The 72,089-nt window shown below is 37.7% G+C and overlaps 3 protein-coding genes across 3 annotated transcripts in view; 1 reads left to right on the top strand and 2 right to left on the bottom strand.

The window, feature by feature from the left end:
* Positions 1-2,285: 2,285 nt before the first annotated feature.
* Positions 2,286-11,852, top strand: LOC145770347 (uncharacterized). The gene is made up of 3 exons (XM_082581963.1): positions 2,286-3,442; positions 3,741-3,873; positions 10,058-11,852. Exons 1-3 carry the CDS (start codon positions 2,958-2,960, stop codon positions 10,310-10,312), a joined length of 873 nt encoding a protein of 290 aa, XP_082438089.1. The 5' UTR covers positions 2,286-2,957; the 3' UTR covers positions 10,313-11,852.
* Positions 11,853-23,656: 11,804 nt separating this feature from the next.
* On the bottom strand, positions 23,657-57,144 carry LOC145770658 (synergin gamma-like). The gene is made up of 13 exons (XM_082582351.1): positions 56,988-57,144; positions 44,624-44,819; positions 44,314-44,411; positions 43,396-43,603; positions 41,345-41,524; positions 40,638-40,762; positions 40,259-40,444; positions 38,459-39,853; positions 37,563-37,761; positions 37,165-37,380; positions 30,245-30,448; positions 27,366-27,514; positions 23,657-26,611 (listed from the first exon to the last, which is right to left on the bottom strand). Exons 1-13 carry the CDS (start codon positions 57,087-57,089, stop codon positions 26,432-26,434), a joined length of 3,438 nt encoding a protein of 1,145 aa, XP_082438477.1. The 5' UTR covers positions 57,090-57,144; the 3' UTR covers positions 23,657-26,431.
* Positions 57,145-71,987: 14,843 nt separating this feature from the next.
* The window catches only part of LOC145770945 (uncharacterized), a 564-nt gene continuing 462 nt past the window's right edge, over positions 71,988-72,089 (bottom strand). The window contains exon 1 of the mRNA XM_082582686.1: positions 71,988-72,089. This exon is cut by the window's right edge and continues 462 nt beyond it. Within this exon, the coding sequence (XP_082438812.1) occupies positions 71,988-72,089 (102 nt within the window).

Consider the following 72,089-nt stretch of genomic DNA (forward strand, 5'->3'; position numbering starts at 1 on the left):
TTTCAAATTGAATTTACGGATGTTAACACATTGTTACAAGAAAAGCTTTAGCCTATGATGTAATTTCTCGTCAAACCGTGCAAGGATGCAAGCCATCTGCAACTGCTGAGATCACTTGTTCGATCTAGATTAACATCTAAATAGCTATTCGTTATACAAAACTTGAATATATCAGAAATAGCCTAAAGTAACTTCATTGTCTCAAAGCTTTTTGTTTGACACTCATCAAGATGTATGACCTCTATGACATGTTTCTCGGCAGCCGATTTGTAGCAAGAATTGACAGCGATAGACACCGTGTTTCGCCCATGAGGCTGGGCTCGTCAGTATCGCACCACTAATTCTGCCACAAAGGTATTCGACCACCGCTTTACCAGTCAGTTTAACTCTTATAACCTCTATGATGTTACATTTTCTAAACTTTGGGTTGACTTCAGAGCATAAAAGTTAGTGACTTACCGGAATAAGATCGTTTTTTGAATCAACCAAGGAGAAAATTGATAAATAATAAAACTGTAATAATCTCGCAAAAAAAAGCAATCAACCTATGTCTCTAAAACAAAGTTTGCCTAGTTTTAAACGAAACTGCATTAAAAGAGCGAGTTTTGCCAATACCAAACATTCAAATATCTCAGTCTGGAATTAGCAACAAGAAAACATAGAGACTTAGCTTTATTTCCGAAAAATGCCGAAGAAAACGTGATCTTATCCTTTTGCTATGCCACCGGACAGCACCATTTTACAGAAATCTTTATACCCACAATTTTGTTGAAAATGCTCTCAGAATGCACCAAACTGAAAGTAATTTTTCAAAATTTTCTGGGGGAGGCCCCCCAGACCCCCCGCCGCTATGTGTCGCCTTCGGCGAGCACGCCATCGGGCTTCGCCCGCCGGCTGTCAACACCCCCCTTTTCAAAATTTTTGACTACGCTACTGTCTTGCACTGTCCATTTTTTGCCCCCCCATTGTTGAAGGTCTGGCGGCGCCACTGCTTGTTATCTAGTCTAATCTAATCTAGTCTTGTACCAAGTTTCTTGTGATGATTGTAATTTAATTTATGTTGGCCAAACAAAACGAGATCTTAAATCTCGCATTAATGAACACAAAAGAGCTTTCAAATATCAACGCCCAGAACATTCTGCTCCTTGCATGCATGCCATAACTTCAGACCATAGAATAACTTGGAGCAATTCTAAAATTCTAAAAGTTGAAAGTGATTATAGAAAGCGAATGTTTTCTGAAAGTTGGTTCATCAATCAAAAGCCTCATGTAATGAATCGCAATGATGGCATCTCTTTTCCTGCTATCTACAAAAAACTATTGTAAGTGGTTATTTTACGTTTTTTAAATTGGTTTCACGCTGATTGTAAAACTGTGCAGTAGTGCGTTTTTTAAACTCGTTTCATCATGACTCATGCCGTTCATCCTCCTCTCTTGTCAGTATTTCAGTTTCTTCCCTGACAGCAGAATCCATCATTTTTACATTGATTCAACGTCTGCGGACGTTGGGTAGATGTAAAAATGACCGATTTTTGTCTGGGTTGTTAATTGTTAAAATTTAAATCTTTCCTTTTTTCTAACTTAATTCAAACTTTGCGCGCGATAATTTTGTCTAGAGTTGAATTTTCATTTTGCGTGTTTAGTTGGTTTCAACAACATGGTCCTGTGTTTTGCCATGCTAGACAGGTAGTCACTACCTGGTCTAGCCCCTGAAGAAGTCAGTCGTGTCTGATTGACGAAACGTCGGAATAAAAGCAAATTGTCACTGTATACATCTTGTGATAGTTTAGCTCAATTTGCACCAGTAGAACATCTCCTATTATTTAACTAGTCTTGTTACTTGCATGGCATCAGGATCTTGCCATAGTACGGTAGTGCTCAAACTTTTTGCTAAGCTGCTGAAGGTATCCAAGTATCCTATATATAGTATTTTGGATAGATACAACTCTGTCGACAATATATTGTAGCTCAGTTCTGAAAACGTATTAAACTTAGTTCTCTTTACATAAGTTTGTCGCAGGATAAGTGCTATAAAAGTGGTTATTTTGGCAGTGTGAGCAATAATTGTAAAGCCAGAGCTATGCATGGGTTGATTCAAACAGTTCAGCGAAGTAAATATACTAAGTAAATCAGTCCTGTTAGGCTGTTACTCAACGTGACAAACAGTTTACCAGCCTCATTTTTGTAATCACAAATGAGGCTGGTAAACTGTTTGTTGCGTTGAGTAACAGGACTGATTTAATGATAAGAGACAGTCAACCGCCTCAAGTGGACAGTTTGCTGGGTTGGTTCACAAAAGCAGAAAGGTTGTATTAGTCAGTTTTATATACTAAGTAAGTCATCTAATTGCAATAAAGTGCTGTGACGTCATGAGATGCATAAATCATCTTGCAAATAATTTAAAAAAGAAAATTCATATTGTTGACCACAAGAAAAAACTATTAATTTAAGTCTCAAAAACAATCCAAAAATTAAAAAAAGCTAGACTGGAAAAAAATATGCCTAAACAGTAAACACAAGCAACCCACAAATTTAAAAAAAGTAGCCTACTCAAACTCAAAAAGTGAAAACCAGTTTCAGCACACATAAGTTGTACCAAAACAACAAGTACCTAATAGAAGTTATGGGGACCCCACGTGAGGTTGCAACCCACAGATTGGAGACCACTGACTAAAATAACCGCATGGTTTTTTCAGTGCCTTCATGGTGGAGTTTTCGTATGGATAAAAATAATATGTTATATAATATTATTGTATCTACTATTGTAAATTGAAGTGAATGTGGAGCTATGTCTAAATACAGTAAACTTAGTTCATTGATTTTAGGTAATGAAAATTTGGTAGGCCCAAACTAAATTTTGTAATTATTTACAAGGTAGTGAGGTTATTATATGCCCATGTGTAGCTGATGCAGTGAAAGCATTTTAATCTTGTATTTTTTTCTAAATTCTTTTGAGCATGCTTCAAGTTCAACTACAAAGAATTTTGCTGAAAAACAGAAGTTTTTTACTACCTTGCTGCAGTTCAAACTTGAAAAGATGTGCAAGCAATTTTGGATACTTACATAACTTTAACCAAAAAGAGTTTAGAAGAAATAGCATCACTCAAGGCTCAAGCAAATTGTTCTGCCAAAGTGACATTTCAAATCCTTTACCAAGATTATTATATCAAGTTGGATCAACAAATCATTATCCAACATGCATTACACACAGTTTGCATCATAAATCTCTTTTTACGAAACCAGAAACGAATTTCTCTTCAAACTCTATACCTTCAAGCAATAATGAAGAAGAAGATGATTTAAAGGCTATTTTAAAAGACAAATCTCTTGGAATAACAGCTAAGTTTAAATTGGTGTTTCAGCAGTATGGTGTAGTTATGGTTGGAGTTCATATTGCAACCTCGATTGTTTGGGTTGCATTGTTTTATTTTGCTGTCAGCAGGTACGTTCAATGATCTTTTTTTAAACATATGCTGTGCATGTATATTAAATATTAACGCTTATACTATGTTATTGATGATTTATCAACCTACTTAATGCTTGCTGTATAGACTACTGCTTACTTGAAATAAAAACAGATGACCAAGTCGCTTTATTAACTTTTTCAATTCTTGGTAGTGCTGCTATTAAATTCTAAGTCAATATTTTGTGATGAAATTACTATTTTGATTTTTGTGAATTTATGATGTGTAACTACTTGACCATTGCTAAATTCAAAAGAATGCATAACTTTTACCCAGGGGCTTAGATATCCTGCCTTATTTGGAAAGATGGGGAGTATTTGAACATCTTGAAAAGTGGGGATTTTCTTATACGGAAAAACTTAAGTCTTCGGGAGCAAGTGATTACTTAATGACGTATTTAGTATATGAGGTATGGAAGAAATTACAATTCAGTAGTAGGCTATGCTTTGTTCACACACAGCGTCCTCTCAATTACACGGTGTGTACACCAAAATGTCACTGGGGAGAGAAGCACCGTTTCTAGCTAATTTGGGGTTGCTGATCACGAATATGGCCATTAAAAGATGTTCCTGTGTACAGTTTTTTCTAAAAATTGAATTTTTGTTTGCACTGCACTGCAAACTGTAAATGCGGAAAAGTTTAGGGGGTACCTAAAACTTTAAAGCATCATATTTCCGAAACTATAATAGATATTGAGCTAAAATTTGTAATGCATGCCTATATCATGCTAAATAACATATTGACCTAGTTTGAGCAAAATCGAAGTGGGTGAAACAGAGAACTTTATGATTTTCAGGACGTTTGGCATGGAATGACCCAAATAACCCAAAAAATGCATTTTTTGAATTATTTCAAAAATTAATGCATTTAGAGAAAAGGTTCCTTTTATGGCATATAGAAACATAGATATTCTGAATTTTTTGACATCAAAACTGACTTTCTACTATGAGTAGTTAGATAGTTAGAGGATTTTTTCATAAATTTGACCTTTCGTGACCTTTATTGGGGGGTAGGTGGCTGGGTTTTGGGGCCTACCAAAAAAAGTTGTGTGAATGTTATTTTTTAAAGGTTTGCAGAACTCCCTATGTTGAAATTGCAAAAAAATATTTTTCAAACCACCATAATGTATTGGACATGCACCGGTACCTAAATACATATGTGTATTGTGTATGTCTACTAGGCCTACATCATATTACAAATTTACCATGAAACCCTCTACATCTGACTCTCGAAAGTGATCCTACGTTAACCATCCAGATAAATTCTCTTACATGTGTGCCTATGCGGCTTATACACTGTAGTGGGCAATAGACGACCAATGACGCCACATATTTCCGAATTGTATACGAAATATTTTGAGATCAAGAACAGAAGCTGGGCTCCTCACATCGTTTGTGCAGATTGTTCATCAAAGCTAGCTGCATGGAAAGCAGGACAGAAGAGAAGTTTGTTTGCCGTCCCTATGCCATGGTGTGGCTTGAACGCCTTAATCATGCATCTGACTGATACATTTTTTGCCTCACGAAACTGCCCCAAGTATTGAATAACGCAAATCGGGCTGCCATTGAGTAATGAGTATCCTCATTCTTCATGTTCCCACTGCAATACGACTTGTGCAGCATTATGCTAATGAGTGATGACCCTGACTTATCCATTCCTGTATATCCAATGACTGAACAAAGTGATAGTGACTCAAGCACTGTATCAGATTCTCATGCTTCCTCATCTGACTGCCATGAACCAAGACCACGATGCAACCACCACGAAATCTTATTACCAGAGTTCAACGATTTGGTCAGAACATTGGAGTTGTCAATGAGACATACAGAGTTACTTGCTTCACGGTTGCAACAGTGGAAACTTACAGATAAAGCTGTCACTGTTTGGGGCGTTCGTGAACAAGGAAAGGAGTTCATTGACTTTTTTCGAACAAGGTGATTGATGATGGGTCCAGCTACCATTTTGCAATGATGTTGTGGGACTGATGGTCAACATGAAGGAAGGTCAACATGATCCAGAGGACTGGGGACTCTTCATCACTCTTCTAAGGAAAGTCTCAAAGCGGTACCACTGCATAATGGGAATAGAAAGCCATCAGTCCCTGTTGTATATTCTAGAACAATGAATGAGTCAAGAGAAAATATGAAAGCTATCTTGGAAGCGATCAAATAGGATACATTCCAATGGTACCAGTGTGGAGACTTCAAAGTGTTGAACATGCTGATGGAAATGCAATTGGGGTATCGTACACAAAATACTGTTGTTTCTCATGTCTATGGTCTGGACAATACACTACATTCAACAGGAATGGCCGGCTAGGACATCATACAACCCTGGAGAGCACAATCTGGCCAACAATATAGTAGGAGATACAAGGGCCAAGATAGCCGGGCGATGTTGGCCGGATTCTGCTGGTCGAGGAAGAGAGACTTTACTGGTGAATACAAGCGCAAACCTTCAGAACAAAACTTCTGAGTCTTGCCTCAACTGTATTTAGTCACAGGCGCTATTAGCTCTGACTTTACCACGTTTATTTAACACAGCTAGGGGTGTTCAATTTCGATTATTTGAATATTCGAAATTCAATTTATTTTCGATTTCCGAATTTCGATTTCGAATATCACAACTATTCACCACACTGCAAAATGTGATTTTATTGAAAAAAACGACATGAAAATTCGCTAGAAAACGCGAAAAAAAGTCATTAAAATTTGCGAAAAAAGAACACAAAATAACGTCTACAGCTCCAGGCCCATGTTGGTGTTTATGAAAAGCTGATCGACATGGTCACCCGTCAGTCGGGATCTCAACTTCGTGACGGTTAGGCCAGCTTTTGAAAACGATCGCTCTGCTGGAGCCGAGGTCGCTGGGATCCCAAACACTTCAAGTTCATTTTCACTGCCGCGACATTTCAGTGCAGAGGTTTCGACTCGAAAGCGACATCGAGTATGTTTGCAAGCGCATAAAGCTAAATGCACGCTCCGTCTACGTAGCAAATTATGTTGTTTTTGGGTGCATTCAACATCTGATGACATTGAATCGACGCAAAATGTTAGATTTTTGCTATGTCCCAGGCAGCAAAATCAGTCATTTTTACATTGATTCAACGTCTGCAGACATTAAATCAATGTAAAAATGACAGATTTTGTTGTCTGGTGTTGGATTGTAGCATCGCAACTCGTTCTAGTGATTATTTATCGCGAAGCTGTTGCGGTTTGCATTCAAAAAGTGTTTTCCTGCTGCCGATTGCTAGTTCATCTCTTGTTTTATGTATCAATACAGCATAAAAAGTTGTCCCCACACAGAAATATGCGTGGGCGCCTGGCCCCCACACAGGCCCCGTAGCCAGGGGGGCTTCGCCCCCCTGAAAAAAAATTTGCCCCCCCCTTGACAAAATCTTAACATTCTCGAGCAACAGCTACAATTATAATGATTTTGCCCATTTAAATTTTTTCGGCCCCCCCCTAAAAAAATTTGCCCCCCCCCTGCTCTGCGGTCTGGCTACGGCCCTGCCCCCACGGCTTAGGCACCTATGGATTCGGTAAAAAATGGATAAAACTGCGACAAAGCTCAGCCTACACTTTCTGCTATTGCACAACCTAGCTATCTTCATTCTTGAGAGAAATTTGGCTTTAAAAATGCCAACCTGGCATCCCTGGTGCGGGACTGGCCGTTGGACCCGCGAGAGCGTGTGATAGTCACGTGATCGACGATGCGCATGCGTCGAAGTCTTTTTTCGCTTGCAAAATGCGACAAGACAGATTTCGCGCCACTCGCGTAAATTTCAACCGCGTTCAGCCGAAAGGGCGGCTATAATTTCGAACATGTCCGATACGAAAAACGAATTTCGAATATCACCTTAATCGAAATCGAATCGAAATTGAACACCCCTAAACACAGCTCACCCTAACTCTGGTTATATATTATATAGAATAATACAACTTATCTAATATTTTAAAATCTCTTTTTCTCAAAAATGGTACACAGGAGCTCATTTTAATGGTGAAATTTGCGTTTAGCATTGTCGATTTGACCATAAAACATGTATCAATTGCCAGTGACAAATTTTTTAGTCAAAATGTACACACTGTGTTATCATTAGATTACAAGATATCAATTAAAATACAGTTTTTCAATTAATTATGACATTGCATTGATTGCTTATATTTTGATAAAATAAGGTTCATTTCTTATTCATTGAATGCATTTTTTTTTAATTTGTAGAATATCTGATCATAAAACATCATACTCAGTCTTCGAAATTAGCATATTTTTACTTCGGCAAAAACGTTGCCAAGGCCAAACGGCGAATGGTGAAATTGCCTCGGCAATTGCTGTAAACGTTTAATACGAAAAAATTGTACCAAAACATGTAAAACAAGAAGCGAAAAATATACTAGAGTAGTCTATCACGACCGCACTGTTTGATTTGTTGTGATGAAGTAATACTAAAAGTAGCGATAAAGCGAGCTACGCGATACGCACGATACGGTAATTCACGTTAAATAACTCATGGGGGGAAAAGTTAATTTTGGGTTGATTCAACGTTCGAGTCAGTGCAAATCGATTTAATTTTCCGGCGGGTTATATTGCGTAACAACAATGCCCAATAAGAAATTTACGTTTGTTTTACATTAATTTGACATCCAGCGACGTTGAATTATCATAAAATAACGTTAATTGCTCAACCAGGTACCAGTAACAAATTAATAGCTCCCTGCGAGAAGATTGTCTCGATTTACGTATACACTAACATAATTTTGGCACAATTGGGACACTGCGAGCAACACAAAGTTTGTTTGATAAAGACTAGTTGTCAGAATCATTAGATGCTGTATCGGAGGATGAGGTTGTCGCGTCATCACTGGAATCAGACACATCAAGAGGCTCGTCGCTTGGCTGTAAATCTACACTGTCTTCGCAATGAAGCGTCCACGTTTTGCGGCTTTCGTGCTTTAATACCCATTCACACGCCTCTTTCGCAGAGCTCCATCAGGGTGTTGAGTAAGGAACAAATCTATGGCTGTGGCATAACGACTGGGAGGAATGTCTAACCGTAACCTTACAAGCGCTCGTGTGGCCTCGGCATTTTTATTGCCGACGCTAATGCGCCATTCATGCATCTGCGTCGGCAATTGCCGAGGCTAATTTCGGAAGACTGCATACTGCAAACAAACTAGACTTTGACACAAAATATGTTCATTGTTGCAAAATATGTTATGGCAGAGAAATTGATGTAATGCGAGGGTAGTTATGTACCAATAAAACGTTTACTGTATGTCCGGTGTAATCAGAGATGGGCAAGATCACCAGTATTGGTGATCTTGAAGATCAAGATCACCAAAAATAGGTGATCTTGAAAATCAAGATCACCAAACTATGTGATCTTGAAGATCAAGATCGTGATCTTGAAGATCAAGATCACTTTCAAGATCACTTTTTGTGTACTTGAAAAAAAATGAAGTTTTTGATCAATGATGTAGTAAAAAATAATCACTATAAGCAACCTGGGTAAAGGTATATAGTTGTTATTGCTAACTTTTACTTTTAACTACTCGATCGCTGGCTTAAGAATTGTAATAAGTTAGTGACTGTTGCTATCAGGCCTATCAATTTTTGACGTAGTTTGCGTAGAATCGCAACGTCACACCAAAGGCCGAGGTTAATTACAGTAGTAAGTTACTGAAAAAGTCGCGAAATTTGAAATAGTTTGTATACTTGTAACTGCATAATTTTTTACCAAATTTTTGTCTGGTTCATGTGAGAGTTTTTATACGTGTTAGGCTTACTATGTAGTTTTAGCTTTCACTGTAATATGTCAATGTTTATTGCACCATTTATCCATCTTGCAACCTTGATAGTCTTGATACTGTTGTCTGCTATCAAAAAAGTTCAGAGGTTTGCGGTCAGACAAACCGCTCCATACTCAGACCGTAAACAAGTCTTGGTCTGGTTGATTTGCTGCAATAAACCACTTTGCATGACCAAAGTCGGCTGGAGTCCAGATTTTTTAACACCGCCATTCTAGACTTTTGAAGCATCTAAAATTGGGTCAAAGAAAGCAAACATTTCTTTTAATTCACACATGGAAATTCTGAACAAAGTTAAATCATTTTTTATTGTACGTCAACATAAAGTACACGGAAGTTGACTTCTTTATTATTATGACCAACACAGAAAACTTTTTCAATTTTGAAATGGCAACACTGACCAGATTAGATTGAGACTTTAAATCGTTTTTTGTTAGACACATATCATATTAACAGTGGCTTAATGTTAGTAGTTACCACTAATTACTTTGTGCAGTACGAGTTCTAAAAAAATGCCTCTATCTACTAAGTAAACTTCAATTTTAAAGTGATCTTGATCTTATTGTTCTTCAAGATCAAGATCACACAAAAAAAAGTGATCTTAGATCAAGATCACCAAAAAAAAGGTGATCTTGAAGATCAAGATCATGCCCATCTCTGGGTGTAATGAATAAACGATTGTGTTGTAGACGTTAAATTTAGTCTTGATCCAAGCATGGTAGACTACATAGTAAGAATAACTGTGTAGTTGTGTACGTACATTATATATTATTTGTTTTCCAGATCGCAAAACCTATCCGCTATATTGTAACTTTGTTTGGAACAATGTATTGCGTAAGATATCTGAGAAGAAAAGGATTTTTTAAACGGCCTCCAAAGACGCCGACTGTTGGCTCCCTTGTTCAAACACAAAGTAAAATTATGGGTCAAAGACTTCGAAAGACAACGAAAAAGTATGGAGAGGAATACAAAAACCGTATAAAAGTAAAATCAAAGCGATCAAGGCATTCAAAGCATGGAAATTCATCAACTTTATAGTATTTTGCATCGTTAGTCGACAAAAGTAAGATGTGTTTTGTTTATTTTGTGCTCTCTTCTTTGGTGAGCGCAAACACCGTTATGCTAACACAAAAGTAATTGCCATACAGGCTGAAAGCGCACTAGCACAACCTTGTAATTTGTGCGTTGCACCCTGGTTTGGTACAGTGTTTGTGTTTTAATCATTTTTTAATATTGTTGTTGCAGTAAACCGTACTTCATTAATGTTTCGAAGTCATTCCTACACGCTGTAGTATCTAAGAAATGTGTTATTAAGAGGAGTATACAATTATTAAGCCATACCTCGAGTGTCTCTAAATGTCGCAGTCTTGTGAACTCGAAAACACGTCCTTATAAATCTGGAGAAAATTTAAAGCAGTTGTTCCCAACCTTTTTAGGCTTACGGCACTTTACTGAAGAGAAAAATATTTTGTGGCACCCTAAGGCAGAACACCGATTTTTCATCTCGAATGCGGCAGGTTGTTGAAACAAACCTTAACTGCTTCATATCTAAGACATTAAAAATGGTAGGCTTATTCATAGTCTCTTTCCTAGAGTTGCATCTCTAATGCACTGTGGATAAAATACGCAAGTTTGCTGGCTGTGTCTTGAGGAAAGGCAATTAAAATAACACTTTTATAAAATAACATAATAATAGTAACAGCGATTTTACTTGGACATTGAAGTCACTTTAAAACGGTATTTTGAAAAAAAAGTGAAGTTTCCTTATTTTAAAGTCGTACTGAAACTTAATGCATGCTACTGCTCTTCCATTACCACACAAAAGGATACACTACATACCTTTCCTTGCACAATGCACACTATTCACCTAATAAATGAACTACATTATGTACAAACATTGCATGTGACATCACAAAACTGTAACAAGAAAAGGGTGCCACACTAGAAATTTGTGACCACGATTCGTATATTGTAGTAGGCTACATCGTAGGCTATACGATAGAGCCTATGATAGAAAATTGCCCTTGATGATGTAACAAAAACAATCCTGCATGAAAATTTCATCATTAACATTGATCTTAGCTACTCGTTTGAAAACAGATAAAAACTGAATATGAGAAATGGCTCTCGGCACCCCAAAGTATTGTGGTTGGTTGGTTTTGAATTTTTATCCTCGGACTGACAATGCCTTGATAGGTTATTCCTGGTAGTTTCGCATACTTGTAGAGGCTCTTGACGTGGTTACCGAGATTGACAGAGTAAAGTTTTCCGATTGTTGAAGTGTTGTTGTCGGGAAATTATTCCATTCGCTAGGTGCCCATATTGTATATGGCACCCCAGGATGCCACAGCACCCCGGTTGGAAACCACTGCTTTAAAGCATGCTGAATTCTTCCGAAACTATCATATGTTGTTGTGAAAGATTTGATCGTATAGCTTGTTGATCTACGTTTCCCAATTATAGCATGAATAAAAAGTTTAAATCGTATGCGTGTGCAACTCGTGTTGAGTTTTGAAAGACTGGTGTAGTGTAGAATGTGTTCATAATTTCCTTGTTGTACTGACGATAGTGTGCCAACTGAAATACGAAAACTGAATTACAAGCTAAATCCTATAACTTACAGCGTAATCATATGCAGGTCGTGTTAACCGGCGCCGGAAAAGGCGCACGTCTGGTAAGGACCCGCTCATTGTAGTCTATTTAATGTTAAAAGATGGAAATACCGCTGAAACAAACTCGAAATTCAACCGATTACATTACGCCGTTTTGACCGCTTTCTACACGCTCGTCTGGGGTTCCACCCATTTTAGTGTGTTGAGCAATTGTCGGCTATTTGAAATAAAAAAGCAGGAAAAATACTCCTGCAACTGCTCGATATTTAATACTTAATAGCTTGGGCTGAATTACGTCATAGAATTTATATTGTCGGTCATCATTTGGTATGACCAGGGGCTCTATCCACTTTTAGAATTCGGGGGAGGGGGGTGATTTATAGACAGTGGGCTAAAATCGTCTTAGTCATTCCAAACCACTTCAATAAGTGGGGGGTGATCACCCCCCCCCCCCCCCCCCCCCCCTTGGATACAGCCCATGAGTATGACTATCTCAATTCAACGAAACCAGTACATCTACGCAATTTTATTAGAGTTCATAGAAAGAAAAAAAAACTCTAGCTGAAGAATATGTTGGATATTGACAGTGAGTAGCTTTGACAATAGTGGTCCAGGATATAATATTTGGACTCGAGATTGTATAGGCCCAAAGTATTGTTAGAGGACCGACAAAGAAAGAAACTCCACAACGTCGCACTTTTTGGAGCTAACGTATTATTTTAAAGCAATACTTTTGCATCCATCTCAGCGTATTATTTTTTGTAGGCTTAGCCTAAAAAGACCGCTTGACTCCTTTTTTATCGTCTTTAGTTTGTCGTAGCCTAATGACGATGCTTTGTCTAATGTCGTAGCCTCAGTGGCTGTCCATAAAAGACGTCCGCACTCAAGGAGGCTTGCAAATTGCACAGTTTTGTGGACAAGGGGGTTCCTGAGATGTCGACATTCTTTTCATAGCTTACAAATATCAAAATTATTTTACCAATCATCTGACCCCGCGTTCCCATACCGATTGCACAACCGAGTGTCGCGTCTGACTTTGAAACCTGGAGTGGTATAGACACGCACAAAAGACAACAATCTGGTAGAGTAGGGATCACTAGGGATGTTCATTTCAGAATAACGGATCGGTCCCAAATTTAAACCAGATTTAAATTTCAACCAGATCGAAATAAAATACTCGCTAAATGTTCGTCGCTGCTGCGCCGCGATCTGGCTCTCTCAACCTTTATGTGCATTCGATGTGTAAAGTGAGATGACAATTATTGCCGCGTATCTTAATTTTTTTCCATTAAAACTAAATATTTTTAGGTCGAGATTTCAATCTATGAGTTACAACAGAGCACAGCAAAGCTGTGACAAAAGATAACTTTTTTTACGGTTTTCTGTCTTGTACAGCCAAAATAGGCTAATTTTTAGCGCTTCTTTAATGATGGTTTTGACTATCGGTATCTTAAATGGTTATTTTGTCAAACAAATAAGCACTGCAACTTACCAGAAATCATTAAAACTGATGATTATGTCAGTAAGAACTGATGGGTTGAAAAGCATGCACGCAGTGCAGACGGTTGAGGAGGGAGAGGAAGTATTTTTTTGCAGTTTTATCAGGATGTCTTTTATGGACAGCCCCTAATTGGTGTTAGTGATGGTGTAGGGCCAGAGATGGGCAAGATCACCAGTATTGTTACGGACAAATTTTAAATCAAACGTCACATAAAACCGTTATGGTCTACTTAACCTAGCTGGCGTCTTACGTCATGGAAATTGCTGGAAAATGTCCAGAGATTGCAACATACTTCGTAAGACCGGTAAAACATTGCACCTGTTGAAACATTACATCATCGTTAAATCTTAAATTGCACAACCGTTTGAACACCTGTTGAGAATTGCTTCACAGTGCATATCATTATTACGTCACAGAAACTGCTTACGTGCGTTTGAAATATTGCAATTTGCAATCTATTCTCGTCATTCTTAAAATTGTTGCTTGAAAGTTGGTCGCATATTTAATTGTTTTGCTTAGTGCTTGCCAGCTGGACGAAACTTCCGTCTTTATCCAAGTAATTTATTTTGTAGTGACAAGTTTAATGGTGTAATGCGTTGCATCCCAATTTCGACAGCCAGTGGGCTATTTTTACAGAAATACAATTCTCGAATAGACGTTTTCAGAAGAGTGTTTCTTTTCGGTCATTACATACAGATGAACGGATCCGGGAACTTTATGTTTCAATTTTCCCACGAAAAGATTATGGTTTACCGCTGTGACCAAGTATTGGTGATCTTGAAGATCAAGATCACCAAACTAAGTGATCTTGAAGATCAAGATCCTGATCTTGAAGATCAAGATCACTTTCAAGATCACTTTTTGTGTAGCCTACTTGAAAAAAAATGAAGTTTTTGATCAATGATGTTGCAAAAAATAGTTAGGCTACTACTGTATAATAGGGTGGCTCATTTTCCTTGATGTTCTTTAAAATTTTTGTCAGTTTGGAATAATGTTCCATTTTGCTCACTGATATTTGCAAACCAAAAATTTTTGTTGGGTTTTGACCTTTGACCCTGGTTCACCCAAGGAGAAATTCTGAATTTTTCTGAAAAATTAATAAATTTCAAAGTGGTTTAGCAGTATCTGAAGAGGGATTTCTCAAAATTTGACCACGTGATTTTGACGTCATTTCCTCTGTTAACTTCCACGTGGAACATCTTCACCCTACTCCAAGTCTGAGAGTCACTAATAGTGCATGCTTTTTGTGTCATTTTATTTGATTTTACAGCCTTTTCGCAGTCAGTGAATCTATAACATATAATAAACCAACAAAAATTTTTGGCACAAAAGATGAGAGTCATTTTAGAGTATTTCAGGGCCCCTGATTCCGAAAATGCACTTAGTTTTTTCGAATTGGCTCTAGTTTTCGAGATATTCGACAATGAACATATTTTTGAAATCGTTACTCAAAAGCTTTCAATTAGCAAATTACTTATTTTCAGCCCTGTTTACCATTATGAAGTCATAATTGCACTTGTCTAGTTCAATTGGTTCTTATTGCACGAAAGTTCAAAACGCAAGCAAAGGTTGAAATGAACTGTGTTTAATGTAAGGGAGACATAAATATTCAATGAAAGCAGTTGTGAATCAGTCTACATCACAAGAAAAATATCCCGAAAGTCATGTGTTTATGAATGCAGCTTTATATTGAAAAGGTAGGCCTACTGAAATGGATACTGTACAAATGAAATTTTATTCTAAGCCTTTGCTAAGGCCAAGTCTTTGCTGCAAGAAGTTTTTTTCTGGTCTATAGGCTAAATAAATGGCATACCTATAGGCTAATAAAATACGCCTTTGACAAGTAAGATGCTGTACCAACAACCCAAATATATTTTGCTGCATGAGGCAACGCATTCTGCGATAGATACAGCGCTATATAAACACAAGCTTTATTATTACTTTGACATGAAGCTGGATGATCAAGATAAGTCCTGGATTCCTCCTAAAGTATGCAAACGTTGCACTAAAACCCGTTTCTGGGCTCAAGGCTAAGAAGTTCAGAGTGCCATGGCATAAAGAGAGCCGTGGAATCACCATGAAAATTGATACTTCTGTTCTGTACGGTGAGCATGTTCGAAGGAAGTTGGAACATCATGTTTACATGGAATGGGCAAGGCAGTCATTGCGTGGACGTTGCTATTTCTGTTTTTTGTTTGCCCTCTCTGGTTTCAAGTGGTGATTTGCTTGAAACAATAGGAAAACGGGCATGACTGAGAGTAACCTCAATACCTTCAGTAATGTTTTGGAGCAAGGTCAAGCTTTTTTCTCAAAACCATTTCTACCACCTACTGTAGTAGTTAAAGATTTAGTTATCAAAAGTGGTAGCTGGAATCTTGGCTAACTCAAAAACTAGAGCCAATTCGATAAAACTTAGCATTTTCAGAATCAGGGGCCTCGAAATACCTTAAAATGACTCTCACATGTCCTGCCCACGTGTCAGTGTTCATGGAGTTGCTAATTAAACCACTTTGCTTGCTACAAGTTTGTGTTACTGCCTCTTATTGTGTCCATTAAGATGCTAGAGTGCATTAGTGCATTAAAAGATAGCGAGTGAGCAATTTCAGGAATAAGCGAAACTTCAATATTTTGAAAAAATTCAAACCAGGTGAACCAGGGTCAAACGTTAATATTTTTTTGTGAAATTTGGTATAGGAGATACATTTACCAAAAAGGAACAATATTACAAACTGACGAAAAATTTAAAAGAAAAAACTTTTTTTTTCGTGACTTTGCGCCAGCCTACATAAGCAACCTGGGTAAAGGTTTACTTATTGTTAGGTTATTGCTAACTTTTACTTCTAACTACTCGATCGCTGGCCTAAGAATTGTAATGAGTTAGTGATTGTTGCTATTAGGCCTATCAATTGTTGACGTAGTTGCGTAGAATCGCAACGTCACACCCAAGGCCGAGGTTAATTACAGTAGTAGCCTACTGAAAAAGCAATTAGTTTTATGCTTTTTATTTATAATAAATAAATAATAATAAAGTTTGAACTGCATCATTTTTTACCAAATTTTTGCCTGGTTTATGTGGGAGTTTTTATTCGTGTTACAATAGGATTCGTCTATAGTGACACCTGAAGGGACCGCGGAAAAAGTGTCACTATAAGCGAAGTGTCACTATAGACGAATGATGACATCGTTGATAACGTCACTTGTGCAGTATCTGCGCATGCGCATCCCATGTTGGTTTAATTCAAATCCAGTCAGCAAATCAATCCTTTATGGTTCAACCTCTGCATACGTTAAATCAATGTAAAAAGATGGATTTGCTGGCTGGGAACTGGCGAATGGTGATGACAAAATATGATTCCAACTTAAAACTGGAAATACACCGTAAAGTGTCCTTATACGGAAATTTTTGAGCCCAAGGGGCAGAAATGTGGTGTCACTGTAAGCAAAGTGTTCTTATACACGAATTCACTATAGGCGAAGTCATTTCTATGCAAAACATGTGGTTTGCAAACGGGACTTTGCAACAGGTGTCAGTATAAGCGAAGTGTGGTTAGCGCGTTGGGCTCGCAGTCGAGAGCCTGCATGTTCGACTCCAGCCACCCGCACTTGCTGTTGTTTCTCTGAGCAAGAAACTTTACGATAATTGCCTCTACCCAGTGATCGATTTCGAGTAATGGGTAGTACCAAATTTAAGTCATAAGTAGAGTAGACAACCGGAAACAGACATTGCCGTCGGCTGCAGCGTGGGTCAGGTGTATGTCGGAAGGCGTACACCGATGCATAGCGCTCAAGTCCGCTTTCCCGCAATGCAGGATAAAGATAAACAAACAAAAAACACTATAGGCGACTTCTACTGTACTAAGTTGTTTTAACTTTCACTGTATTATGTCAATGTTTATTGCACCATTTACCCATCTGTCAACCTTGATACCGTACTGTTGTCTGCTATCAATAAAGTTCCAGAGGTTTGCGGTCAAACAAACCGCTCCATACTCAGACCCTAAACAAGTCTTGGTCTGGTTGATTTGCTGCAATAAACCACTTTACATGACCAAAGTCGGCTAGAGTCCAGAATTTTTAACACCGCCATTCTAAACTTTTGAAACATCTAAAATTGGGTCAAAGAAAGCAAACATTTCTTTAAAATTCACACATGGAAATTGTGAACAAAGTTAAATCATTTTTTATTATACGTCAACATAAAGTACACGGAAGTTGACTTCTTTAATATGACCAACACCGAAAACTTTTTCAATTTTGAAATGGCAACACTGACCAGATTAGATGGAGATTTTGAATCGTCTTTTGTTCGACACATACCATATTAGCAGTGGCTTAATGTTAGTAGTCGCCACTAACTACTTTGTAGCCTACAGTACGAGTTTTAAAAAAATGCCTCTATCTAGGAAATAAACTTTAATTTTAAAATGATCTTGATCTTATTGTTCTTCAAGATCAAGATCACACAAAAAAAGTGATCTTAGATCAAGATCACCAAAAAAAAGTGATCTTCAAGATCACGATCTTGATCTTCAAGATCACTTGTGATCTTCAAGATCACTTGTGATCTTCAAGATCACTTGTGATCTTCAAGATCACTTGTGATCTTCAAGATCACGCCCATCTCTGTGTAGGGCTATAGCCTACAAGTCTTCCAGAACGGGATAGGCAGACTTAATAGACAAGTGTTCCTCGACAGCCTTAAGAGACGCTCCACCTATAGCATTTTAGTTGTCGTCACTAAAAAAATAGGGGCCCACTAGAAGATTTCAGACTCAGAGGGGTGAGATGGTGCATCGTGCACACACGGCCCTGCCAAGAACCGTTCGGTTGTCAAATTGTGTCACGTAGTTTCAACAAAGCCTTACAACTACCGTAGCCTACGAGGCCTGCCACAGCAAAAACAAGTTAAAGTAATTAATCAATATTCTTTGTGTAATAAAATGTTATACCCGGTGAAGTTAGGGAAGGGCGGGTCAGTTGATACACCTCCTTTTCACTGAAAAATAAAACTTTTCAGAAAAAAACTATAGCCAGCTAGCGATAATTCAGGTTAAAAAGCCAGTGAAAACATAATTAAATGAGTTTGCTCAAAAGATTATGGTGTAGGGGAGAGTAGGGTTAATTGCAAGGCGGGGTTAGTTGAAAAATGATCATTTTTTTTAACTCTCGATAACTTTTTTAAATATTTACTGCCAACATGTGAAGTAGTTTATAAAAACACATAATCGGTGTTAGTTTCGATTTGTTGAGTCAAGGTAGGCTATACCTGTTTGGCTGACAATTTTCTATTTTCTTACTTTCGAAGTAAAATTTTTGGCGTATTAAAAAACATCTTATGCGTCGATATCGTTAAAGATAGGCAGAAGTTTTTTGGTGTGTGTCAGCTGTAGGTGTTCTACAACACTAAGACATAAACAAATTTTAGTCCAATGCACTATGCTTAAATATTTTAGGAAAATAGTTTGTCATATGCTAATGGGGCTAGTTGGAAAATAGTGGGTGGAGTTAGTTGGAAAATAGTTTGATAACGGTATGACTATGTAGTAGCCTATGATACGAGTATATCGTCGTGGTATGATAATAAGTAGTATAAGCTCCAATGTACTTGTTTTAAGCAGACATACATTGTAAAATTTTAATAACTTGGAAAGTGTTATATATACGGCATCACAAGTTTTTAACAATGCGTTTATTAAAAAATCTTTTTACGATGATTAGGTGTAGAATTCATTGCATATTGATTTTAAAGCAGGTAGTTTAAACATATTTCCTTACAACCCCATGTAAATGTTTGTTGGTTGAAAAAAGAGTATCCAGTTTATTAGTGGGCATTAAACTGACGTTTTTCAACTAACCCCAGGCATGGGGTTAGTAGAAAAATCAATTGTATGTTTGTTTATTTTAAATTTTTATTAAAAGCTTAATTGACTCAATACTTATTTTTGGTTGTATGATAGAGGACACCATATAGGTGATTATTTAAGCCGCTTCAAGTTGTCAGGTTATGCACCAATTGTTTTAAATTTTACTTAAAAAAAACAACTTTCCGACTAGCCCCACTCTCCCCTACTATGAAAACAAAATTAGCCTGTGAGTAAATTTTTTAATATATTTTATCGTCGTCTTGCAAAAACCAGAACAATTTTGAGATAAATGGGATAGGCTAGTGTTTTAACTTAATCAGAATAGAGGTTTTAAGATAAGATATTTTTATTTCCTTACCTGCATAGGTAAACTTCAAATTGGACATTTTATTATTTTTTATAGGTTGGGGTCAGTGGATACACGTGTATCAACTGACCTGCGCTATGTATTGATAAAGGTGACCACATACAAATTTTAAGTGATATGTTTTCTTATGGTGCTTATTCAATAAGTTGTATTATTTTATGTCATTTTTTTTCTGCTTTTATGTTATAGTCATTCAGTCTTGCACACATTTTTATTTATTGTTGATAAAATTTTCATGATATGTATTAATCAGATCCTCAATGCACGAGTCCTATATTCCAGTGTCCCCACCATAGTTATTCCTTCATTGCTTTATGATGTTTTGCTTGTGTGCAAGAAATATTATAAAGGTGCTTGTAACATTGTATTTTAAAAGTTATTTTTTGCATAGTAGGCTATGCAGTCTAGGTGGTGTATCAGCTGACTGTGGCAGGTGAGTTGATACACCTTTTTAATTGCGCGCTGTAGTAAACTGTAAAAAAAAACGAATCTGAAAGATTACTAATCAATAGATGAGAAAATATCCCACTAGACCTGAAAATTCCAGGCTTTTATCGTGTTTATTTTTTACACAAAGCGAATAAATGTGAAAAGTGTATGAATATGAACTGACCAACCCTTCCCCTACTTTGTTTTAAATGTCTGTCTATGGTACAAGCAGTGCAGGATTAAGGTGGATGCTATTGATGCTGCAGCATTAGGCCCATTCCTGAAATAGGCCCAGACGAAAACAGACGTGAATTTTCCGGACGCTGAACAGTTTTCCTTTGCTTAATTAACCCACAAATAATTCTTATTATGAAATTTGTAGTCCGACTTTCGCACGCCTAGGCACAGTGTTACGCCTAGGCACGTAAGATAAAGCAAGATTTTGGCATAGACTACTTATTTAAGATGAAAAATTATAACACTTTTCGAGCTGTTTCAGGGCCCTTCATTACTTCAGCCGCAGATAAGATGCACGGCTTTATTAACTCTTCCCCAATCGTGTATGCTTTTTTTGGTTTTAACTATTCGTAGAGAAACTAGATAGGATTCATGAAGAAAGGATTTTTCGGTAGTCGTCATCTTTTCATTTGCTTTTTTTAATCGTTCATATCAGAGAATATTCGTCCAAAATATTCAAGTGGCTTGCCTTCAAGATTGTTGTGCTTTGAATGAAAGTGACGAACAACTTTAGAAGGTTTCATAACGTCATTTGGCAGAATTTGGGAGCACACCAAACATTAGGGCCGTGACGATTGTTCACTACCCGGTGTAGCAGTCCAAGAGTTACTGCATGCCAAAAGTTACAAGAGTTGCCAAATATTTCATTTAAATTTTATTTAATTTTGTTTTGAAAAATAATTAAATTTTTAACCTCTCAAAAGGTCAGATTAATAATTATAAGTATTTTGTAATGTTAACTGAAAAGCTTGCATTAGTTTGAGAGCAATGAATTCATTACACTTAGTTGAAACAATTTTTGCTTTTCTATCGATTGTGAAAACGCCGGGCACCGCTGGTAACTTTTGGACTGACAGTAACTTCCAGACTGCAACGCCGCAGAAGCAGTCCAAAAGTTACTGCTATTGTAAGTGGGTGTGCTTTTTCGAAATTCTTTTGGGAAAACTTGTAAATGGACTGAAACTTCACTTGGTTAGTAGATTAAACCTTCTGCAAGTATGCGAAAGATGAATCCCAAGGATAAATATTCTCACCACGAAACCATAATTCTAGACTTTAAGTTTCGTGCCACGTGTTTTCGATGGGAGTCCAACGGAAATTCATTGGAATAGTCAAAGACTATGTTCGTCAACTACAACTCAAGACCAGCGGCTAACAAGTCAGCCTTCAAATGCAAACTTTGCACGATATATTAAGGCCTGTATAGCTTATTAAATGCCACCGATTCACGTATAGCCACGATTTAAACTTTGAAATGTTTGGAGCGATAATCAATTAAACTATTTGTTTCAACAGAGCCATATAGCCTGCAACCAGTCAATAAAATACTCATAACACTTGTGAATCGTAGGTTGCATCATAGCACAATCAGGATGACAGCAAAAGACTATAGGCTAAGTGGTCATTTAGTCAATCACCTCCCCATGCAAATTTATTTGCCAACGCACGTAAGGCACGGACACAACGTCAAATGGTATAATACAAACAAATCAGGTTAAAATGATAGCCTACGTAAATTGTTAGGTTACAAATTCAAATTTCATTCCAAAACAGCAACAACTTCTGGTACAAAACTCATCTTTTAACTTTCATCTTATTTTCGCTTCATTCCCAATTACGTTTCTGCTGTAAATCATGTTGTTAAGATGCAATGGTGGATAAGTCTTAATTCAAGTTCAACATGTTTCCAATGTTGAAATCATTTATACAAATCTGCTGCAAGCGTCAAATCTGAAAACCCTGTTTAAGTAACTTCTGGACTGGCAGTAACTTTCAGACTGCGTATACGCGGTCCAAAAGTTACGGTAACCGCAGTAACTCCTGGACCGTTACACCGGAACTATTGTAAAACCAAGCTCCAAGTATTTTTATTGTATTGCCTGACAAATTCCCCTTTTCGTTTTTTACTTCCCTCTGTGACACTCAACTTATCTGCATATGCCCTTTTCGTTTCTTACTTCCCTCTGTGACACTCAACTTATCTGCATATGCCCTTTTCGTAGTTTACATTTGCACCTACTGATACTTGGTTCATTTCCATTTTGAGAATTATTTGTTTCAGAAGTCTTAGTTTTTTCCTTCTTGTTAAAATACACTTGTTGGTTCGTTGATTCCATATTAATCCTTCTGTAGTTTAACAGGACAAGCTATTGCAGCATCTGAAAAGTGAAGAATGACCTTGTATTACAAAACTTTTTGAAAGCTAGACGCAGTTTGAAAAGTAGACGCTGGTGGCTGAGCTCATACAGTTTGCTGCATTTATGCGCACCCAGAAATCGGTGAGTGTGAACGAGTCAGCAGAGCTTACCATGTACAAGCTTTTGTCGTCGTTGAACCTTTCTCAAACATTTCCAAACGTCGAGATTGCTTTGCGCATCTATCTGTGCTTGATGGTGTCTAATGCCTCCGGCGAGCGGAGCTTCTCAAAACTGGGAATAGTCAAAGGAGAGCTGCGGTCCTCGATGAGGGAGGAAAGGCTAAACATGCTGGCGCTTATGAGCATTGAACATGAGGTGCTGAGCAGCCTTGACTGCACTGACATGATCGAAGATTTCGCGCTTGCTAAGGCTCGAAAAACAGTAGTATAAGTAAGCAGCACTAGCGCAGCATTGACAATATGCCAACGTTAAGTTGATCTGGATTAGCCTTTTCTTCATTAACTCCGCTTTTCAGGCAATATTGGTATTGAATTGTGTTGGTGTTACATAGCCTGATGTTACTCTCGAGTTTTTACGATAACACGTCGTTATTATTGTTCATGTTCATTAAAATTTGGCTGACTGCGTCGAAAGCAATAAAGGCTCTTTGGTCGGTCTGATTACGCGTGTACGGTGGAGTCAGAGTGTCGAATGCATATGTACCAATGCCTAGAAAAAATAGGCCTGTTTTTGCGCTGCAGCATCAGGCCCAGTTTCGTCTTAATCCGGCCCTGGGTACAAGGCAAACTCTCTACCAAAGCTTTATCATTTAAAAAGACATGCAAGAAATATTGGTGAACTGTTACGTAGTCGTAACTTATTGCTTTGCTAAAAACCTCTCACTAACCTACGTTTTGTTACCAACGACGCAGCCAAGTGTCAACTGGCAAGCTATATCCATAATAAGCTTTTTGAATAGTTGCATTTAGGATCGAGGCTAGATATTTTTCATCACACAGCGACTTCTGTGTTGTTCAATGCAATTGTCTTACGACTCACAGGTGGGGGCTGTTTGACTTGCAGCCAAAGATCGACTGAGATTATAAGCTGAGTGGTCTGCAAATTGTTTAGCATTGCAGTACGCGTATGAGCGTGCGTTGGATCATGAACGAGCAAGCGAAACACGGTATTCAGCGTGATGACAAAAGATGTTGTTGCTATTGCTTGGTTTTCTTATGATTCATCAAAGTATCCTTTCTACGAAAATTGTATAAACAAGTATGTAATGGGCCCAGCGAATTGACCATTACTGTTTCATAAAATACTCGCAGGCTGAATTATCAAAATACTTTGACAATCGAATTACGTAACACAAGTTACAAGTTTATTGCACGAAATTGAAACACTCAGCCCTTAAATGTACCAAATAGAACTACGGCAACCCAACCAGTAAATCAATCCTTTTTATGTTGCTTCAACGTATGCAGACGTGAAAATTTTTAAAATAACTCATTTACTGGATAAAAAAGCTAAATGATGCCAAATAACTATTTACTGTATGTTGGAATCAACTCCAGCTTGACATAACTGTGGGTTCCAAAAGTTCCTTGGAACAAGATATGATGTAGACTGGCCACCAAGTGAACATCAATAACATGAAACGCATTCCATCAAAACATAAGCTAAACTCATTGTTGGGATCTTCCCTACACGCTGCGGTCACTTCAGAAAAAAATCAACATAACCGCCCATTACAGTTTAAGTAGTCACAAATACTTTTATGGAATAAATCATTGGTTGATAAAAATGAAGAAAATGTCAATATAAACGACATACAACATAACAACAGGCATTGTGCATTCACGTATCATAGACATGCACTAACGGCAGGAAATACACCAATAGGCCTATTCATTGCCAAGAAATGAAAAATGCAAAACATTGCTACAGTTATATTCTGTTTTAAAGGAATTTCTCAACTTTTGTTGTAACGTTCCGACTGAAGCTATTTTACAAGATCTCAAAATTCTGTTCAGCCTTTTCTGATGTTTGATAAGAACAGGAGCAATGAGCATATTATGAGGACATCTCAAGCTAACAATCTTCAAGAAGCACAAACAAATGTTTTAGTATTGATATTCTTGACAAAATAAGAAACTGTAAAAACTGGAAACATAGGCGCAAAGCAACAAAATCACCACATTTGTTTAAGCCGCATTTCACATTTTAGGCTAATATTGCGACAAAGGCTACAGTTGATTATATACGGCAATTACTTTACAAGCACATAAAATATATTATTTATTGAATCTTTCAACTTTAAAAAAACATTCGTTTTCAAGCAAACCGTCATGTTTATCTCGCTCCGATGTAAATGACAGGCGAAGAACAGCTCTCGAATTGGCGTCTAATGGACAGGTTCACTGGTTCAAACAACTTCAACACGCCAAAACTTGAAATTGTCAAGTTCAGAAACGGATGATTCAACAGGTTAAAACTAATGATAATCAAATTCCCAGCAATGATGCAAAGCAGTGAGAAACAAACTACAAAAGAGACTTTGTCAGTTCGAAGACAAACATTCAACCAAACGCACAACATGCTAACAATTGACAGAAAGGATTCTTTGACAATACAGTTGTCATTCCGATATGTAAATTGAAATTCGAGATATAAAGTGCAAAGTGTCATTATGTAAAATTCAAATACGCCTATGTATGGTCCATTGTCATTTCAACAAGTTAATAACTCGCAAAAGGAACCTACTGTTTAATACAGTATAGCAGTAAATACGCATTTTCACTGAAAGCAGAACCAGTTAATTTCAAATACAAAACGATACGTTTTTTAATACATTGAACTGAAAATCAAGAAGTCTATGTAGACTGAGTGTAACACTGAGTAAAATTCTCAAGTGATAGACAACGTTTAGTGAGTACAAGCAAATGTAACTGACTTTTTTTTGTATTTAAGAAATAACATACATATCTGTGACAATAGTAAAAGTAAAGAGTTGTCAGAATCATCGTTTGTAGAATAATTCCAAAGAAAAATCTCAATTTGTTAACTTGAAATAGAAACTCAGCTTTCTTCATGTACAATACAGTATGTTCCAATGTTCCTAACATATCTACCAAACTCACCCAAGAATTGTATGCAATACACATACAAATTTTTGTACATTTCTACAACACAAAGTTTGGCTGTATTGTGTCCATGTTTTTAATTGCTTTTTTGTTATTTGAAAAACCGAAAGAATGATATAAAGCAGTTCGGTACACCCTGAACGTTCCTACAATAGCATCTGAACTGGAAACCAAACGCTGAATTTAAAAAACGCCAAAAATATGTTAATAAGTCAAGCTTAAAATAACCTGGCAAGCGCATTAAAAAACGGCAAATTTAAGAAATTTGGCGTTAAAACCGTCAATATGGCAATCCTATTCAGGACTCATCTTGGACAGCAGCGTTTGGCTTCCAGACCAGATGCTATGACAGTGACGTCCACAGGTACACTAACGCTGACAAAGACTGCTCAAAGTCAAAGCAAGAATGCCTTTTCTACTAAGTGGAAGTGATGAAATCCTTGCATTTCAACGGAATGTTGTAGCTGCTAATCCCACCCAGCTTTCACACGATCAATCAGAATAAATAACCTCGTCAATAAAACTGTGCAATAAAGCGCCGCAGCTTTTACTATGCACAAAAATGCAGAAAAAAGTATAATTGTTCAGTGAACTTTAGCGATGTACAAGGTGTCATGATGTTAAGTCTGCTTTGGTGCTCTAGCGAAGTTGGGTGCGTTGCGATGAGTGGAAGGAAACTGAGTCTTTAAAGATTAAACTGAGATACAGGTTAATCAATTACAGTGGGCGTTACTTTGCCACACCATGAGCACAGAAATATTTTATGTTAAGGACGTGCCACAGAAAGTGATTTTAGTTTTGTAACGATGTATCAATATAAAACTGTTGGTTTTACAAGTTGGTAAACCAGAAATCCATAACCGCTATCTTGTTTTCTCAGCAGGCAGTTGCAGGGCAGGTAGTACGGATTCGACGCAGTTAACCCAAAAGTTGGCGCAAGTTGCATGGTAGTCTGAGCCAGCGTACGATATGCTGATGGTGTTCAAACCGGTCAAGCAAATTGCACAGACGCCATCTTCATTGGACGGGTCCGTGACCGGTTCCTGCAAACATAGCACGTTACTTTTGCATGAAATAAACGTCTTCTGATGTCCGACTAACAAATACAAAATTGTTTTCTTAAGTTATCGACATAAACTCTTGTACAATTAATCTATTTTGAAAAAAAAAAACAACTAGCGTCTACTTTTAATGTCTAAATTAATGGGCATTCAGAAAATAGCACAGACGAAGCCAACAGGCTGTGTTGACCAAGGCAAGTTATTTTCATGACGTATTAACCCCAGAAATGCAGCATGGCATTACAGATTCGAAACAAAAATAACTGTTTCAAGACAAACTAGATTCCTTAGTGAAATCTAGGCTGATGCGCAGTGGTTACCAGCCTGGGGTCCGTTAATACATTCATTAAAAAAGCATTACGCTCAAACTTTACTACATTGAATCAAATTCGAATGCGTACCAATAAAATATGAGAAAAAACATGGTCTCAGACGTATGTCATTCCTTGACGTTAATTTGTCACACATCTTTGATAAACACAAACTGTACAGTAGTTCAAAATGTATGGTACAAAATGCATAGCAATCAAAAACCTATCAGGAAATTGACTGAACATCAAAAACCATTGAACTGTATGTGGTTCACATACAGAAGTATAGCATAGCATCTTCACGGTTTATGCGTTTCTATTTAAAGAACTGCATGCTATTAAACTCCAAAAACATTAATTAAGGAAAAGAAAGTAGTGTTACATAAATCTTCTGGATTAAGTTTTAATTAATAATGTTAACTTACTGCTATTGTGGTGTTCGGGCAAAAGGCAAGTAGGTTGTACCAAGCTAATTCAATTTGCTTGTGAAAGTGCTGCAGGCTTTCGCTTCTCATGTTCAGTTTGCGTATGCTACAAGACAGTCTTTGTGCAACCGCGTGTACTTCACTGAGATCTAAAAACAAGGACTGTAGTGACTTTCGACATAGACCACTGCTGTGAAAGGTTATCGGGCATCTTCAATTTTTGGTTAAAATGATTATAAGTAGGTTTGTATTTCTGTTATAGTGTTAAGGTCGTTTGATTGCAATGACACACATAGATATCGGTAGTCGACTAAAAAGATTAAGCACAGGTAGCTATTTCTATCTAGTATAACGTATATTCTTTTGTTACATACAGCACTACTAGGGTGATTCATAAATTGAAATTTTTTTAATTCAATGGGGCACCCTCTTGTATCGTGTCAATACCTGAAAAAATAATCCAGTCAAATTTTTAGGGCAATCGAAAGCATTTTTAAGGTTGCTACCGACTTTGAAAGCTGCATATAATACACAAATGTCAATGGGGTATGCAAGCTCGACCCTCTTAGATTTTCTTGAAATTCACACTAAAGTTTCATATTGATGTATAATGAACACAAAAAAAATTTCAGCTCATTTTCTCAAGACGTTTAGACCTTAAAGCCCTTCAAAGTCACCAAGGTCCCTCAAAATGGGTTCGCATGTACATTTTCCTCTATGTTTGGGTCTTCATAACTTTTAATCTAAAGCATTTACAAAGCTGAAATTTGGTATTCTGATTAAGAAGCAGCCCTAGTTTTCATATCTACCACCAAAATTGCTAATTTCAAATTAGTTTTAGATATAGAACCTTTCAAAAATTGAAATTTTTTACATTTGAAATTTTTTTATCAATTTTTGATGTCCGCTATCTCTTGAACCATCTTTACACCCTCCAAACTTCAATAATTTCACATTTGTTTAGTGTCAGTCTCATGGGGGTTAATTACCAACTAGTATAGATCAGGGATGGATCCAAGGGGGGGGGGGGGGTGTGAGGGGGGGGCGCACCCCCCAAAAATTTCAAACTGTTATTATTTTAATAAACTAATGGTATTGAAATCTACTAGTATTACTTTATATGTTGATAGATCATAGCATTTTATCTCAGCATGTAACGAATTGATGCTGTGTAGATTATGGAATGTGTACCAATGGAAATAATCATGTGTTTTGTACTGCTCATGTTTTTAAACTTTAGAATATTTCCCAAAATTTCATCACGTTTTTGAATTTTGTTATACCATAAGTGTTTTTTATTCATGCTTGTTTTTAAGACTTGATTTTTCATGCACACTTTCTCCGTTTTCAGGTCTTTATTAATATTAAACAAAAAGGATGCAACCTAGTTCGTACCCTGAACAGTTCGTACCCTGAAAAGATTGAGAGAAAAAATTAAAAAAAGCCAAAGTCGCTGATCGCAGTTTCAGCAAACATTTTAAAATTTTTCTTCTGAAAAGACCGAGAGAAAAAGTAGCACAAAGCCGAAGTCGCTGATCGCAGTTTCCATAAACAAACAAAAACTCAGGATCATTATCAGAAATTTTAAAATGTTTGCGGAAACTGCGGAAAAACGGAAACTGCGATCAGCGACTTAGGCTTTGTTCTATTTTTCTTCTCGATCTTTTCAGTTTGTTTGTTTGCGGAAACCCGATCAGCGACTTCGGCTTTTTTTAATTTTTTCTCTCGATCTTTTCCTAACCCTAACCCTTTTAAAATGTTTGCGGAAACTGCGATCAGCGACTTCGGTAAACTCTTATGATCATTCCCGGAAATTTTAAAATGTTTGCGGAAACTGCGGAAAAACGGAAACTGCGATCAGCGACTTCGGCTTTGTTCTATTTTTTTCAATGGACCTTTTCAGTTTGTTTGTGGAAACTCCGAACAGCGACTTCGGCTTTTTTTAATTTTTTCTCGATCTTTTCCGGGTACGAACTGAGGGTATGAACTGTTCAGGGTACGAACTAGGTTGCACCCAACAAAAACATCTGTATTAACAACATGAATGCTTATCAGTATGCCAACTACAGCAGAGACACATTTTGACAGTGCCACACTGATCGACCTCCTTGAATGAAAATAGATTTCAGCAGCACCCCCCCAAAAATTAGAGGCTGGATCCATCCCTGGTATAGATTAATGATACGCGAAATGGAGTTTTGTGACAATTGGTTTGGGAGATAGCGGACATCAAAAATTGATAAATTTTTTTCAAATGCAAAAAATTTCAATCTTTGAAAGGTTCTATATCTAAAACTAATTTAAAATTAGCAATTTTGGTGGTAGATATGAAAACTAGGACTGCTTCTTACTCAGAATACCAAATTTCAGCTTTGTAAATGCTTTAGATTAAAAGTTATGAAGACCCAAACATGGAGGAAAATGTACATGCGAACCCATTTTGAGGGACCTTGGTGACTATGAAGGGCTGTAATTTCTAAACGTCTTGAGATGATGAGCTGAAATTTTTTTTGTGTTCATTATACATCAATATGAAACTTTAGTGTGAATTTCAAGAAAATCTAAGACGGTCGAGCTTGAGTTGATATGGAATGACCCATTTGTGTATTATGTGCAGCTTTCAAAGTTGGTAGCAACCTTAAAAATGCTTTCGATTGCTCTAAAAATTTGACAGGATTATTTTTTCAGGTATTGACACGATACAAGAGGGTGCCCCATTGAATTAAAAAAATTTTCAATTTATGAATCACCTTAAGCACTACCTTCTGTAGGAACAGCACAACAACGTCAAGTTGTTTATTTCAGCATATCTGAAATAAAAAGCTTGAAGTTGTTGGAAGATGCAGCTGAATTGGTGACAACCGATATGAAATACTTACCAGAGATAAAACGTTGACCTTTGACCGAATACACGACCTCGTTGCAAAGGTCCGGTGATTGGATGGAGCCGAGTATTTGGTTGGCTTTGGCAATAATTTCGTTGCCAGCTGACAGACACTTCTCCCACTTTTCAGTGTAGAGCTCGGTTTGGTCGGAATGAGTGGGCGTGATTTGCCAATCGTCCGACGAAAACTCAATGTTTTCTGAAATACACACAGAGATATATGAGACAAAACTAATGACAAAAATTATTCAACAAACTTTGAAAAATGAAAATAATTTGGCTAAGTTAATTATTGTATTGATTCTGCTCGTTTTGGAGCGCCGACTTCAGATGAAAGGCTTCTTTTTCGTGCCACCAAAAGTTTAGTTAGGTGTTATACCGCAAACAATATATTTTTAAGATACCTGTCATCAGAGATGGGCAAGATCACCTGTTTGGGTGATCTTCAAGATCAAGATTACCAAGAATACGTGATCTTAAAGATCAAGATCACCCAACATTGTGATCTTGAAGATCAAGATCACTTTTTTGGAGTACTTGAAAAAATGCAGTACTTGATCGATGAGGGTGCAAAAAAAACAAACTTTGCTTGTAAGCAACCTAGTTAAAGGTAATCGGTATTGCAAATTTTTGTTTTTATCTACTTGAACACTGGCCTCAAAATTATATAATGTTAATGACTGTTGCTATTATCAATCGTTGCTGTAGTTTGAGTAGTAAGTTTGCAACCTCAAGGCCGAGGGTTATTTTTGGACCACAGTTATATCTTCATCAAGGGCTTTCAGACCATCCAGCTCTGATAGAGGTAGGCGCAAATGGTTGTCTTGATTTGCATCCAATGGAATAGTTCTCCAATAGATCACTTGACAAAGAAACCTTAAGATCGAACGGCGCTGGTTCGGCTCTCGGGGTATGAGCTTAACTATGCATTTCAAAGACAGCTCTCTAATCAGCGGCACCTAGTGATGGAATGATTAAACAACCAACCACAACAACAATCAGAAACTTTACTCAGCCCATCTCGGTAACCGGGCATGCATAAATGATTCATAGCCTCAAAAAGTATGCGAAACTGCCAGGATCAAACTCTCAAAGATGGAATGGAATGATCTCAAAGGGAAATACTCAAATAATCTCAAAGAAGAAACATAGGAAAAACATTCTTAAACTACCAGTACACCATTTGTCATCAAACTATTGTATGGTTAATATTCAAAGCTTTTATTCGTATTGCAAAGTAGTTGTCGCAAATTTTGATTGGATTATATATCAACAATAATCGCACTAGTTACTCATTTGGCATAATTGGTACTGCTGTGTCTGGCTGTCTGCTAACAAAAAAGCTCAGAGATCTGATGTCAGATAAACCGTTTCAAACAAAATCAAAAACTACATAAAAAGGGGTAGCATTTATTTACACATTTTATGTACTTTTTTTTTTATACGTAACCTATATTTCCTAAACAATTCTCAGTCTGGTTGGCGCACTGCAGTGTGCAATAGGCCAATTCACGTGACCAAAGTCGACTAGAGTCTATTTTTTGGCATCGCAAACCTAACGTTTCAAACATCTAAGATTGGATCAATGAAAGCAAACAAATTTTTAGAACTCACAATACAGAAATAGAAACAAATTTTAATCATTTTTTGTCATTCTCTGATATACATACAGTCGTAGGCTAGGTTAACACAGAACGCTTTTTCAATTTTAAAATGGCAACACTAACCAAACTCGGTTGAGACTTCAAATCGATTTTTATTAGACGCATGAGTCATATTAACAATGGCTAAATGGTAGTAGTTACCACTAATTAGGCAACTTTGTACAGTAGGCCTACCAGTTCAAAAAAAAATGTCTCTATAATATAGCCTATAGTAAGTCAACTTAAATTCAAAAGTGATCTTGATCTTATTGACTTTCAAGATCAAGATCACACAAAAAAGTGATCTTAGATCAAGATCACCAAAATAAAAGTGATCTCCAAGATCAAGATCACGCCCATCTCTGCCTGTCATACATGCAACTTTTTGTGTTTAAAGACTTTAGACACATTTCCAGCAATACTATATTATATGCTAAGTTCATACGAAATAAGAATTATGGCATACCTAAAAAGAAACACTCTAAATACACGATACGAAATGTGTACATTACTTGCCCACACTTGTAAAAACTAGATGATTAAAAGCTCTGTTGAAACAAATGCTATTGTTTGTTGGCAATGCTGCAAAACATGAATCTGTCAGCAATCTCTGCCTGGTCAAGTTATTGTGCAATTTCATGAGCAGCTAATAAAGCAATTACGTACGGTATGTATTTTTATGACTTAATATTGCTTAAACCGTTATTGAGCACTGAATAATGTCTGTACGATAAAATTGTTTCACTGACAGAATTGACATAACCCGAGAAAGGTAAAATATTGTCCAAGTGGGGCTAATGTTTCTGCATTCAGTGTTTTCCAACATTTTTGTATAGGTGCTAATGTGATAGCTTTCAATGTACTTTATTAATACTGCATCAACCCCATTAGTGATGGTTGGTTTTACCTCAGTTATGAAACAAACACGCATCTTCTAAAATCCACCCAAGCCAGTGAGACTTACTGCTAACAAATTCTAGGGTTAGGCGTACAGTCGAAGAACAAATATAACCAGTAAAAAAACTTAGCACTAGTGATCAATTGCAATCAACTTAATGGCGAAGTGGTAGGTGTCTTCACGTCTGATTTTGTAACGTTGCGCTCAATTACAGGTCGGGTCACAGTTGTTGAAATATTTTTCATCAAACTGTTATCGTTGAAACCTGAACCTTTGTCCATGCCGAAGTTGCCGATTCACACCAGTGGCAAGATAAGCTATTATTTAACACCTACCACTGCTAAAATTATAAACACAGGAGAACTAACAAAGCGACGCTGGTCTGTTACTAAGCCAAGATCTAAAAAAGTACAACTTTTTTTCTGTCAGATGTAAATTGTAGATATTCTTGATGCACCCATAACAACAATGTTGTTCCACAGTGCTTTGGTCCCACAGCACTAGACGGCATTGGCCCTCACAATACGAGTCAGAAATTTTCATCGATTCAACGTTAACATGCAGTGAAACAATTGAAAATTACGAGACAGTTTAGCGCGTTGGTTCTTACCTTTTTGTATGTTTTATAAATATCAGATTTACCCCCTATTCATTGATAAACTAAAGTAGGTAACAAATTACATCAGTTATATTCAATGCGACGGCTGCCCTTGTTTTTTGGCAACAAGTTGTTGAATTTCTGGTAATGTATTTCCTATCACTGACAAGTTGATGACTAACGCTTACGAGCACACATATATCACTGTTACTCTTGCACTATAATGAAAAATTAACCTCATTACCTTCAAAAAAGTATTTTCTTTCCATATGGCAGAGCTTCAAGCAGAAACCAATCACCAGGGTTCAACCTTTCATTACATTGCGACTTCTATCAGTCGGCTAACGTTGTGGAATGTGGGTTTATTTGAAACCAATATATACGCGACTGAAAATTGTTTGCTGGACAAACAAAGGCACTTGAGCGTAAAGTAGATAGAAAAAAACTATACTTCGCCTACGTGGAGAATCCCGGCTTGTTTAAGTTTGTTTTTCAATTGCTTTAACGTCGCCAGATGTCAAAAACTCAAGCGATGATATAGAATTCTTTAGCAAGCTGATATTAGAATTTACAAAAACACACCAACTCAAAAGCTGAATAAGCGCGAAGCGTATCAATAACTTACATCATAGTTCGTTTTTTTGACGTAGGAAAACAGTTATTAAATACAAACTTGCATTACTAGACAGGTTGCTACAGTAAGCTCCGCAACAAGAGCATGCAGGCTCGTACAAAAGTGTACATACATACATGCACGTGTCAATTTAATAGCAAAATATTAAACTTAACATCCACAACACTTCAATAATTTCATGCATCTTTAGTAAAGTATCTTTCGGTGGTTTATGACTCAATATACGAGGCATACACTACACCAGGGGTTCTTAACCAGGGGTACGTGTACCCCTTGGGGGTACGAAACACCAAAGCAGGGGGTACGACATGCAGTGTAAAATTATACGCTATTTTAAGTATTTTTGTGCAGAATACGTAACAAGTCGCTTTTGTATGTCCATATTAGCCTACTGGGGAGGTTTATATTTCTCAGGGATGGATGCAAGGCACATTTCTTTTCAACAAACATTCTATGGAGGATAATGAGCAAACGAAAGACGATCTTCTTGAGATGAAAGTTCACCATCATCATCGGCCATGCCTGAATAAGGCGTCGGCTACCGTGAGTCTCCACAACGATCGATTGTCCATACTTCTAATTAGGTTTTCAAAATTCTGGTTTGTCCATGTTGAAAGATTTTTGAAGATTTCCAAACGTGGACGACCCCGGTGCCTCTGACCAGGAAATCGCCTCATCATTGCCGAGTGTTCAATTCCGTGTTTGCGGTAGACATGCCCGATAAATGTCATTTGCCTTTTTTTGATAGTTGTGATGAGGACACCAGGGGTGCACCAGATGAAAGTTAGCAGTAAATGAAAAATGGAGTTTGATTCAAGGCAGTTGGATGCCTTCTGGTGTGCACAGCAACACATTTCCCCAGTTAGCAAAAGAAGTTTTCGAAATCCTTGTCTGTTGCGACAACCTACTTATGTGAAACTGGGTTCTCAACTCTTGTAAACATCAAAACTTATTCGAGGAATCGTTTGGATCCAAGAGATGATATGCGTGTGTTTATCTCAAAGAATGAACCTCGTTTCAACCTGACCGTTGACGAAAATCAGCATTAAAAAAGCCATTAGTAAACTGACTGATTGTTGGTGTGCTGTAAATATTCTTGAACTTACAAGACTGTTTTTAATGCAGACATTCAACGCGCAAGTTATAAATACACTGAGTTTAATTCCTATTATTACAATTCAATTTACTTCCGTCGGTTATTGTAGACAGGGGGTACGAGAAAATTTCATGAACGCTCAAAGGGTACGAGCGCTAAAAAGGTTAAGAAACACTGCACTAAACTATCAAACTACAAAAACTGCTCAAAAGCCAAGCGGAGCGAATAGTTTCAAAAATAGTTGCTAGCCACCCAAAAACCTTGACAGCCGGTTTTACCCTTATTGGGATCATCAGAAGGTTCTCATTCGGGGGTGAAACAAATAAAGTTTTTTTTGTTTAAACGTGCAATGTAGAAACATTTTGTTTATTATATCAAGGTGGTATGGGCATGTTTTGAGAAAGGATGGAGATGATGTTTTGAGAAGAGCGCTAAAATTGCAAGTAGAGGGTCGCAGAAAACAAGGAAGACCCAAGAAAACGTGGAAAAGGCAAGTTGAGGCGGAAAGCAGCAAGGTGGGCTTGACAAGAGAGGGCGCGTTAGACAGATCGATGTGGGGGGGGCAGGATGTGAAGGCGACTGCAGCACTTTGAGGTGAATCCGGCCACCATCGGTAACGGCCAACGGGGACATCACCGGATTAAAACTGGACTACTGCACAACTACTACTACATCAGAAGCAGAGTGAAATACTTTCATTTCTATAAAACTTTACTTTAACGTCAGCAATATACAAGACTTTGTACTTTCGATCAAAAAGTTCAAACCAAAACTGAACGAATCCTCAAGCGGAATCTTAATATAACCGCTACGTGAAAGTTGACTATTCGAAACAATGCTTTGCACCTCTCAAATCATATTTGCAAGTTACTTTAATGCCACAAATAACGATCTTTTTTATCATTTATCACTATCCTAGTAGTAGGTCATACAAAAATAGTAAACCAATTAAAGAAAATTTCTTTTTGTTTTGTTCCAACCCCGGCTGAGCCGTGGTGAAGATTTGCTTCTGGCTGTTTTAGGGGAGAGTGGGGTTAGTCGGAAAGATTTTTTTTTAAAGTGAAATTTAAAACAATTGGTGCATAACCTGACAACTTGAAGCGGCTTAAATTATCACCTATGGTGTCCTCTATCATACAACCAAAAATAAGTATTGAGTCAATTAAGCTTTTAATAAAAATTTAAAATAAACAAACATACAATTGATTTTTCAACTAACCCCATGCCTGGGGTTAGTTGAAAAACGTCAGTTTGATGCCCACCAATGAACTGGATACTATTTTTTCAACCAACAAACATTTACATGGGGTTGTAAGCAAATATGTTAACTTGCTTTAAAATCAAAATGCAATGAATTCTACATCAAATCATCGTAAAACATTTTTTAATAAACGCATTGTTAAAACTTGTGATGTCGCATATATAGCACTTTCCAAGTTATTCAAATTAAAATTTTACAATGTATGTCTGCTTAAAACAAGTACATTGGCGCTTATACTACTTATTATCATACCACGACGATGTACTCGTATCATACTACATAGTCATACCGTTATCAAAACGTTTTCCAACTAACCCCACCCACTATTTTCCAACTAGCCCCATTAACATATGACAAACTATTTTCTTAAAAGATTGAAGCATGGTGCGTTGGACTAAAATTTGCTTATTTCTTAGTGTTGTAGAACACCTACAGCTGACACACACCAAAAAACTTCTGCCTATCTTTAACGATATCGACGCATAAGATGTTTTTCAATACGCCAAAAATTTTACTTCGAAAGTAAGAAAATACAAAATTGTCAGCCAAACAGGTATAGCCTACCTTGACTCAACAAATCGAAACTAACATGGATTATGTGTTTTTATAAACTACTTCACATGTTGGCAATAAATATTTAAAAAAGTTATCGAGAGTTAAAAAAATGACCATTTTTCAACTAACCCCGCCTTCCAACTAACCCCACTCTCCCCTACATTGCAGCTTAGCAAGGTTAGATCTTATGATCCCTAATCTTCAATTATTCCGCAAAGACATCTACCCACCATATTTGCTTCCAGCACTCTGAAGAGGAAGCGAATTCGAAACAGTTTCGTTTTTCGCGTCTTCTGCTTCAACGATTTTCTCATTTGTAGTCACATCTTCCTCTTCCACATGATTATAGTGGAGAACCGTGTCTGCCTTTGAACCTCCATCGTGAACTTTATTGTCATTTTCTACTAAAGTTGAGTCACTGATGACAGGAGTGACTGGAAAGGAAACTGGAAAACATTGAAGAAACAAAGTAAACTATTGCAAATACTTGGTCAAACTAAAAATAATGACATTCAAACAATAGAAAGATTGAGCTTTGAAGTTAGACGTAGCAAAACATTGAATAAAATGGTCATACTCGACCGCCTAAACAATAAACATATTGTGAGCTATGTTATCAAACTCTTACTTGGAGATACAGGAAGCATTTCGTCATCGTTGTCAACAGATTGCTTTAGACTACTTTCAGAAGCAGTAACCACAAGCGATGAGGTTTTGTGCTGATCTTGGTTTTTTTTGGGCAGCTCAAACGACGCAAAAGCGTCAAAATCATTGAGAGTGGAATTTCCTTCTTCACAAGCATCAAACTCACCAAAAGAGTCGGGCGGCTAAAACAGCAAAAAGAAGTTGAACATAAGACGTGACTGGTTTTGCGAACGTCATCGTTGAACGTCTTGAACCAAACAGCAGAAGAGGTAATGAGTTTTAAGGCCGTTTTCTTGTGCAGTGATACACGCCTTTTAAAAGTAGATGTTGAATGCACGGACAACAAATAAAGATTTAGCATAAAAAGTGATTTCAATCGGAAAAATTAAAATGCTTTCACAAAAAAAAATTAAAATTTAACTGAACTGTTCAAGCCTAACAAGAATACTTCTGAAAACAAATCTGTTTTGAAAGCCGGTATATATTTTTTTCAACTGCCAGAGGAAATTGCACTGTCCTTCAAGCCAGCTATTTCTAACGATTTGATGGCATTCATTAGCACAATACTTCTTCATTTCTATTCATACTAAACTGATACTAAACTATTTAATATCTTCATTGAACAATGTCCAGATATAACATAATGCCGCAAATTGATCTACATTCTACAAGTTCTTATTTATATACACATGATATCTTAGCATAATGAGAATGAGGGCATGTCATTTGGAAAATCAATGATATCCATGGACCTGTGTGAACCGGCATGATTAATATAATGATTATAATCGTAATAATCAGTTCAGTGATTATCGCGCGGTTGGTTATAAGTCATTGCTTAACAAATTCTTTTAAAACATCATGCAAAGATCTTCATACCAAGTCGGGAGGCGGTTCTGCGAAGTCGTTGTAGTCGTCATCACAAAATGAAGGCCCATATCTTTTCCTTGGTGCTGATGCACTGGCTGACGTTGAACTTGGGAGTGGTTGAACGCCTGTGCCGGGGTTAACCATTCCAAGAGACTGCTGGGATATTGTATGAGAAAGACTGTGAAGTTCGAGGCTTTTTACCGAGTTCGTATCTGATTTAATGGACGAGGTGTCGTTTCCGGCGACAGAATTAGACAGCACGTCCTTGAAAAGACTGTTTTTTATCGTCAATGGTGAATCGTTAACACTTCTTTGAAAAGATGTTGGATTTGAACCACCTGGTTTCCGTCCAGTTATTGCACTATGGTTGAAAGTTGGCCATGCAAGGACATCTTCTGAAGAAAATTTAACATCTAATTTTGGCAAGTCATTTTCTGTGGAGGCATTTGAGGCAGAAGTGACAGCGTAATCTGTTGGAAGAAGACCGGTTTCTTTAGATGTAGATGGAGTGAAATCAGAAAAGGATTCGAAGCCTGAAAACAAAGGATTCTTTTTATTATAAAAATGATCTTCGATGACGGATAGTTTAAAATCTTGTTTTTCAACGCTATTATCTTTAGATGTAGATGACACGAAGTTAGAAAAGTCACTAAAATCTGAATAGGAAGGATCATCTTCTTTACATGCAATTGACGCAGAGTTAGACTTTTCATGTTCTGTAGTAGTATCTCTTTGAAAGATTGACGAGTATGCTGGAGGTTCAAAATTGGGATAACTTTTCGCTTGGCTTGTTGATTCACTGGACGGAGTAGTAGTTTTAAACCCTTGAAATGGGTCAACTTCCTGAGATAAACCGCTAAAAGCGGCGTATTTGTCGCTCTGGTTGACAGTTGAACTTGGTTTCAGTACAGATGGCACTTCTGCTTTTTCTACAGCCTTAAAATCAGACCAATCGTCGGTAATTAACGTTGCGTTGTTAGTCCTTTGTTTATGTGCTAAATCTAATCGTGAGACCGGTAAGCTGTGATTCGAGTTTGTCGATGTGCCAAGTGTCTTGTTTTCGATTGAAGGAAGTGGAGAACTTTGGACCGGCGGGGATATAATTTCTTTGGATGTTGATGAGCTATTATCAAATGTTGGTGGGGGGACAACAGAAAAAGGTTGCTTTAATGGATCAACCATGGGAGGAGGTAAGGAAGGGACAGATTGAAATTCTTGAAAATCGTCAAAGTTGTCTTCTTCCTTTGAAACATTCGAATGATTTGCAATTGCGCTAGACGGTGGCGCCAGTTCCTTTTGTTGAACAGGTTTAGAAGTTTCACTGCTTTGATAAGCAGTCATGTAAGGGATGGGGGCAGCAGGAAGGTTTAAGACGGATTCCATGTTGAGGTTCTTTTGTCCGTTCTGTATAAAATACTTTGGTTATCATTTTTCTCTTTCAGCTGTAAAAAACGATTTTTATAAGGTAATCTATATCAGGCGTTCAGGTATAACACGTTGTACAGATCCTCACACAAACTTGCATAAAATGAGTAGTTGAGTACACATGTTAATTAACGTTGTTTAGCAAGCCTCAACGAACATGATTGTGAAGATGTTAAACTTAAATATTTGGCAAGGAGTCGAACAAGAAAACTTTGAAATTCTTTGCAACCATACAAATATCACTAAATAAAATAAAAAAATTCTCAATGTCATGAAACATTTTGACCTTTATGCAGGTCCTATCAGACATAACACTACTCTCAATTTTCAACAAGTTAATACAACCTATATTTTGTTAAATCTTCTGACAAGCAGCAACAATACCTGGGTCAATGCAATAAGAGCAAGCAGGGAAAATAGCTCATTTTGTTTCAGTCTTCCTGGGATAGTCTGGTTTGCTATAGCCCACAGTTCGCCCAACGTTTGCTTGGGAAGGTTGCATTGTAAAAGGATAGGATAGAGTTTGGCCGTATCTGTCAGGCCATCCGCAGCAATACTGGCTTCATGCACCTTGCGAAAGTTAAGCATAAGTTAGTTGAATACGCGCATGAAAGTTTTAAGTTTCAGACTAAGACGAAATATGCAACAAAAAAGTTATTTATTGATATCATACGAATGTAGAATTTGTAAGTGAAAAGTTGACACATTTTTTTCCTTACAGTTTTGATATTAACATAAATGCGTTTTTAGCACAAAGACTAACATGCTTATAAAGTAGTGGAGCATTGGCTAAATCGGATGCCCAAGAACTCATTGTGGTCGATTGTTGTTTAGGTAAGCTAGCTTGAGGAGGTGTTGCAGTCACCGGGACTTCAGCTGGTCGTTCAACTGCAAAAACACAAGTAAACAAAACGAGTTGGTCAAATATATATTCATGGTACGAGTGATTGCCAAGTATGTCACATAAATCAAAATCACAGTTCCTTCACCTCTGGTACAGCTTAACAATCACAACTTTAATGCTTTTAAGGACGCTTGCACCACAGCTGGCTCACTTCATTGTATTTTGCACCACAGCACACAAAAATGTGAATTAGCTTGGATGTAAGCGTTACTCGAAATAATCATACATCAAAAACTTTACTGCTTTGCGTTTTGATACTGTAGTAGCAGTGCTTAAAAAGTATTGTGATGCTCACATGGAACACAGTTGTACATTATAGTGGCTTAGTGGGTGTATGCTATAGAATATATATAATATGCTGTGATATAAGTGATATGAAAATCAATGAAGGAATTTCAAAAATAATTTATGGATATTAGTCATAAACAACAACTTTATCTCTGATGACGTCAGATTAGTCGTGGTAGGTGAAGAATGTACAAAAAAAGAAAACAATTCCCAAGGTGTCATTAGTTCCCACGTATCACAAACATCTAATTCCAGTATTAGCTGTAAGATGGTCATACCAACGAAAGCATTCTCGACCGACGCTAATGAAGACCAGTTTGCAGCCTTGTTGCTGGGCTGGTGTGGTTTGTTCTCTGGCCGCCTACCATGGTGCACAGTTACAGGTTTAAACTTCATGTAAGCGTGCTGTGATTGGTTCATATCCAAGGATGACATCATTTTTGTTTGAAGATCAATTTCTAAATGAAACAATAGTTAATTTTCAGTCAAGTCGTTTTGATGGCAGAGTGTTGTTGTTAAATGTGGACAGTAACCGTTAATTCAAGATAAGCTAAGAGTGCGAGATGGAGAAACTGTCAGTTTTATTTTTCTTCGCAATGCTGCAAAGTATTGCATGATTAACCGACAAATGTGTAAACAAACAGGAAGCATTCAGTTGGCATGAGTATCTATTAAATTGCAATTTATGACAAGTAGTTAGAATTAAGACAAACATGATACACAGTGCCACAGCACATCAATCAACAAGTGCTACTAAGGGTAAGCCAATCTTAAAGGCGTTATTCTGAAAATTGAACTACTGTATCTTGTGTCACAAAAACAGTTATTACCAGTTGCTGTTATCGGAACAGCTGACTCGACGATTGCATACTATATAGTCTTTCGCTAAGTCCACCTCAAGCTAACATGCAAAGTATTAATCCATGCACTTGTAACACCCCGACGACTAATTCACTCTTTTGCTAAACTTCATTCCATATTACATTGATTCCGCCTCTCTAAGAGTGGAAAACACCGCTGATCCGTTAATTACCTTTAGTCGTAAACGTGATCAGTGATCATGTTGCTATGATACTAACATCGCTTCATCGGCTCTATATCCTTCATGGCTGATTTTATCTCATACCGGCTCTACAAAATATGTCTGTTTGTATACAAAATTTTGCATGACTTTCTGCTTCTCTGTTGGAAATTGGAATCATTCGAGTAGCCTATGGTTTTCACCATGTGCGTGGAGTTACATCAATGCTATTATTATTACCGGTACCCGTTGTGTTTTAAAATTGCATTTACATTTGACAATATACCGACATGCTATACTGTCTCAATGAATGCAAAATAGAATAATTGATTGGTTGTTATAGTTTTTGTGGAAAAAACAGATCAATAAACTTCACTTCCATTCTAAATTCAATCTAACACTGAAAACTATGTGCTGTGAATTTTGAGTTTGTTGTTGGTTAATTTTCAAACTGCACGGTGAAAAAAGCACTGAGCACTGAACTGTTGTTTTTATTTTTTTCGCTGAGACTTTTCGGTCATTTGTCCGAAATGATTTGAAAAAATTCGGTCATTTTTTCTGATGAAAATATTTCCTTTCAAGTAGCAGATACAAACCAAAACTTGCACTTCCTGACTAGCTACAACATTAAGTTTCGCTGAGAAACGTTGTCGTGTTTTATCTGAGAAAAGTTAGAACAGACAAACGTTTCTTCAACGTTCATCAGAGAAACGCAACACTTTTTTTTGGACATTTTGACCAAATTGACTATATTTTTTTCGGACATTTTGCTAAAAAATCTGTCAATGACCAATAAATGACCGAAAAAAAAAACCAGGGCCACTGAAACAATTGAACACTAAAGAAAAAGTTCAAGCAAATGTAGAACCCAAGCACCTTTCTATCTGCAATCAGCTTCAGTCTGAACTCTGAAAGCTTGCGCGGGGTGTCTACTGTCTACCAATCAAATGGGCCACAAAGTGTGGAGAGGAAGACTATGCTCTCAAGAGACAAACAGGCCACACCTTTGACATGAGGATTAATTTACGGCCTGCGCAATCAAAACTAGTTGATGATGATGACAGCAGATTATGATTTTGGCTTTTGCTCATGAGGACAAGGCTTCAAAAATTTAAAACATGTTTAAACCAAATAAACCGTGGCCTACAAAAATAGATGGGCCTAGACATTGCTTCGTTTGTTGCTACAAGGTCACGCTTTACAAGTTCTTCTCAAAAAAGTTTTGTCCTACTTGTTGATTCTGTACATATTGATTGAGCAATTGGCCTTGTTATACAATCATGCTAGAGTAGAAGCGAGAAATATTACCTGGTTTAAGATTTACACTAGTCGAGTGGTGCGGATGAGTTTTGGAAATGTTCTGATTTGAATCATCAGAAACAGGTTTTATTTGTCGAACTGGAGGAGATGCAGTTGTTGAACTGAATGCTACTGCTGCTGGAGGAATTAAAGGGGCTGGAGCTGCTTGTGGGGTAGGTGTCGCCCCCAAAAAGTCTCCGAAATCATCATGCTCTTCCTGAAAATTGAACAAAAATTATAATATTGAGCACAACATGATTTCCAGGTAGATACGAGTAGAATGAGCTTCTCATCATCTGGTTCCCAAATTTACAGCACAAGTAGACCTACTGAAAGAAATGGTAATGAAATAAACTAGGCTAATACCGTAGGTACTTTATGTAAGCTTAGGAGCTGTTCATCAATCACATGTTTTCATTTATCAGATGAGCATTAAAGCCATTATTTAAAAAGTATAGCCTATTATATCCTGATAAACATCCTAACTTCTCAGTATCATACCATATTCGAATAGCCCCAAAGAAATAAAGAATTTTCCTGTGGATCAATAAATAATTCCAAGCAACTGTCATCTATCGTTCGACAAAGTACACTTTATATGAAATAGTTCTAGCCGGACATCAAAATAGTATGACATGACAACACCAAGACAATATGATGTTTTGTTCCCAAAAAAGTTGAAATTTTATTGTTGAAATATTTTAACCAAAACACATCTCTCTCTCCATGTGCTTCAAAGAAGCCTGGTCTTTATCCAGAAACATCAGGTTTGACCAGTCTGCTCTTAACCAAAACACGATTATTTGCATTGCAAATAGTTGTGATGTGGATTGTGATATCATCCACTACAAAACAGATTTCAATCACATTGACTTTAATAATGAACAAATAACATATAAGAAGTCAACTATCTTTATCCTGAAATACCTTTTTGATTACATTTTCTGTGACAGACTTTGATTTCTCAGATGCACCAACAATGTTCGACAGCATGGAGTCAATGCTTGTATTAGTAAATGATTTACCTGAAAAGAGTAAATAGTACCAATCGAAGTGGACACATCACCAAGAATCCATATATCAATATCATCTACAAACTTACAACAGTGTCAATTGTGGGGGATTAGGATTTTCTGATGATCCAAATTGCAACACACACAGGAAAAAGGATTTAAGTAAACTATGACTTGGAAAAAAAATATGCTCAACCTAACAGTAACATGATTTGTTGCATTACCAAAGTTTTTAAACTTCCTTTGTTGCTCCAGTTTGTATCGTTTTTGTTTGTCTTCCGCACTATTTTGTTGCTGTGGTAAGGGAAGACTTTGCCTTGGCTGAGCTGCTAAATTCTGAAATTGGCTGGGGAAATTCATCTGTCCACCATGGTTATTCTGTTGTTGTTTCTGTGGAGAAGGATAATGCTGTTGCTGCATCTGTTGAAAAGGTAAATCATCCATAAGATTGTAAAACATGCAACAGAAAAAAGCCTCATTGCTAAAGAATAATTTGAAGTTTCAACTCAATAGTGTTTTGAAAATAGAGGCTTGGGGCAGAGTTTCCTTTGTTGGATGAAAAAGCACACAAAGTCAAGTAACACAATCAGATTCAGCATAATTATTTAAATATTTAAACACGTAAAATATATTAACCCTAAAACTACCAGAAAATCATTACATCTAAAATGAGACAATTGAGTCAGTCGAGACTGGGTATGGTTAACATTATTTTACAGGAATGGCCCGTTTCGGCGAGTCCACTTCGGCGAGTTCCCTATTCAGTCTTCGAAATTAGCCTTGGCAATCGGCAATTGCCGAGGCAGATGCATGAATGGCACATTAGCCTCGGCAATAAAAATGCCGAGGCCACACGAGCGCTTGTGAGGACCACAAGATTACAAAAATAACCCTAATTTTCTTAGACCACACCAGACTAGGAGGTTGATTCAATCTTACTATTGCTTGATGTTTTATTTGGGTTACTTTCTACTTCGCTGGCGCTTAGACACATGCCCAGCTGAGAGAATTGAATCTTTTATAGAAATATCACCCTAATTGCATTGATTCAATGCCAGTAGACGTCAAATTATTGTAAGCATTTACTCCTTATCGCGCTTTGCCTTCCGTTATCTCGTCCAGCTGTATCAGAAACAATCGCGCCGTTTTCACAACGAACCACACAACATCAACAGACGTCGAATACATGTAAGTGATAGGTTAACCTTTAGAGTGAGCTTTGTTAATTGCGGTTTGTGATAGATGTCTGGTTGCGTAACAACAACAGGTGCAATTTTATGTGCTGACAATACTCATATTCCCTGTATCGCCAATAGTTTGAATCCCGCCCCAGCCGAACAAGCTGCGCGCTCACGCCAATCTACCACTCAGAGCCAGGGTTCTGTAACTTTCTGTTCATACGCGATGCGCAATGGTAATCTTGACGAAGGGGGTAGCTGGGGTTCGCATTGAAATGATGGACGTGCTGGATACATTGCAAGTTTCGTTGCAAGAACGGATGAAGTAAATCACGGAAGACTCGATTTTTACTGCAGCGGCTACCCTCCTGGACAGTGGACACCAAGTCTTACGTCAGTCAAGAGATTGAAAACATCCGAAATGCTGCAAACCGAATCATGGAACAATTTTCATCTGTGCTTGAGCAAAACAACTTTAACCAAAGCCGCATAGGTGAGTCTATTTTCATCAGTATTGGTTTACTAGAGAATAGAGATAAAAAGATGAACAACATTCGGTTGACGTTTTAGTTGTTCTTTTAACAAATTGGTAATTTTTTTAAGTAGCTGGTTACTTTTATGACATTTTTACATTGATTCAACGTAATGAGACGTAATACCACACTTTTGTAGATTCCACGTCTGACGATGTTGAATCGACGAAAAATATTGGCAGATAAGTTCACTACAAAAGGTATTTATCAAGTTGCAGGGTTCGATCTTAGCGGTAGTCCGCTAGCCAATGGCTAGTGAAAATTTGCGCGGACTAGTAGAAATGTTGCAGTACTAGTCCGATTGGCTAGTGAAAATATTCGCTGGTGAAAAGTTTTGGTTTACAAAATGGCGATTGGCGACGTCACTCTCACTCTGAAATACTGCAGAAATTTGCTTGCCAGAGGCGAAATTGCATGAAGAAGGCTGCAAAGTCGGTCAACTGAGCACGTGACTACTTTTTTCTCGCATTTTCGCTAGACACGACACGTGGTAGTAGTGAGCACGCCAGGTCGCCAGAGTTGTAAATTCAGCTTTTTTGAAGCCAGATTTTGAGAATCTGGCTGTTTTTCAACTCGCTTGGCTTATTTTTTTTAAATAAAAAAAGCCAGAAAAATTAGGTTTTTTCTTCATGTTTCATCGATTTTTTGTCAAATTAATAAAAAGCCAACATAATTTTGGCTTTTTTTGGCTTAATTTTATCTTTTGCGAAAAATCGGTCTGCGTCAATTCGAGCAGTAATTTCTACCTTATATTTGGTTGTAGTGTCCGACCGAATTTCGTTTTGAAGCCAAAGCTAGAAAATTTTCTAGTTGCTTGTCTTTTCATTAACTATGTTTCTGCGTTGTCGCTGAAGTCAAAGTTCGGTGGGACACTATTTGGTTGTGCACTTTTTATAAGTGTATGTTTAATGAATACTAATTGGCTTTTTCTTGGCTTTTTCAGCTGTGTTTTGCTGGCTGTTTTTAGGCTTTTTTTGTGACTGGGTCTGACTTTTTTGGTGAAGACAGGTTGGCAACCCTGCAGGTCGCCAGCATCCCAGCAAGCAACAGTTAGCGAAATTAACGTTTTTTTTGTTGATATATCGTGATCAAATGCTGATTCAACATTACTACAAAGTGTCTAACGTTGAGCGTTAGCTGGGTAGTTATCGCTATTGTTAATACGTCATCAGACAAGTGAAAAGTCAGTAAACTGGTCGGACTAGTGAAAAATCGTGCGGGCTAGTGAAAACGGGGAGCAAGTAGTCCGGTGGGCTAGTGAAAAAAAAAGTTAAGATCGACCTCTGAGTTGTATTTTCTTTAGGAATTGAAGTCAATCTGGGTGTCTCGCACGTGCGACGTTTCTTCCCTTCTTTCGAGCCAATGAAAGTATGGAAGCAACTGTTTATGCTACGAGATAAGCTGCGACTCCACAACGTTCTGCAATTAATTGAGATATGCGTCGTTTTGCCTCTTTCCAATGCGAAAGTTGAGCTTGTGTTTTCTTCATTTGCAAGAATGCTCAGCAGTTTATATGGAGTAATAAAATTACGTATGATAAATTGATAATCTATATGTATAAAGATTTACCAATGAAATGTAATTTATTGCGTAGATTTTGGTTTACACTGTACTAAATCAAGGATAAATGTATAAAAAACAGTTAGGCTGTGTTGTTGAAACTGTGTTATTCTTTTCTCTAGAATGCGTCTCAACAATGATAGCCAAAGAGCACTAACGCGAGCGCGATGTGCAGGAAGAGACATTTCTCCCAGTCGATATGCTACAGTCATAGATTTGTTCCTTAGTCAACACCCTAATGGAGTTTTGCGAAAGAGAAAGAGGCGTGTTGATGAGTATCAAAGCACGAAAGCCGCAAAACGTGGACGCTTCATTGCGAACGACGAAGACAGTGTAGATTTACAGCCAAGCGTTGAGCCTCTTGATGTGTCTGATTTCAGTGATGACGAGACAACCTCATCCTCCGATGCAGCATCTGATGATTCCGATTCTGACTAGTTCTTTATCCAACAGTATTTGTGTTGCTCGCAGTATTCCCATTGTGTCGAAATTATGTTAGTGTAAACGTAAATCGAGGCAATCTTCTCGCAGGGACCTATTAATTTGTTGCCGGAGACCTGGTTGAGCAATTAACGCTATTTTATGATAATTCAACGTAGCTAGATGTCGAATTAATGTAAAACAAATGTAAATTTCTTATTGGGCATTGTTGTTACGCAATACAACCGGTCGGGAAAATTAAATCGATTTGTGCTGACTCGTACGTTGAATCAATCCAAAATTAACATACTCCCCCCCCCCCCGTGAGTTATTTAACTTTTTTTTTTTTTTCTTATTTAACATGAATTATTGTAACCGCGTGCGTATCGCGTTGCTCGCTACTTTTGGTATTATTACATCACAACAAATCAAACAATGCGGTCTTGATAGACTAGCCTACTCTATTATATAGCCTACAATTTTTTCGTAATAAACGTTTACAGCAATTGCCGAGGCAATTTCAACTTTTGCCGTTTGGCCTCGGCAACGTTTTTGCCGAAGTAAAAATATACTAATTTCGAAGACTGCTATTTGGTGATTTTTTTAAAATTATTGGGTACCGTAGCCTAATTATCATTGCCGCTTTAGGGTTAGGGGAGATTAAGGGTTAGGGGGTTAAGGGTTGGAGATTAAGAGTTCAGGATTAGGGGATTAAGGATTAGGGGGTTAAGGGTTGGGGGGTTAAGGGTTAGGGGGTTATTTGAATGTGGTTATTCTGTTGTTGTTGCTGTGGAGAAGGATAATGCTGTTGCTGCATCTGTTGAAAAGGTAAATCATCCATAAGATTGTAAAACATGCAACAGAAAAAAGCCTCATTGCTAAAGAATAATTTGAAGTTTCAACTCAATAGTGTTTTGAAAATAGAGGCTTGGGGCAGAGTTTCCTTTGTTGGATGAAAAAGCACACAAAGTCAAGTAACACAACCAGATTCAGCATAATTATTTAAACACATAAAATATATTAACCCTAGAACTACCAGAAAATCATTACATCTAGAACGACCGCACCAGTCAATTGACTGGTAGACTAGATAAGGTTAACACTATTTTACAGGTGTGCACAAGGAAATTTATCTCACTTGTGTGTTATAATCAAGCCAATGTCAGAGATGTGATCACTTGAGTTCGATTATTATTAGCTGCAGTCATATGAAGATGCATTAGAAAAAGTGCAACATAGGTAGTATTTTTTCAATCTGTTGGGTATAATTTGCTTGAAATCATTTGTAACTGCTAAAGCTTTCTACAGCAGGGATGACTTTCTCTTGCAATTAGGAGTGACTATGCACCGTAGAACAAAAACGAGCCCCTGCAATCTGCATGTCAACCTATCCTACAACTTGCACAGCAGATCTGTAACTGCTAGCAGATCTGCTGTATTGTCTCAGAAAAGAAACCACTTGGAAACTGTCAAAAGAAAAAAACTCGAAAGCAATGCTGCAACTGTGCAACATATGTGCGAGTCATGTATCAAATTTGTATGTTATTTTTGCTAGCCATTGCAAGACTGCGTCCTAACTTTCAAGACTATAATTATATATAGGTGTCAGCAAAATATTTTTGTGCAAGCATTGAAACTTTCAATACATCCTCAAAAATGCCTTGCTGTTTCAACATTTTTATTTCCACAAACAAAATGTGTAACTAACTAAAATGTCTGCTTTCATTTTGCACAATGGTCCTTTTTATCTACTTTTTCTGTAAACTAGACCTTGTGTCACCCTGTACTTACTTGTTTCATATCTTTCTGCTGTTTTTAATTAAACTTGCAAAAAAATTCAGTTATTTTACCATTTATATACTGTTTAAGCATGAAAGCTACAGAAGTAAAGGAGTTTTGATGATACGAATTTTAGTACAAAAAACAAAAAGGTCTGGCAGCACTACTTCTTAAAATATAGTTAGGCTAGGTAATTTGATGACAAAAATAACTAATATTTTGGTATTCTAAGTTTGCAAACAGACGATGACGTAGGATTCAAAGAACCCAATTAGCTTAACAATTCGTATTTACATTGATTCAATGTCTGAATATTGAATAATATTCAATCGTTGGATTTACAGAAGGCGTCGTTAGATTTTCAAAAAATCGCCGAATAAGAATCTTGCCGAAAAAGGCTCTCGCCGAATAGTAGCAGACCCAGTATTTTATGTAGTAGTTCTAGGGTTAAAGTTTCAAATACAATGTTTTTTGACACAATGGTATGTGGTTACACAGAAAAAAGTAATAATTGAGGTTTGTCAAAAAAACACTACAATACTAGACTATTGGAGATGAATTTTACTACAGATGAAATTGGTTAATCGCATCACCTATTTGCCAGACGTTTTGATACGATTATGCGATTGATTCGTTTAACCAATTTGCTAAAAAAAAGGTTCGTGGTGAATGGCGTAATTGTTGAGAAGACGTCTATGCTGACTAGGCTGCAACGCACATTACAAACTGATACTTCCTACAACTGTTTACAATTCTGGTTAAACTTTAAAGAGTTTACTAGTTTTCTGTTACATAACACTATGCGATATGTTCCAGCCAGCAAAACTGGTTCTTTTTACATTTTACATTGATTTATTGTCTGCAGACGTTGAATCCATGTAAAAAAGACACGCTTTGCTGACTGGGAAGAGCTTGTACGATCAAAGCATTTTTCTGCAAACTGCTGCAATTGGACTTGTTTTCATCTCACCGATCTCTGTGACGTCACAACGCGAACTTTGGCCGTTGAAGTTTTTGATTCAAGCGTGCTATTTTTAGCCTACCAGCTGTGCAGTTTTGAGAACGGAATGTGGCCTACAAAAATAGGGGTATGGTAGAAAAACACAGCTCACACTTATTGTTTGTTTTGAAATCACAAAGGTTTTTTTTTTTCAAGTTTTTTGCGCTGTCTGGTAAAATAATTAATTTGCAGAGTTCTTCAACTGAACGAAACTGCACAAATGAAATTACGCACTGCATTTCACAACAGTAGGCTACTTTTATTCAGCAATTTAAAAAAAATTCTCCAAAGTTTTCTGGTTTAAACTTTTGGACATGTTTCCCTCTCAAGCCGAAATAATTTGTCGGCGTCCATTCCTTGGAAGGCCAGTCGCCGACGGATAACATCAAAAGCATTTAAACTTCTTTATTAGGAAGTGTGATTATTCCTTTTGTCTGCTCTTCTGTTTTAATGAAACCCAGCTGTGCGAAAATTGGTTGTTTGCAGTGCGATGTCTAGCACATAAGATTATGGCCTGGGATTACGGACACTTGTCTTTGTTTTGATCGCTTGTGTCTGTCACACCTTTGCTTCATTTCGCCTTTGAAAATTGCCGACAAAAAGAGACATTCTCTGTTTGCTTACGGGTACAATTATACGATTAAATGAATGAAGTAGGCAAACGAGAAGCAAATCCTGATGCTTTTATCCGACTTATTCTTTTAAGCGGTATACGTTTAACCGATGTTTTTACTTAACATTAGATAGGATTTGGTTTGGGATTTCAGGTTTTGATTCAAATAAACGATTGATACGTTTAAGCAGTATACTATTAACCGATTTCGTCTGTATAGTAATCTTACTTTACTAACACTGTAAGCAATACATGCATACATCGCAACTTCAGCCACAGTGCACCGCACCTAAATATCCTGATGCAACAGTGTACTGTATACACCTATTTGGCAGGCACCAAACTATCTGCACTTGAAAGATGTGCTCCGTTTCTGTTGTTTATTACTAAAATGGAATGCTTAATTGTTGTAAAAACAAAATTACATGTCAGTATTGAACTGATTATTAGAGAGTATTGAACTCAGGGTTCGATCTTAATGCTAGTCCGCTAGTCAATAGCTAGAGAAAAATTGCGCGGACTAGTAGAAATGTTGCAGTACTAGTCCAATTGGCTAGTGAAAATATTCGCCGGTGAGAAGTTTTGGTTTACAAAATGGCGATTGGCGACGTCACTCTGAAATACTGCAAAAATTTGCTTGCCAGAGGCAAAATTGCACGACCTAAAGAGTTGTGCTGACCCAACAAGCCAGACAGGTCTGACGGTAGAGGCCTAACCAAACGCAAGCCATCCAATAGGCTAGTCCACTTCTTTTGACAGTGAACGAATATTATGTATTGTACCACCCTGGCGAGTGGCGTGTCATCTCGTACTACAGATGCACACAATGTAATATTAAAACATAAATAAATATTAAGCACACATCGCATGCCACATTTATTTTTTATGTTTTAAAATTGCATTGTTTGCGTCTGTAATACGAGAGGGTCTGCTACTATTCGGCGAGTCCGATTCGGCGAGTCCGATTCGACTAGTCCGATTCGGCGAGAGCCCTTTTCGGCGAGTGCCCTATTCGGCGAGTTTTTGAAATTTTTGAAAGGAAATTATCGGGTACCGTAGCCTAATTATAATTGCCGTTTTTACATCGTTTTAACGTCGCTAAACGTTGAAATCGTGCAGAAAGGAATAAAAAGAAAATGTTTGAACTATTAAATTAAAATTCGTCATGTCAGGTCAGTTGTTTTTATTTCTGACCATCATATGAAAAACAATACACGTCAACATAGCAAAGGTAGAAGCGACTAGTCCGATTCAGCGAGATTTTTTGAAATCGGAAACCCTTTACTTTAGTTAGTTTCAGTTAAGCCAAAACACTTATCTTAATACGTCATCAGCAGGCCTCGAAATTCACGGCGGTCATGTCCGCCGTCACAGCATGTGATGTCCGCGGGAAGTACCATCTAGATCGGTCATATTTGTCCGCCGAAAAACAACACAGGAACTAGCGATACAAATCGTCATTACATAGTACTAACAATTGTTGCGAGAATATAATTTCCGCGCATCTAGAAAATGTGAATACTGTCTTTCACCCAGACAACAAAATCTATCATTCTTATATTAATTCAATGTAGACGCAGACGTTGAATCAATGTAAAAATGATAGATTTTGTTGTCTGGGTAGCTTGCATTCAAGCAGGAAAACGTTCGATTTTTACGTTGCTTCAACAATTGATGACATTGAATCATGGTAACGAAGGTGAATTCTTCGCTAAGAATCGACGGGAGTACGGGTACTTCCACACTAATCAGCGCAACTTTGTTCAAGTTTTATGTCACAATGTCTGGCTTTGATCTCGGAGTAATATTGATAAGGCAAGGTTGGTTAAAAAATTATACATATTATACGAGTTCAGTAAGCTATTACAGCAACATGTAGCAAAATAAGAAAGAAAAGGCCCAGGAAAAATTCCCTTTCGCTCACATGACAAGCAAAAATAAACTTAAAGAAAAAGACCTAGTGAAACTTTGCACAGCAGAAAATAGTAGCGTTAGTGTAGAAGTTTTTCCGACTCATGCCCAGAGCATTGTGACGCAAGAAGCCACACGACCTCGTTAGGCAGAAGTTAATCAGTTATGCGGTGTATTGAGCAGCTACACGGCGCTTTGACTCTTCAAGCGCACGTCGTTGGTCTGATGAAAGTCTTTCAGAGTGACTTCGCTGAAATTTTAAAAACCCTTCTAAACTGTAGCTATAGTTCTCAAATGGCGAAGAATTTTCAAGATAAAGTGATTAAGCATGACGATCGACGCTAAAATTGTTGTGTCCGCCGTGAGATTTAATTTGTCCGCCGAGATAGCTGCTCAGACCGGACACGTTTGTCCGCCGTCAACAAAAACGAATTTCGAGGCCTGGTCATCAGACAAGTGACAAGTCAGTAAAGTCATCAGACAAGTGACAAGTCGGACTAGTGAAAAACCGTGCGGGCTAGTGAAAATGGGGAGCAACTAGTCCAGTAGGCTAGTGAAAAAAAAAATTTAAGATTGACCCCTGGAACAGATTACTTTTATTTGACGATAGAAAGAGCTCAACACTTTGCTCTTCTGGGCTACCGTACATCGAAATGGGCTTTTGCTTGAGGAATGAGGATAGGTTTCTCAATTTCTTTTATGTCCGGTTTTCTTTCTCCATCCTATAGCTGTCAATTATTATATACTATTATACATTGTACAACGTACAATGTACATAATTATGTGCTTCTCTTTGTTTTTGCTGTTTGTTTTTTGGGTTTTGTGGCTGTGCTAACTACAAAATAAACATATATTATAGCCTACTACATGACTTACCCAGGCCTCGAAATTCACAGCGGACATGTCCGTCGTCACAGCATATGATGTCCGTGGGACGGAATGGCCGATCTTTCGGTGAGTCCGATCCCTTAACGGGGGATTTTTTCAAATTTTTTTTAAAATTATCGGGTACCGTAGCCTAATTATCATTGCCTTTTAGGGTTAGGGGTTAGAAGTTAGGAACTCACCGAATCGGACTCACCAAATAGTAGCAGACCCTCCGTGGGAAGTACCATCTAGATCGGTCATATTTGTCTGCCGAGAAATAACACAGAAACTAGCGATACAAATCATCATTGCATAGCACAAACAATTGTTGCGAGAACACAATTTCCTGCACATTCTAGTGCGCATCTAGAAAATGTTAATACTGTATCCCGTAGCTTCCATTCAAGCAGGAAAACTTTCGATTTTTACGTTGCTTTAACGATTGATGACATTGAATCAGCGTAACAAAGGTGAATTCTTTGCTAAGAATCAGTGCGAGTTAAGGCACTTCTACACTAATCACGCGCAACTTAGTTCAAGTCTCACGTCACAATGTCTGGCTTTGATCTGCGGGGTCTGCTACTATTCGGTGAGTCCGATTCGGAGAGTTCCCTATTCGGAGACTGCCTTTTTCGGAGAGTTCCCTATTCGGAGATTTTTTGAATTTTTTTTTTTAAATTATCGGGAACCGTAGCCTAATTATCATTGCCTCTTTTACATCGTTTTAACGTCGCTAAACGTTCAAATCGTGCAGAAAAAAATAGAAATAAAATGTTTAAACAATTAAATGAAAATTCGTCATGTCAGTTCAGTTGAATTGTTTTTATTTGTGACCATCATATCAAAAACAATACACATCAACATAGCAAAGATATAAAGTGAGCATTCTGTTGCTCCGGTTTTCTTTGGTAAAGTTATGAATATGGAACGTACCATATCACTAGGGTCTTTCCGGTGTTATAAATATGATTTAAGATCTCAGTGGTTAGGTCTAAACCCCACTCATCTAAAGCTTCGAGAATTTCAACTATAAAAGAAATGATACTGTGGAATAAAATACAAAATTCTCTACTGTAAATAAACAGAAGGCGTCGTTAGATTTAGAATTTTGTAATAGGTGAGAATTCTAATATATTCTAAGTTTGCATGCAGAAGGCGACGCAGGATACATGTCAATTTTATCTGAGCAAACATTAATAGTTCAAAAATAAATTTAATTCGCTTTTTAGTCTTAAGATCTCAATGGTTAGGTCTAAACCCCACTCATCTAAAGCTTCAACTATTTTTTCTGCACGATTTGAACGTATAGCGACGTTAAAACGATGTAACAGCGACAATGATAATTAGGCTACAATACCGACGAATTTTCATTTAATTGTTTAAACATTTTATTTCTATTTTTTTCTACACGTTTTGATTGTTTAGCGACGTTAAAACGATGTAACAGCGACAATGATAATTAGGCTACGGTACCGACAAATTTTCATTTAATTGTTCAAACATTTTATTTCTATTTTTCTGCACGATTTCAACGTTTAGCGACATTAAAACGGTGTAAAAGCGGCAATGATAATTAGGCAACGGTACCGACGAACTTTCATTTAATTGTTCAAACATTTTATTTCTATTTTTTCTGCACAATTTGAACGTTTAGCGAAGTTAAAACGATGTAACAGCGGTAATGATAATTAGGCTACGATACCAACGAATTTTCATTTGATTGTTCAAACGTTTTATTTCTATTTTTTCTGCACGATTTGAACGTTTAGCGACGTTAAAACGATGTAAAAGCGGCAATGATAATTAGGCTACGGTTCCCGATAATTTTCAAAAAAAATTTCAAAAAATCTCCGAATAGGGAACTCTCCGAAAAGGGCTGTCTCCGAATAGGGAACTCTACGAATCGGACTCTCCGAATCGGACTCTCCAAATCGGACTTACCGAATCGGACTCACCGAAACGGGCCATTCCGGATCTGCGAGTAATATTGATAAATCAAGGTTGGTTACAAAATTAGATTATACGAGTAGGATATTACAGCAAGATGCAGCAAACTTTGTTAAGTTTTGGTATTACAGTAAGAAAGAAAAGGCTCAGGTTAAATTCACTTTAGCTTACATGACAAAAATAAACCGAAAGAAACAAACTTTGCACAGCAGAATAGTAGCGTTAATGTAAAAGTTTTCCGACTTATGTCCAGAGCATTGTGACGCAAGTAGCCACACGACCTGGTCGGTGGAAGTTAATCAGTTATGCGGCGTAGCAGCTACACGGTGTAGCAGCTACACGGCACTTTCCCGCTTTCACTCTTCAAGCGCACGTCGTTGGTCTGATGAAAGCCTTTCAGAGTGACTTCGCTGAAATTTTAAAAAGCCTTCTATCTAAACCGCAGCCATAGTTCTCTCAAATGGCGAAGATTTATCAAGATAAAGTGATTAAGCATGACGATCAACGCTAAAACTGGCGTGTCCGCCGTGAGATTTAATTTGTCCGCCGAGATAGCTGCTCAGACCGGACATGTTTGTCCGCCGTCAACAAAGCGAATTTCGAGGCCTGCTTACCACTCAGGCACGTTTTTAACCGTTTAAGGTTTTCCCATCTTCCCGTTCATTAAGCCTACCGTGCTGGTAGGCCTATCTCGACTATAGTAGTTAGTAGTATATTTTTTGTGCCGGACGCGAATACGTTAAAGGCGAAAAATAAAAACAATGAACTAAATGACTATACTTGTTGATTTGGCACTTGTCCATAATAACTTATTCCATGAAAGGCATTAGAACTTGATGAACCAGCATTAAGACGTGGATTGGGATTTCCATAAGGATACATTGCATATTTCTATAGCCTAATGTTGCTGTTAATTTACAAAATTATATTATTACTAACACCTGAAACATTCAAAATTTGATAATAAAATTGTTGTTTGCCTTTTTTCTAGAGCAAACACTTTGGATAATACTTATGACAATAAAAAAATGAAATAAATTCAGTAAATAACACTCAAAATTATTATCTTGTCTTAGAATGATATTTCTGTATTTCAGTCTTCAACTGAACTATTTGGTTAAATACATTAGGCAAAAATCCCATTCTTTTATATAAATTTGTGTCGGTTGGATTGTGACCAGTACAATCACATAATGTTTTATTACATGACCAAACAGAAGATAAATAGCACTACGGAACTTCTGCTGGGTGCCGAGCAGTGCATAAGTCTTTAGGAGGGATGATGATGGGTAGAATGTGTCCTATCACAAACAAATTTCTTGAAGATGACAACTCATTATTAGTTTGCTAAGCGTTTGTCCAACATGAGAGATTTTATCTGCTATTTGTTAGAAATGCATATCTGGTCACAAAGTTTGTGAACAACTGAACATGTTTTATAGAACTGATAAAACCCATGAGTTCATAGCTCTAAAAAATGATGCAACTACAGCTTTTTCCTGTTTGCATCAAGTCGGTGTAGCCGCATCGGTGCTACAAAACTGGACACAACCTTTTTCAGATATATACAACCGATTTGGTACAGATGTTCTTAAAAATCCTGCTACGCTTATGTTTTTTGTAGAGAAATTGAAGGGAAGGGGTCATTTAAGTAGGTGATTTCTGTGTTTAACTTTCCATAACTATAGAAATTATATAAATGGTTAATATTGTAATTGTTTCACAGTGAGATAAGTGGGAATTAGGTCTATCTGTTATCTTGAAACTACTTCTATTGTTTTTTGCATAGTTTTGATATCCCTGGTTTTGATTTATATCATACTATGTATTGGATACAATAATTGTTACAGAATGTGTTACAGAATTTTGTCCCCTGAAAAGATTGAGAAAAAAAATACAACAGAGCCGAAGTTGCTGATCGGAGTTGCGGCAAACACTTCAAAATTTTTTCCCTTCAAAAGTTCAAGAGAAAAAATACAGAAGCAGCAAAGTCGCTGATCGGAGTTACGGTTGCCGAAACATTGATCAAGTATCATGAAATAATTGTTGATAAACCGAACACAAGTGAAATGCATGAGTTGGGTTGCAGGGTTGGGTGCCAGATGTTTCATCCCGACGTTAAAACTAACCTGTCTCATGATGGTCTAAACCCAGCTCATGTTCCCTATTGGCAGGTAAACAATCCAACCCTTGAAGGCCGAAATATCTCAGGGACAAAACATCTGGCAAGCTAGGGCCGAAAAGTCGAGACGAAAGATCTCAGGGACAAAACATCTGGCAAGCGATGAGTTAGGGTTATGATAACAAGCCTTAAAACTCGTATTTTTTTCCGGCAGCCATCGTGGCCTACCGGGAGCTCTTTCTCGGCGGCCAAATCTGCTTACTGGGAGGCCAAAATACAAATAACGATAGCACAAGTAAATAGAATTAAACTTGCTACAATGCTAAAATGATCACTTAGCGTTGTTGAAGTCTGGGCGAAGTCCTGCAACAGAAATCGTTGTACCACGCAATAACTGCTTCATCGGGATTGTAATCCGGTATTGCGAGACCATCAAACGACACTAAATTGTTCCAACTGCATTACAACCTTTCATAAAACTTGACCATTTATACTGTTATGATGTCACCATTGCGGGTGTGAACTGTGAAGTCACTAACCCACAGCAGGAACATATCTCAACTATGAAGACACGTGTTTTCCCCTTGAATGTCAACTAACCTAGTTCTCCTTTTTATTAATGATTCAATGTCAGAAAACACTGAATCGACATAAAAATGACAAATATTATCACCGATGAAAATTAGCACTTCGGATTAACACTTTGCTAAAATAAACGTCGGGAATTACAAACAAGACTTAAAGCTGGTGATTGCAGCTGGATATATTCCATTTCTATACAATAGTCGGCAGCCGTGGCCGAGTGGTTAGCGCGTTGGGCTCGCAGTCGAGAGCCTGCATGTTCGACTCCAGCCACCCGCACTTGCTGTTGTTTCTCTGAGCAAGAAACTTTACGATAATTGCCTCTACCTAGTGATCGATTTCGAGTAATGGGTAGTACCAAATTTAAGTCATAAGTAAAGTAGACAACCGGAAAACAGACATTGCTGTCGGCTGCAGCGTGGGTCAGGTGTATGTCGGAAGGCGTAGACCGATGCATAGCGCTCAAGTCCGCTTTCCCGCAATGCAGGATAAAGATAAACAAACAAACAAACAAACAATACCGGTAGCAAATGTTCCCGCAAAATTCAACAGTGGTGATTATGACGCGCTAACCTACCGTAATTCTGCGTAACTCTTTGATACTGCACATTTTCGACAGTTAATCCACGATCATTCGAAAACATTAAATAAATAAAACACGAAATTAAATAATTGGCTGGAAGAAACCGGCAGCCAAACTTGACCGACTGAGGAGGTAGCACGGGTGGTCATTCAGGCACTATTTAGCGGCCATGACTGCAACGGCCGCCGGCTGCTTTAAGGCTGGTGATAAACCAAACCTCACTTTCGAGTTAGGGTTATCGATGTAAGATTGTAGCCCTCCATTACAAATGATCACCAGCTGCCATACTGGAATGATCTATTCATTTCCAACTAACATTTCAAGACAAAATTACAAAGAAAAAGTCACACTTAGTTTACGGAAACTCTGATTGGCGACTTAGGCTTTGCTCTATTTTTTTCTCCAACTTTTCAGGAGACGAAATAGGTTGCATCTGATCTTTTTTAATTTTTTCCTAACCCTATTAAAATGTTTGCGGAAACTGCGATCAGCGACTTCGGCTTTTTTTAATTTTTTCTCTTGATTTTTTCAGGGTACGAACTGTTCAGGGTACGAACTAGGTTGCATCCGAAAAAAACTATATATGTTTTTTCACAATCAACAATTCTCGACCTTGGACTGCCTTAATGTTTAGGCTTTTAGATGTTGCAAGGGATTTAACAATTTAAAACATTTTAAAAGGGTTAGGGTTGTTCAGAGTTTCCGAGAACATTTTAAAATTTCTGGTAATGATCCTGAGAGTTTTTGTTTGTTTGCGGAAACTGCGATCAGCGACTTCGGCTTTTTCAATTTTTTCTCTCGATTTTTTTAGGGTACGAACTGAGGGTACGAACTGTTCAGAGTACGAACTAGGTTGCATCCGACTGGTACGGTACCATACATTGCTTTGTGTAGACTAAAGTTAACCAGTAACCATGCCATGGCAAAAGACCTCCTGTGCCAAATATGGATTTTTTAGTATCGTTACCAATGACAGAAGCTTCAAGATCAAACGGAGCTGGTTTGACTCTCAGGTGTGCATTTGAGCAACGCACATTAAGGACTGCTTTCCATGCATGCTCAGCATCTAATGGATGAAATTGCCAGCAGTACAGTACTTCAACAATAGGAAACTTCACTTTGTCAATCTCGGTGACCGGGCCTGCATCAGTAATTCAAAGCCTCTACAAGTATGCAAAACAGTCAGGATTATAAGCTCTGCAAGAAGCTTTCCCAATCATAGCTCAATTGGTTAGCGCGTCACTTCTGGAATGAAGAAGCTTCAAGATCAAGCGGCGCTGGTTCAACTCTCAGGGTGTGCGCTTGAGCAACGCACGTTAAGAACTGCTTTCCATGCAGCGGCATCTAATGGATGGAATAGTTTCCCGGCAACAAGACTTTAACAATCGGAAAATTCACTCTGTCAATCTCTGTGACCGGGCCTGCGTCAGTGATTCAAAGCCTCTACAGGTATGCAAAACTGCCAGGATTAAGCTCTGCAAGAAGCTTTCCCAGTCCGAGGAGAAAGATTCAATAAATCAATCAAAAATCCTCTGCAAAATGACAAATTTTTTTCCATTACCAGTGTTGCCAGATTTCTGACAGATGCCAAACCCACTCCATTATATTTGTAGTCATAATGACAATATTTATTAGGCAGCGACTATTTTTACTATACATAGCGAATAACCTCTGAGCCTATATGCACAGTTACACATTCACTCGTGCATAAGGAACTCTGTTCGTTTTTTCTTCTCTTCAACAACGAGAAACGAAAGAAGAGTACTTTATGTTGTAGCTCCTGCGGCTTTTTCTTTGCGGTATTATTGTGTTCCCTTGTGTCTTATTGATGTCATGAAAACCTGGAGGCCTTTAGTCCCTTAAAGGGGACCTGAAATAAAAAATTAAAATTTTTTTGGTGATTCTTTAGTGTTTAAGTATTATATTTTTCGAAAAAAATTTTTGATATGCCTTTTTGTTTGGGAGATATAACCAGTGTTGTACGTTGACGCCGTCAATTGACGGCGTCAACTTTTTGTTGACGCTGAGGCTAGCGCCGTCACTTTATTTTTTAATTGACGGAAGTGATAGCGCCGTCAACTATTTTGCCGATTTTAAGCGTCAAGCGCTATGCGTCATTTTTCGTTTTTATGGAAAATCTCGTTTCACAATGAGAGTTAAATTTCGTTTGACGTTTTGACTTTCAGACTGATCGCAATGAACAATCTTTTTCTGTGGCAGCTGTTCGTCTTCAATCATTGCTTTGATCTACGTATAACGCTTTGATTTACGTTGATACACGTTGCCGTCACACGTGTAACGATGGGTTGCGGTCCCTGTGTGAAGAGACTTAACCTTACGTAAGCAGGTGGCGAATGAAATTCAGCATCGACTAGATTCACTAGAGAAACTATCTCCAACTAAAAAAGCAGTTGCAGTTATTATCTGTAACACTTGTGAATGAATAACTTCAGTGAGGTCAGTTCAGTTGCTACGAGAAAAACATAAAACTGCCGCAACGATTGGCATATTGCAATGGTTAGCCTAATTCAGTTGAAGTACAGTTTTGAGATGACTTATACAGCTTATCTTGTAATTTTCTGTTTTATGTTACAAAAATATATTAGTTTAAATTAATCTATACTGATACAAAATGAGTGAGATTGCTTCAGAGACTTTAGAAAGCGGTAATCTCAACGAAAGCACAACGGAAGAGCAAGAGGACCAAAGCATAGAGCCTGAATTCGGACCCTGGCCATATATAAAGAAGTATTTCAAATTCAATTCATATGCAGGCGAGAAGCTATTATTTCAGTGCCAAATGTGCTTGCCAGCTAGAAAAATGTTTACATGCACGAGAAAATCTCGAAATGGGTTGAAAAGCCACATAAACCACAAGCACTCGCATTGCTTTTCTGCATTTAAGGCCTGCATAGAGAAAGGAAGTAAAACCGAAAAATCACGAAAAAGACACTGGGAACAGGATAGTCAGAACGAACCAACAAATAAACAATCCAAACCATTAGTGCAAAACACCATTACTGCCATGCTGGACACTTCAACCGGTAAACTACGGAAATACAGCCAATCTACCATCGATAGAAAGGTAACAGTAAAGTTTGTATTCCATACTAAATCGCAATTTTCTATGATCAATATAGGATAGCTTATAATCAAAAATAAGTAGGCTATATTAACCTATCAATTACAATTGCTATGATATCTGTGACGTTGTGCGCTTGAAATGATTAGCAAGACTTGCGGTAGCTTACATGGTTCAAATTGTGCTCGTTGTATTTTCAATTCCTATTGCAAAAAATGATTTGGCGAAGCCAGCATTGCATAGCCTACTTGAGAATATGATATATCTATTACAACATATCTCTTGACACGAATATTAATGCTATTGCACTTATTGGTGTTTGTGTTTCTGATTTTATAGCTACCAGCTTCAGAAAGAACAACTCAGAAATACTTTGCGTTCCATTTCATGGATTGCAACAACTGCTGATGCGTGGACATGCAGAAACAGGTAGCCGAACTGCTTGTCTATGTTTATTACCGTACTTGATTTATTTTCATTTTATAGAGCACCATGCCAGAAAAAACTTATTTTGGAAAAAAGTTACGATAATTTTCAGGTCTTTCATCGGAATGACCGCTCATTGGATTGACCCGAAAACTTTGCAAAGCGTGCTCTCTTGCCGCCGGTTAACAGGCAAACACACGTATGACACGTTGGCTAGAGTCATGCAAGAAGTGCATTCCAACTTCAGCATTGCTCATAATGTTATCAGTACCACCACAGATAATGGTAGTAACTTCGTCAAAGCTTTCAGGTTTACTTACTTACTTTTACTTTAGAGAGTTATTTTAGTGTTTTTGCTCGTCATCTGCATGAAACTTATAGAAGCCCTAATGGCTAATGTGAACTTATCACTCTTGCTAAACTTTAACTACATTACTGTCATGTGTTTTTTGTTTGTCGTATCCAAGCTTACACCGGTGGTTGAAGATTTAGATTAAGTGGACGGGAAGGCAAGGAAGCCAATCTTCGTGTTCACCTTCAGGCATGCCTTTAAGTGTCCTGCCACAGACACAGCCGCATGCTCTTGAGCGGTGTCGAACCGGCGCCCTTTCGATTGCCGCTCCAGGGTTCTCACCACTCGGCTATGTATTTCGACATGTAGCCGACATGACACTGTTATGTGTCATCACATTTATTTCACTAAGCTACATGCTCATTTAAAGAGAACAGTGAATCAGTAAAAGATGAACAGTAATCAAAATGTTCAGAGTTCGGGCTATCATAATTATGTTGTTTATGCATTTAATTGGCAATATTTTGAACAGGAATCTGCTGCTGTCAGGTGATAATTAGCCTACTCTGCTTAGTTTTAACTGATTTGTCTGGTTGATACAATTCTTTTTTCAGATTGTTTGGCGAAACAGCGCATGATGATTTATCTGAGTTTGATGAAACTGAAACATCCAGTGAAGCTGATAGCGACAGTCAGGCAGACCGTGTTGAGGTCAGTGACTTGACAGGAATTCTCGCTAGTGATGAAGAAGGAATCCACGATCTTCCCAAACACTGGAGATGTGCTGCGCACACCTTAAACTTAGTGGCCACTTGCGATGCAGAGAAAGCTTTCAGTGATCATAGTTATAAAAAAGCAAGCAGATGTGCCTTTGCAAAAGCTGTGTCTTTATGGAACAAACAAAGCAGGTGCGTAATAATTTATTACTTACTTTTATTAGCCTATATGAAAATTGAAAAAGTGTTGGAATGTGTTTTAATAACAAGTGTGTTTAGCAGTTTAAACATGCCTTTAGGAGTTCTCAAGCTGCCGACATCATTCGTCAGTGTGTGGGAAGGCTCCTGACTGTTCCAAACGCTACGCGATGGAATTCTGTATATGATGCGGTCGTGAATCTAATAAGAGCATGCGACGGAAACAAAGATGGTTTGCTGAATGCATGTCGAGAACTTGAGATTAGACTTTTCACTTCCAGTAAGTTTGCCTACTTCTTTATCATTCCAATAATTTAATCAGCAGGCCTACTTTCAATAAATTTTCTTGGCACGTTTTGGTTCTAACGGAAAAATTACGGCAGCCTATACAAGAAATTTTTCTCGAGTTTCTTTTATTTGAAATCATTGTTGGTAAAAACCATTTATATCTGATGATTTGATGTAGATGATTTAACTTTCTTGAGAGAATACAAGGACACCATGAGTCCCGTTGCTGCTGAACTGGATATGCTGCAAGGTGAAAAAAAGGCCTACATGGGACTTCTGCTTCCAACTCTAGCAAGCATTATACATAGTCTTAAGATGAAAGAACAAAACAACTACTCATATTGCACCGCACTGATCAAGTGCTTAATCGATGCATTAGAAAAAAGGTAATTGGGACTGACGGTTTATAATTTATTGATCTAAAATTTAACAAGTTAGTTAATTTATTTCAAGTTCCTCCAGGGAGGCCTATATAAAAAAACGACAATAGCGCGAATACAAGAAAATGACGCTAGAAGCATAAGTGTTGCTACATGGTGCATAATCAAATTAACATTTGCAGTAGCCAGTAGGCCTATTATGAACTAAAAATATTATTACGTTGTAGATTTCACAATTTCTTCATGGCAAAGGAGTGTATTCTGGCCAGCGCGACTCATCCGAATTACCGGCTTTTGCGTTGGTTGGAATGGCTCCCTGGAATACATGCGGAAGAAGTTCGCCAAATGGTGATTACTCATATCGTGAGCAGTATCGAGAACGAGGGGTCAGAGACAGAAAGCGAACAATCAATGAATGCCATCGCGGAGGTTGAAGATACTTTATTTCAAGAGCTCTATGCCCCTGAAAAGAGCGATGTTGGTGCAGTGGACCTCGTTAAAAAATTTATATATGCTAAACCATCACAGCACGCTTGGAACAGTGATACCTTTCCGAGTAAACGTTTTCAAGACTTATTTTTGAAATATAACACACCAATACCATCCAGCGCTGCTGTGGAACGCATGTTTTCACTTGGAAAAGACATTATGCGTCCCAAACGTAGCAGATTATCAGACAATCATTTTGAAATGCTTGTGTTTCTACAAGGAAATAGCCAATAAGTAGGGCAATTTTTTTTGTTACTTTTTTTGAGTTGTAGAACCAAAATTTCATGGTTGTGGGGTCAATATTTAAGAAGTTATAAAGTTACCAAAAGTCACTTTTTGTGTATTTAGGTTACTTTTTATTTGTTAGGTCACTTTATTTTGCATACTTTTATGCCTAATTTTCCTATTTATTTATCTTTCATTGCTACTGGAGAGATGAATTTACATTCTATGTAATTTCAAGACTTTTAATACATCTTCTACTATTATAGATTTTACGTTTGCACGAGCCCATGCTTGTTCGTATCGCGTGTATTCACGAAAACTCGTAAGGTAATTTTTTCGATGAAACAAATTGTGTCAACTGTATTTAGCCACTTGTTTTCCCTGCAACAGCTAAAGTGCTTGCTTGACAGAAACTTCCTGCCAAAGAATGTAAAACATTACATTGTGTAATTTGAATGTGTAATTCTTACTTGAGTACAAATTGAAACTAATTTAGATGCTTTTTTGTGTTGAATTGCTACCATTTCTTTCGCTTTCTTGTTTTCCTTCAGTAAAGTTACTTTTTGGTTACTTTTTTGCAAATTTAAAGTCACCTTTTGAGTTTTTTAGGTTACAAAAAAATCGCCTTACTAATAAGCTAAGCAGTTAATTACAATACAGTCTCAAAACATAATACCTGCTCTTTATTTATAGCTATTGTTAGCCTAAAGCCCTAAACTTTGTTAGGCGAAATACTTCTGTTTTGTGAGACCCTGGCTAAAATAGCGCTAGAAATTAGCGCTGACGCTGACGCCGTCAATTTCTTTAAGAGCTTACGCAGTACTTTACGCCGTAAAGTTTTTAGGCAATTCGCGCTGACGCTGACGCCGTCAATTTTTTTCATTGACGCGTACAACACTGCTATTGAGTAACGTGTGGATGTTCATTTAACAGCGATGGAAAATAAGAACGGTTGGAGGAAACGATTGTACCGAAACTGTGTGGAGAGTTATGCGACCTTTTGTGAATGACGATCTGGCCGCTCAGTTTAATTGGACTGGAAAAAATGTAAAAACTGCCTTTCTTGATCTGAAAATAAAAAAGTGTTATTTGGTAAGTTTGTATTTATATAATTGTATAGCCTATTTACGTAGTTTTACGAGCTATCGTCAGTAGGCTAATAAGTGCTGCCAATGCTAACACCATGCATACTACAGTACGATGGTGGAAAATGCCAGGCCTCTTTGTTTTTATGAATGGAAGTTAAATATAAATCAAATCAACTGAGGATTAACAAATTGGAAATTTTATCAGGGAATGGAACATTTTTCTGTAATATAAAGGTTAAAATGTGACAACGTCCAGTATTAGATCAGCTTCTACTATTTAGCCCTCCACATGCGTGGTTGTTGTTGCAGGATAAAACACGGGTTTCGGCAGCACCTTATCACAAAAGATGTTTCAATAATGCTGAGTTAATTACTGATGAATTACCGGTATATTATACTGTATATATCACTTATATTATCTAAAGCGTTACGTAACGTTTGGCTTGAACCTCCTCCCCCCAATATGACGCTAACGTAACGCTTTGCATTACCCCCCCGTCAAAGGCGTTACGTAATATTTGAATGTTTCCTAATTACAATTTTTTGACGTATTTTTTATATTACTACCCGTCTTGCAATGGAGGTTTATACCAATATACAGTACATTTAATTGTAGTGAACCCCGCTCATGTCCAGATTAAGGACACTTGCCATCGGTTCGATCCCTAATAATGAGGTAGTAGTGTAATTACGTTGTTGTGAGCGAAATTGTTTTCACAGAGAGCTCATTTTGTATTATTACAGATGTGATTCGAAGGCAAGCCAAGGCGACGGACAAAGATATCGAATCTGCAATGAAGCAATATTTGAAGGCGGCTGGTGACAGAAACGAAAAAAAACAAAAACCTGGCAAACAAAACTTTCGGTGCAAATAAAAATTCCGACAATGGCCTACATGAACGCTATCTGTTTTTTGATTGTTTGTTGACCTTTTAGTGTTCACTTTTAATATGTTTACTGTTGTTATTCAAACGTGTTTTCGGAGGGGTGTTTTCCAGTCCTAATCCCTAACATTGCCCCGAACCCAAGCTCTTTGGCGTCAAAACGACCTGTTCCCAGTTTTTTTTTCATATTTAGGCCTACCTAATGGATGTCGAAACGCAATAATCACTCATGATTGTTGATATACTGCATATATCCTACGTGAGTTTACGTTTTTTTCATGCAATGGTAGACTATGTTGTGAGGGTTTGAATTTTGTGTTATCTGGCTTTGAAGGTTGCCAGCATGACAGCCACAACAAATGTGCAAACGAAAATGCGTTGTGGTCGTCGTTCAGGCGGCTTTTCCCCATAATTGTGGTTGCCGTGCTGGCAACCATCAAAACCAGATAGCACAAAAAACTTATTAATTTGAATTTCTCTGCTGGCTATGTCTTTCTTTATTACATCATAGAGTAGGCTACAGTGGAAGCAATAAGTGTTCTTAATGTTGCTGTGTATTTTCTTCCAGTGCTGTGATTTTGACGTATTGGAATACCTACCATATATGCTTATTGCTTATTTGTAAAAACCCCACAGCTGTTAAGTGAATTTTGACAGTTTGCGCGCAAACAATAATTTTTAAGGAAGAAATTCTATTAAAAAAAACTTTCTTGGTTTTCAAAACTAGTTATATATATATATTACTATATATAGTCATATATAACGATATATAACTAAATATAACTATATGCACACTTATAGTTATATAACTATAGTTGTGATAGTGTACTAGTATGTAGTACACAATTGATTTCTAATCGGGAGTAAACTTTACTTACCCTAGGGTAAATCTTGCAAGCAAAAATTTGAATCACACCCATTGTAGTTTCGAAAACCAAGAAAGTTTTTTTTAATAGAATTTCTTCCTTAAAAATTATTGTTTGCCCGATAACTGTCAAAATTCACTTAACAGCTGTTGGGCTTTTATTAAATAACCTCATGTTTATAGTCTAGCTTTGCTCTCACATGGCTTATTGGACTTGTAAATTGTTTTGTTATTTGTATTACAAATGATCGTAAAAACCGCCATTCATTAATTACTGAATCATTTTTTTAGCATTGTAGGCTATCACGAAAATGGAGCTGTGGTAAGACAGTGTATTAAAAATCTTCATTGTTTTCGTTGTTTTACATACTTGAATTGCGTCTCGCTTTAATCACAAAAAGACAATTAATACACAAAATGCTTCCAAAACTGTTACTGTTTTGGTAATTTCGCAAAACAACAGCTGCTGATGGTGGCCGAAAAAAAGGGCTTCAGCAGGGCGGCATTCGTCAGCCAAGCGACAGCACGCGCAGCCAGAAAAACGTGCCAGTAAGTTTAGCGAAATTCGTTGACGTACAGACAGCGCGCCGTTAACTGACTTTCACGTTCGGGGCGCTTACGCGCCGCTGACTTTATTGTCGATTTTCGTCAGCGTTACGCCGGTTAAACGATGAGCAGATCGGTGGCGGCTGGCTGGCGATTATCGCCGGCCCGTCGCCAATAACTTCGCTAGCGTGTAGCTGGCTAGACGCCAATCTTTGCTACTTGGGTAGGCCTACCTGGTCTAGCCCCCTGAAGAAGTCAGTCGTGTCTGATTGACAAAACGTCGGAAAAGAAGCAGATTGTCACTGTATACATCTTGTGATAGTTTATCTTAATTTGAACCAGTAGAACATCCCATATTATTTAATTTAGTGCCTGATGAACAGCCTCATTCAATTTTCATCAGGAGAGAAAATACGAAGTCCGGTTTAGATATTCTGCAGAGCATACAAAACTTTATGTTTGTTGGCGGGTTTGGGGGGGCTTCAGCCCCCTTAGCCCCATGCTGGGTGCGCTACAGGGCCTCTGTGCCGGACTGTTGTAGTCGTTAGATATCGTTCTACTGTAGGCGTAATACCGTACGGACTTCTGCTATGTTGTACGCGTCATTGAAATAATTTGACGGCGTCAGCGCGAATTGCCTAAAAACTTTACGGCGTAAGCTTTTAAAGAAATTAACGGCGTTAGCGTCAGCGCTAATTTCTAGCGCTATTTTTTGCCAGCGTCTGATAAAACGCAAATATTTCAACCAAGTTCAGGTTAACAATAGCTATAAATAAAGAGCAGGTAGCCTATTATGTTTTGAGACTGTATTGTAACTTAATTATCTGCTCAGCCTATTAGTTATTTCCTTGCAGAAAAACAAGCATTTCAAAACGTTTGTCTGACAATCTGCTGCGTTTGGGACGCATATTCAGGGGCGCCGAAGCAATTTTTGACTGGAGGGGCAGGACTAGGCTATGAAATAAGGGCACTTTTGTTGCTGAAAGGCCAATTTTTTTTTAAGTTTTAAGATAAGGTATAGCGATAATGCTCATCTATCAGCTCATTATCGAGTAATGGTACAAGTATCTGCTATACAAAGAACAATGGCACGGAAAGGCATCATGCTATTTTATAATCATGTAACATAACTCACTGTGATGGAGAATTTTGTGTCGTGAATATTATTTTGAGGCAAAAATAGAACATAGGCTAAAAGCGAATAGCATAAATTGTTATAACTTATTGCAAAGTGTGCAGTAGCTTACATGACCTTAAAAGGGCACCATTGCCCCCTCTTCCCTCCCCAGAAATTTGAGGCCAGGGGGGCCATCCGCTCCCACTGCTCCACACCCGGTTCCGGCGCCTCTGAGCATATTGTCCTTTCCAAGTGAAAACATGCGTTCCACACCAGCGCTGGTTGGTATTGGTGTGTTGTATTTCAAAAACAAATTGAAAACGTTTAGTCGGAAAGGTATCACTGTTCCAAGCGTGCTGTGATAGTTTAGCATGTATAAATCTTTTAACGAGGTCCACTGCACCAACATCGCTCTTTTCAGGGGCATAGAGCTCTTGAAATAAAATATATTCAACGTCCGCGATGCCATTCATTGATTTTTTGCTTTCTGTCTCTGATCCCTCGTTCTCAATACATGGGTGGGTGATCACCATTTGGCGAAATTCTTCCGCATGTATTCCAGGGAGCCATTCCAACCAACGCAAAAACTGATAATTCGGATGAGTCGCGCTGGCCAGAATACATTGTGAAACTCTTATTGTGAAACGAGATTTTCCATGAAAACAAAAAATGACGCTTAGCGCTTGACGCTTAAAATCGGCAAAATAGTTGACGGCGCTATCACTTCCGTCAACTGAAAAATAAATTGACGGCGCTAGCCTCAGCGTCAACAAAAAGTTGACGGCGTCAACGTACAACACTGGTTGTACCGTACTGCTGTAAGCAGGCATGTTAGATCACGAAACGTAAGCTGTCAACGCGGATCAAACACGATGGGTTGGCATTCAAAAACGCACACCTTTTATTGAGTATAGAACTCGCAGGCTATGGTTTTCTGAAACGAAAATCACAGCGTAAGAAAAACGTAAAAAATTACACAAAACTAATACAGTATAGTACTGCTGTAGTAGGCTACAAAGCTATGCCTACACGACTCTAAGTCATATGTAAAAACAGACATAATAAGCAGCACGTATCATATAAGACTGTAGGCCGAGCACTCGTACAGTCATAGCCTACGGACGAATCTCCGACATACATAGCCGATTAGCTTGCACACAATATCAACTAGAAAATTAGCACAAACTTACCGAATAATTTTACCACAGCTTCAACAGACAGGCGGTTCTGGTACCCAACATTATATGATCTTAACTTACGGTAACAGAGTAAGTATGATATACATTACAACTTATTACTTAAGCCACAGCAATATGAAAAAATGAACAGAATTCAGTCAGTTTCTGTAATATACAGACATCTAAGCCTAAAAAACAGTAGCACAAAAACAACTGCTGCAGCTGCGAATGCCGCAAGACGACAGAAAGCCCGCGAAAAATAACTGCAGCGAGCTAGAATATATCTATGATGTCACAAAGCCTTATGTATTACGTAATACCCTGATACGATGTAACATACTCCCCCCCTAAAAAATGGTAACCAAAATACATTTTTTACACACCAAGCAAACATCGAAAAACACAAAAACAATCACGACGCTGCACTACGTAGCGTCTTGTGTGCGACGCGTGTATGGTGTTATGACGTGCAAGAGCATCAATCCTATCTACAGGTGTAATGACTTCTTCGTGGCATCAGAGATGGACGATTTAGCTATACTAATGTTATGTAAAGCAAGCTTAAAATTCAAGACACAGCTCATGTGGGAAATGTTCACAGTTCATCTGCTTGCAACTGCTGCAGTTTGGACTTTATCCTGTTGTTATGTACATTGTAGTGCCATCTCTGCCGCGCTAGGGGTCGACGTCCTATTACGACAACAGAGATGTACACCAGTTCATTTTGGATCAGATTCACTGATCAGGCACAATTTTTGAATTGGCCTTTTGATGGTACCCATCTGGGTTCGCACTTCGACGACTCGCACATCATCACGATG

Source organism: Aplidium turbinatum, chromosome 5 (assembly GCF_918807975.1).
Source record: "Aplidium turbinatum chromosome 5, kaAplTurb1.1, whole genome shotgun sequence".
Classification (NCBI taxonomy): Eukaryota; Metazoa; Chordata; class Ascidiacea; order Aplousobranchia; family Polyclinidae; genus Aplidium; species Aplidium turbinatum.

Bases quoted from the DNA above. Each gene is read 5' to 3' on its own strand.
- LOC145770347 (XM_082581963.1), top strand. From the start codon at position 2,958: ATGCTTCAAGTTCAACTACAAAGAATTTTGCTGAAAAACAGAAGTTTT. The intron at 3,443-3,740 runs GTACGTTCAATG...ACTTTTACCCAG, and splicing joins TTTTATTTTGCTGTCAGCAG to GGGCTTAGATATCCTGCCTT. The intron at 3,874-10,057 runs GTATGGAAGAAA...TTTGTTTTCCAG, and splicing joins TGACGTATTTAGTATATGAG to ATCGCAAAACCTATCCGCTA.
- LOC145770658 (XM_082582351.1), bottom strand. From the start codon at position 57,089: ATGTATCCTTATGGAAATCCCAATCCACGTCTTAATGCTGGTTCATCA. The intron at 44,412-44,623 runs GTAATGCAACAA...TACTCTTTTCAG, and splicing joins AAGGAAGTTTAAAAACTTTG to GTAAATCATTTACTAATACA. The intron at 40,445-40,637 runs GTTAGTCTTTGT...AACTTTCGCAAG, and splicing joins CTCCACTACTTTATAAGCAT to GTGCATGAAGCCAGTATTGC.